Raw genomic sequence first — 72,089 nt, 5'->3', positions numbered from 1 at the left:
CATTTCGTTAAGTGTATTTCGCTAAGTGCATTTCGCTAAGTGCTTAGCGTTTCGCTAAGTGCTTATTTATTTTAATTAATAAATAAGTAATGTAATGCTTATTTATTTTGCTAATGATGTTTGAAGGATGAATATTGTGCTAATTTAAAATATATTTTAAATAATTTGGTGCAAAAAATACTTTAAAGTGTAATTTAATTTATACTTTAATTTTTGACAAAAATAATTTTTTTTAAAAAATTTACCCTTTTATCATAATCAAGATGAAAATAATAATGCATAAGAAAGAGTCCAATAAAGATTCATGTAAAGAAAGTAGACTATTATTGGTTAGATATATCATATATATCCTGATCATAATGCACTCCTTTCATTACAAAGTTGTATACATGCATTTAAAACAGGAAAACACTGATAAAATCAAACATAAAACCAAAAAAGCTAATAAAAACAGGAAAGAAATTCACATAAGTTCTCCATTGAAGAACCAAAAGATGAATTTTAGATGATTAAAGCCATGAAACAAGTGAGAATTACACACATACATACATATTATTACATACATAGAAAAGAGCAAAATCTATTAAGGTTCAAGCTTCAACGACACAACTCTAGCTTGCCGACTACTCTTCGCAGACTTGATGAAAACAACCGCCAAACAAGGAGGTGCCCACCATGGCCTTCGTACTCTTTGTTCTCCTTTCAAACAAGCCACTGAAAAAAAGTTCATTTTTTTATTATCAACAAACTAAAGCTAATAAGATTATAGTTTTGGAAGAGAGTAAAGGAAGGACAAGAAATCGACCAACCTTTAATTCGCCTCAGTTCCTTGCAAAGGGTTATAAAGTCACCCCATTTCATGTGACATCGTCTTATAAACCTAAGTATATGTTCTATCGTGAACATTGACATGCATTCTAAGTATTCCCCATTTACACCAATTTCTTTGAATATTTGACGATAACTTCCTAGATTTATCTCTTCTAAATTTTTGCACCAAATTATTTAAAATATATTTTAAATTAGCACAATATTCATCCTTCAAACATCATTAGCAAAATAAATAAGCATTACATTACTTATTTATTAATCAAAATAAATAAGCACTTAGCGAAATACACTTAGCGAAATGCACTTAGCGAAATGCACTTAGCGAAATACACTTAGCGAAATGCACTTAGCGAAATGCACTTAGCGAAATGCACTTAGCGAAATGCACTTAGCGAAATGCACTTAGCGAAACGAACTTCGCGAAACGCACTTAGTGAAACGCTAAGCACTTAGCGAAATGCTCAAATATGAAACGGTAAGTCCGTAGCGAAACGCTAAGCACTTAGCGAAACGTTTAGCAGATCTGAAACGGAAACACATACGATCTAATCAGAGATTTTCTGCAAATATCAACCAATAACAAATAATAACCCAACGAAATGCTCAAACATGAACCAATATGAACCAAATAACAAATAAGAATCCACAAATATGACCAAATATGAACCAGAACGAAATATGAAAAGATTTTTGAAATAAAGAAAATGTAAACATGAACATAACTCGAATTAGATTTTGAAATGAACATCTTCCTCGACCTTGAAATCCTTAGAATCGGAGACCTGCATACACTAAACCCTAGAATCGGAGACCTGCATGCAAAATAGATTTAGGGTTAGTTCTATATAGATCTTGTAAATATGTATAGATAAAAACATAAATGGATTAGGTTAGATCTTGTAAATCTGTATAGATCTGTATGAACTGAATTGCCGCCTGCAACCTCCATCGCCGTCGTCGTCGCCGGCCGCCGTGAAAGAGAGAATATGAGAAGAGAGAGAAAGAAAACTAAGGAAATGAAAATATTAGAGTATTTATACTAACCCTAATCCACTTAGTGAAACGCTAAGGGACTTAGCGTTTCGCTATAAGGGCAATATCGTCCAAAAAAAATAAAAAGACCACGAGCGCAAAAAAATTAGCAAGTCACCACCAGATCAAATAACCTCATCTTTGAGGTTATTTAATCAAATTTCCCCCTCTATAGCATGCTATTTTTTTAACGTTTCTAAACGTCTACCTAAACAATTTTATATAAATGTTGGTGATACTTTATCACTTGCTTTTTTAAAAAACATTGTGGTTGACACTTAGTTTTTTTTAAAAAAAACTCTTAATTTTATGATTTTATAGGTCATAATATATGTTGGGTTCTATTTGAATGTTTCATCCTAATGTATTTTGACTAACATATCGACCATAGTTTTGAAACTTGACCCGGTCATCAATCCGGTGAAGGGACTCGGTCATTGGGTTACTAGTTTAACCAGTGGGTCAACTAGTTCAACTAATGAGCTTCATATAATAATAAAATAATTCAAAAATAGCAAAAATCTATCAAAATGTTTATACAATAATAGTCAAAGTAGAGATCTAAATTCAAAATATTATTTTACAATTATAATATATTCATTGCCTTTATTAGGGATAATATAATTAAAATAAACATAAACTCTTAAGTCACGAATTAACACAATTAAAATAAATATCAACTAATAATTAAACTACAACCTCCGATTTTAGATAACTACGTTTTTATCTAGAGAAAAAAATAGGTTTAAGTTATGACTTACAATGTCATCTCTTAGATTAAATAGTTTATCAAATCTTGATCAAATAATCGTTCGGTCAGAAAATGTTTCGGGACCAAACTTCAAATGGAACAGAAACCATCCTCCTGAGTTAATCATAGGTGACCCCTCTACGCCTCTTAAGACCAGACATCAATCGTTAGATGAATATGCAAATTCGGCTTTCATCTCACAGATTGAACCTAAGAAGGTTGACGAAGCACTTCTTGATCCAGATTGGATCCTCGCAATGCAAGAGGAATTAAACCAGTTCGAAAAAACAAAGTATGCCATCTGGTTCCAAGACCAGCTAATCAATCTATCATTGGAACTAGATGGGTCTTTCGCAACAAACTCAATGAAGATGGTTTGGTCATAAGGAACAAGGATAGACTAGTGGCCCAATGCTACAGATAAGAGGAAGGCATTGACTTTGAGGAGTCATTTACTCATGTTGCCAGACTTGAGGCCATTCGATTTTTTGGCATTTATTGCCTTTAAAAACTTCAAGGTTTTCAAATGGACGTTAAGAATACCTTTCTTAACTGAATAATTAATGAGGAGGTCTATGTTGAGCAACCTCCCAGTTTTAAAAATCCTGCCTTGAGAAGTCGTATTTTTAGAATGGATAAAGTACTATATGGCCTTAAACAAGCTCCTAGAGCCTGATATGACACTCTTACTAGGTTCCTATTTGATCATGATTTCACTATAGGATTTGTTGATAAGATATTGTTTAAATTTGAAAAAGACTCTCATATTCTACTTGTTCAAATATATGTGAATGACATTATTTTTGGGTCAACTAACCCCAAGTTGTGTGAAAAGGTTTCTAAGATGATGATAGAAAAATTCGAGATGAGCATGATGGGGGAGCTAAAAAATTTCTTAGGCCTTCAAGTACGGAAAATTAAAGCAGCCACCTTCATCAACCAAGACAAGTACACAATAGAGCTGCTAAAGAAGTTCGACATGAAGAGTTGCTCTGCTGCCTCAACACCTATGAGTTCCTCGATCAAACTTGATAAAGATGAAGATGGTCAAAGTGTTGACATCACTTCCTATCGTGTGATCATCGGTTCTCTGCTCTACCTAACAGAAAGCACGCCAGACATCCTCTTCGTTGTTAGTGTTTGTGGGATATTTAGGTTAATCCTAAGCAATCTCATTATGTAGCTGCTAAAAGAATCTTGAAATATCTTAAAGGCATTAAAAATGTGGGACTGTGGTATCCTAAGGATTCCAGTTTTAATTTGATCAGCTACTCTAATGCAGATTATGTAGGTTGTGAGGTGGACAGGAAGAGCACGAGTGGAACATGTCAATTCCTTGGTGACCATCTTGTCTTCTAGTAGAGCAACAAGTAGACCTTCATAGCAACCTCAACGGCTAAAGCAGAGTATCTTGTCGCTGAAAGTTTATGTGCTCAACTACAGTGGATCCAACAACAGCTAAAAGATTTTGGTATCTAGGCTAAGGAATCCCCAATCTTCTGTGACAACACCAGCGTCATTGCCATAACTTTCAATCCGGTGTTGCACCTAAGGACCATGCACATAGACATCAGACACCATTTCATTTGAGATCATGTGGCACAAAAGTATATTCGGCTGGAATATGTCTCAACCGATCATCAAGTGACTGATATATTCACAAAGCCACTCCAAGAGATTAAGTTTTCTTACTTTAGAAACATTCTGGGTCTTGCTGACATTAACCGAGTTTTCTAAAATATGGCATGCACTTAGGGAGAACTTTCCTATGTTTTTAAAATGCTCTTATTATATTTATCTTAATAAAAACCATGGCATGTATTGAGGGAGAAGCCTTTGCTGCTCAAAAATGGTTTTACTGGATGTGTTTTCAAAAAAATACCGTGCATAAATTTAGGAAGAAGCATTCGCTTCTCAAGAATATTTTCATTGCATGATTTTATAAAATATTTGTTTGCATAAACATAGAGGGAAAATAACTTGATAAATTTCTTAGACAAGTAAAATTGGACGGTTTTCTCCTTTTGACACCGACCAGATCATTCGACCGAAACACGTGTAAATCAAACTGAACAGCTTAAGCAACTTGAACCTTAAGTCGGTCGGTTATTTATAAAATTGAACAAATACCACTCGGTTATATTTTCACTTTTAAGCGGAAGCGGTTTTTTCTCGAGTTTAAATAACCGACCTCTTAAATACAAGATATGTAGACACCTACTTTAGCTATTTATATGAAAGTTTTGGTATTCTCATCTTCGAATCAAAATGGGACAATTGTCTTATTTTTGTCATTATCTGTCTGTATATATTCTCTCTCAGAAATTAAATAGTCACCTCAAATAACGTGAACACTTGTGTCTCTCAACGTTCAAAAGTATGACTAACATACTTGTAACGGTCATTTTTCTTTGCCCAATGGAATTTAGGATGAACTTTAAATGAATACTCCCCTATTTAATGATGTCTTTATTGAAAGTAACATATCCATCTGAAGCGTCTCAAAATTCCTTCAAATAGATCTAAGTTTTATCCTCTATCGATCTATAACTTCCCCTCTCAAACAAAAGTCTTATCTCCCCCTCGAAATCAAATAAATGGATGTGGCTTTTCCTCGTAATACCTTGATCATCGATTTTGAATCTGTCTTGTCCCTGAGAGATGAAAAAATAAACTCCATATTCAAATCTCTCGAGAACTCAGGCTTGAAAAAATTTCTCGAAGGTTCACATGTTATTCACAAAGACATCGTTTTTGAATTCTTTGAAAATGCAAGGGTAATTGATGATTCAATTATCATGTCAAAAGTAGGAGGAAAAGAATTCTTATTTTCCGAAGAAGATTTTGCCCATTCCTTCGACCTTTCTACGAAAGGGTTCTCTGATTTTCCTCCTTTCCCAAATGACATCATCTACGAGATGTCACGAATCTAATCAAACAACTCTGCTCGTTTTGAAACTCATGGGGTTAAATCCTCTCTAAAAACTGAATTTTCACTTCTTAATGATATCATCTCCAAGTCTATTCTGGTAAAAGAGTCTACAAATGTCTACTCCAAAAAGACATTTTAAATGATGGTGGCTATCACCAGAGGTATCCCAATCAACTAGTCAAAGGTCATCTTCGACAACTTAAAGAAAATGATATCTTCCAAAGAATGCTCACTGGATATGTCTCTCAACTTAGCACCTTCTTCTTCGATATCGATGCCTATATTGGACTGGAACTAGCTCCAAATCTTCTCATGTCTTGACCAAAGACAAAATCTATAGATACATCGATAAGATAGAAACAACAAAGGTTAAGAAAGAAACAACATGTGATTCATGCCAAGGTGAATGATGCGGAGTTCATTCTTATCGAATAGATGTTCACTAAGATTATGGGGCTCCCAACAAAAGGCCAGAATTTCTCTGAGGCGATTCCATCAAATATTCTGTCTACGATGCAATCTATTTTTTCCGACAGCAATGTTCCGGTCATCTACAGTGGAAAGAAAAAGGACTTGAAATGTGAATATCGCATTTTCTGTGATATCGCTGTTAAAGCGCTCTAGGGAAGAGGAGGGGTTACGATTCAATCACCTAGTCTAAGTTCAAAATGATGACTACTATAATCAGGGGTGATGATGTCAACTGGGGATATGTTATGTTCAATATTTTATGTGAAATGGTGTATCCCCACACCAAAAGGAGTCTTGGTTTCTCAGTACAGATAGGATGGATCCTAAAGCATCTATATGTGCCCATCGGTCTAGGTACACCTTTAAACCCTAACAAGATTATGTATGTTGTTACTATTGGCCGATATATTACTAGAGGTAAGAAAGACAAGGAGTCTGCCTCTGAGGCCTCCGGCCAACAGTCTAGTGGCGGTAAAACAATCAGTACAAAATCGGCAGGCGGAAGGTCGATGGGTGGCTCAAAATGCATAAACACATCCACCCGTGCCGCATCATCAAAAAGACTCAGATCAGGGGTTGAGTCTACTACTAGTACCAACAGTGGTTCTAAAACTGGACCTGGAGAAACCGGTGAAATCACTGCATCTCGAAAGAGAACTTGACCTGAGGTAAACATCCATATTCCTCCACTATTTAATACTTCTTTTGTGCAGGTAGACATTCCAGTTCAGGAGCAAAGTTCTGCACCTCCTGTCACTCCAATTGAGCCTGTGGTTTTAGAGGTTCAATCGCTAGTTACTGATGTTACAAATGAAGTAGTCGATGCTGCTACTACCGATCGATTGGAAGTTTCTCAAACCGACCTGTTAGATGATGGTCCATAAACCGATCGGTTAATTATCTCTAAAGCCGACCAGTCCGATGTTGCTCAAACCGATTGGTTTGATAGTTGCAACCGGTCAAACCAATAATGCTCTAGTTACTCAGCAAGAGGTTCCAACTCCAATTGTGGTCTCCTCAACTACTACTGATACGACGACTGTGATAGTCGCTAATAAAGACTCCATTCCTATTCCATAATTTCCACAAGGGATTTTGTATACCTTGCCTACTCCAAATGAAAATGTCATAACTAAGGTTCCGGTAGAAACGATTCCAAGGTGCTTCTCCTCTTTTGCTCAGATGAGAACCATAAAGGGGATTGAGCTTAGAGACCTAGTTCTAGAACCTAAACAAGCTGCAGTTGTTGGGACAGGAAAAGGTGCAGCTACTCTACCTCCTGATTCGCCTCTTGACGTTACCCCAAAGGCTCAAACATCCATCCAACTGATACTTGAACAAGCTGAAGCTGATGCTAAGCTGAAAATCGATCTATTCAACTCTTAGGTAAACATCAGATTGGAGACAAGCTATAGTGAGGCGCTTTCAAATGTAGTAGAAAATGAGAAGTGGTCGAAATTAAGGAGCTTGGAAGAGGTGATCTTCTCTATCACTAAAACAAAATATGTCTCTGAAACACTCAGACGAAGCGCATTTGTGGAAACATATGAAAGGGGTCGCGCTATATTTCCCTTCTACAAAGCGTGCAAGTTGAACTTTGATCCAATTGTTGACACTACAAGGACAGACGCGAAAGTGATTAATCACTTAAATGGGCTATTGGAGGAGTATATTTTCACTACTCTTAAGTATGTGGACGGTGGTGAATGTTCAAATTCAGAAAGTTCTTGAATTCCTTCTCCTTGAACAAATTTGAATCATGACGACGAGAACGAACCCTTGGACTTCATTGAAGAAATGCCTCCTTTTCAAGGCGGGACTCAAACTATCAAAACTGAGAAGGTTGTCGATGAAGAATCTAATATATCGAAGGAACATCTGAACGAAAAGGAGAGGACCTCTGCAGAGGAACGAGAAGTGTTCGAAGGTTATGAGGTGAGGGGACCTTGTGTTAAAGAGCAATTTTGTGTTCCAAGGCAAGACTGGGAGCATATTCATGCAGCGTTGGAAATCACTTCTGCTGTTAAGATAGAATAAAGTATCTTCTCCTCAGAGTCTGAAGGTAATGAGAAAGAGGATGAGCAAGATAAAGCTCGTTCGAACTCATCGTCCGAAGTCGATAAGCGATAAGGGTTCTAAACTTCCTCCTCTAGAACAGGTTGAAGTTCAGAGATCAAAGCAGTTGACTACTGCTCACTCCACGTAAGGTACATCCACTAAGACTAAATAAGCATCAGACCGTACTCATAGAACCAGGTATACAAATCTCAAAGAACCAGTCGGTCGAAATGATCAAACAGGGTCGGAGATGTCTCTTTAGGTTAGTTCCCATCATGTCGACCTCTACGATGTGCTCCGATTGGCTTTCATATCTCTACACATTCTCACTTTAAGGAAGAGTCTCTCCAAACTGAGACTACCTGACGCATAGTCATGGAGGCCATGGCATCGTGGCGCGAAACGTTTCAAACTATCAGTTCAAGGTTGGACCGGATAAAAAGCTCGTCAGCAGCATCAGACAGCAACCTGGACAGAAACAATCAAGAAATGTATCGGATGAGACAAGTGTTAAACAAGGTGGAACCCTTCTTCAGCAAAACTCTCAGTCTCTAGAACGAAACCAAGTCTTCAATTGAGGTTCTCACGTCTCAAATAATAGAAATGGCTAAGTCCCACAATACTGCCGATGCTAAAAGACTGAAAGAAGTCGAGGAGGTTGCTCAACGTTTTCAAGATGAATAAAATGCAGCCCCTGAGGCCCCTAAACAAACCGCTGAAGCTAATGAAGACAATATGACCATAGCCCAAATGGCGATTCAACAAGAAAACCAAAGCTCTCACTCCAAACGAAGACTTCGTCGAAGTGATGGTTCTGCTCTTGACGTTATCCCTACTTTTTTAAGAGGAAGGGGTCATGGATATAACATCGGCGGTCGAACCAATAGCAATTTTATGATTGGGCTAAGAGAAGATATCGAAAAGAGAACTTCAAGGGAGGGACGCTAAAACTCTCCTTTAATTTATGTCTTTCTCTATTTTTCAATTATGAATTCATTACAATGCTTTTATTGAACACCTGGTTTTTGACTAACTGCATTCCTTGTTTTGGTTATCAAACAGGGAAGTCAAATGATGCATGTTAAAAATGTTTTTGATCAAATGTTGGTTTTAATAGTTTCAATTTAAAAACAATCAAAAAGAGAGAAATTGTTATACTAAAATAGCTAATTAACTTAGGATAATTAGCTTATCATGTTTTGAATATTTAATTTAAATAATAAAAAAGGGAGAAATTTTTAGATTAAATAGTTAATCAATTCTTAGTATAAATAAGAACTGAATTATGTTAAAATTAATCTTGTGCAGATTGTAGAAAATCGGAAAGAAAAGTTGTCCAGCAGATATTCAAAATTGGTTTGTGATCAAGTCCGGTATTATGGAAAGAGGCGCTTCCGGTTTTATCTCCAAATCGGTATTTTAACACTTCGGTTCCTATTTAAAGAAAAGCTTTCGGTATTTTACAAGATCGGTATTTTGTGAACACGTATCCGGCATTATATGCTTCCGGTAATCTGCAAGTTTGTTTTATAAAGAAGACGTATCCGGTATTTTAGAACTTCGGTATTAAATTGAATGCCTCTAGTAGTTTGTGAAATCAGTATTTTACAAACACATATTTGGTAGTTTACAATTTCGATATTTTACAAAACACGCCTCCGGTAGTTTGTGAAGTCGATTTTGTATAAACATGTATCCGGTAGTTTACAACATCGGTTTGATATTAAGGTGTATCCGGTATTATATGAAATTGGTATTTTGTGAATTAGGTTTTATAAAGAGACGTGTCCGATTTTCTATACTCTAGTATTTTAAAGAGCGCGTCCGATATTTTGCGAGCTTTCGGTAGTTTATCCAAATCAGTTTTTCGATAAATGTAACTGGTATTTTATCAATTCGGTATTATGTTAAATATATCCGGTATTTTATCAATTCGGCTCTACATAAGGCGTATCCGGTATTTCTTAAGTTCGGCATTCTAGATAAGTGCTTTCCTGAACTTGATCAATCTTAATTTCAGTTTAAGCATTCATTATGGGCAGTCTGATACGGTAGCATGATCAGACTTATAAAAGACTGTTATGAACCAAGATAAGTCAAACCCTCTAAGCTATATGTTCCTCGTTCATCGTAATCCCATTAATGAAATTTTGGTTTACTATCATACAAGTACATACAAGATCAAAGAAGATCCTCTTTGATGTACCATTCTGAAACTCAGCCAATCAAACAAGGATTGGTGTCCTATGAAGCAAATATGACTGTTACATGTCCGTTGCAGTTTGCATACTTAAGAAGACATAGGACAATTTTCTTCATAAGTGTTCATCAAGCTTTATCAACTTCATCATCAGTTTTACAAGCAAAAACACTAATTGTTATCACTACTCTCTCAAGCTTTAAAAGTTCTAAAAGCTTTCAAGATTGCTAGAGTATAAAGTTGTATTACATACTGCCTATTTTGTGTGAGTTGGTCATCATTGTAAGTTGATAGAATTTATTTCTGTTCAACGTAGTGAGTGTGCTAGGAGTTCAAAAATAGGCAGTATCTAAATTATGGTTGTTCGACTGGGTTAGTACAAGTGTTGTATTTAAACCAAATCTTCTAGTGAATATCCTTTTCAAGGTTGAGAAGAAGGGGTGATGTAGGAGCTTTGCACTCCAAACATTCATAAAATCTCTTATCTTGTGTGTTCATTTCTTTCAATCTCATTCACATATTACATTAAGTCTAAACAAACTATTTCGCACTTGAACTCGGTTCAAGAGTTTGTGACGACTTGCGAAGAATAGAAACGGATATTAACTTTTAATAGAGTTAATATCAACCGAAGTGTGTGTAAGCGTTCAACATAGTCAGACCTCGTCTTTATTGTTGTACCCGGTCCTAACACCATCTTAAATCGTTTTTTAGTCTTGTAAAAGTGGAATTAACTAGTTGGTTCCGGTAGAAGGTGGAGCTTAAGGTGAATGAAAGAGTTTTTCATTCTCATTGTCTAGAACTAGAAATCGGTAATCTCTTCACATGGATCTAGAAATAGGTAAACCCAATGGGAACCAAAAAATGGGAAAAGGGGAACTAAGAAAGTGATAAGTGATAAAGAAAATAAGTGTTTTATTTAAAAAAAAAAAAAGGATAAACCCTCTAGATTAACCCAGGCTGCCGGATTTCTGGTTCGGCTAATAGGTTGGTCGGGTTTAACTGATTTTGTTGCATTTACGATATTTTTATCAACCCAGCCTAGTTTGACGACTGGTTCACTAGATTTGTCGGTCCGACCGGCGAGCTGGGTCGGGTTTCAAAATTATGATATCGACATAATTGTTAGAATTTGGGTGTTGAAATATAACATGTTTGTAACAATCTGTAAAAATGGAAGATAAAAGAAAAACACAAGAAGACACAAATGTCTTGTGGTTCACTCAAAAGAGTTACGTCCACTTTAGTCACCGCCTGATTTCACTATGAAGAAGAAGAAATACAATGTTTAGACTCACTCTATTTATCTCTTAAGAATTCTATCTTATACTATAACTCTTAACAACAACATATTTATAGGGTAAACATTAAAGTAATAAAACAAAATAGCTCTTGTTCATGCACAAACCCAAACACAAACCCACTAAAATTTAATTAACTTAGGTAGAGTTTATTATAAGCGTAGGTTCCACAACTCAAAAATCTTACTTGGATTATATCCGTTAAAACTTTGTAGTATGACATAGTATATGACCCGTTGTACCCTTCAACAATCATTCCGCTATTTTGAGTGATCAAACCTTCGTCGTGTTTTTCTATACATAATTTGTATTCGTTTATTTTACACCAAACATACATACATGAGTACATAGTTGGACATTCGCCTAAGATCTTAAGGTCTCTTGATATGTCGTTATCTTCTACTAATTGAGTGACCTATATATACATTCTCAAAATTCATTCGTTAATTGTAAAATCAAAATAAAGTTATAAGATATGGTTCTGAATCTACTCACTCTATGCTTAAAATAGGTGGCATACGTTTCTCCACGGGACTCATTGTTATTGCAATACTACATATACTCACTGTAAATAGATCGAATATTAAATAGCATATTCTTTAATGTTAATTAATAAGACGTACTATAACAAAAAAAAATATTGAATCTTATATGTATGAATGAGTTGTCACTCGATCGTTATAATCCAAGTTGTATATTTTTCCGTTGGATAGGTCTTCCAATGATAAAAATATTGAAATGCCCGAGATTGAAGTTTGTGCATGTTCTTGGTCTTCCTCCTCCATATATCTAGCACATAAGCCAATACTCTCATTTATAAGATAACTCTCGCTTATTGAGGCTTCGGGGTAGTTTTATTCAGCAAATATATTTTCATTGTACACATGTAATATTCTATTGGATACATCCATCGATACTAGACAGGCCCCCAAGCAAAGCCTCAAATGACAAGTGAACCAGGAGAGTCAAAACCGAGGATTTCTCAAAAACTTTCACAATTACCCCCATCAAATTATTTTTCTATTTTTTGGGGAGAGTCAAAATCGAGGGTTTTCTGAAAAAATTTCACAATTACCCCATCAAATTATTTTCTATTTTTTGGGGAGAGTCAAAACTGAGAATTTTCTGAAAAACTTTCGCAAATACCCAATCGATTTATTTTCTATTTTTTGGGGAGAGTCAAAACTGAGAGTTTTGCCTTTAAAGGTTTTTTTACTAGTGATAATTGAGTCAAGGACATCCAAATTCAGGTCGCTTTTTCCAGAATTTAAATCCCCTTAGAGATGTTTTGTTTTAGTTATTTGGGGGAAGAGATCTTCTGTTGCCAATGTTACTTGTTCCCATGTTCTCCTCTCACAAGGAGAAGGGTAATATGGTAAATAAATAAAATGTTATTTTATTTATTTATCATATTACCCTTCTCCTTGTGAGAGGAGAAATTTTATTTATTTACCATATTACCTTTCTCCTTGTGAGAGGAGAACATGGGAACAGGTAACATTGACAACAGAAGATCTCAAGTTAGTTATTTGATGTACAATAGATTTTTTGTTTGACTTATTTTTCGTGACACTATTTGAGAGGTTCATAGTTGTCCAACTTGAAATAAAATTGTAACAATTTAGATTGTTTGGCTATTATTTCTTCAGGTTTTATACTATTTTTATGCAAATCTTGGACCAATGAAAAGTTTGTTATTTCTATACTTTGATTTTAAAATTTTGCATTGAAATTTAGATGATCTACATTTTTATTATTATAATCTGATCCTAATGTGTAAGCGACAAAATATGCAATCTTTTAAAATATTATAATAAATGTAGGGCCAAACAATAATTCATTATCCTAATAATTTGTACTAATTTTTTATTCCTTCAATTATTTAAATGTTTTATTATATTTGATTTAAGCAAAACTAAATCAATAACAAATTAAAAAACCGTTGCAAAATGCATGTCCATTTTTTATCCAAATATTATAACTTTATTTATCTTGTTTACGTTTAGGTTCTATTTGGATAACTTACATTAATTGTGATGAATTTTGCAATGGATTTAACAATTGAAAGTATCCGTGAGCAAATGTTTAAATCCATTCTACCATTATTATTTGAATTGGATGGGGGTATGATTTGGATAATTAAATTTAATATTTATTTTTTATCTTATTACTTTAATATATATATATATATATATATATATATATATATATATATACTTTTTATTTTTTTAATTAATATTTAATATTTTGATTTTATTTTTTATTTATAAATTATTTAATTCAAAATATAAAAAATTATTGTTAAATTAATTTCTTTTTTGATAATACATTCTTTTAAAATTATTGTTAAATTAAAAAAAAAAAAAGTTGATGGTTACTGACTTGTTTTTTAACTGATGGTTAATGAGAAAAAAAAATTAGCAAAAAAATATTAAGTGAAATAAATGATGGTTCAAAATATTATCAATGAGAATATTTTTGAAACTGATTCAAATAAGTGAAATAATTATTTTTAATATATATAGTATGGTGTTCTTTGATAATTATTTAAAGAGAAAAAATTAAACTGATGGTTATTGGAAGAAAAAAAAAGAAGCAGTTGAAATACATTATAGTAAAAAAATTATATATTTTGTTTGAATAATATTAATTCAATTCGTATTTAATCAAATTAGAAATTAATCTAATCAAATACGAAATCAATCCAAATTCAAGTTAGTATTTCGGATTTGAATCGATTTAAATTTTGAATTAATCCATTAAATGTACAACACTAGATGAAATTATCTTAAAATTGTCGAGGATTTAATCAATTATATATAATTTAGCAGCTTGAGAATTTAGTTACAATTATATATATGTTGTAATATTCTTTTAAAAAAATAGTATTAGTTGTTATGGTTGAAGTAATTTTGTTTGTATTAATATATATATATATATATAAATGTATATATAATTTTTTAGACCGAAGAAGCTAAGCCACTACAAATAGTGTTTTGACCAAATTAAAATTTGAATTTCCATCTTACAATGTATGTTTGACCATCTTACCAAATGGTTATAAATATTAATGATAATACAAGAGATATAAGACTCGAATACAGAATCTTTTGAATCCAAATATATAATATAAATATATATATGTGACATCCTATTTGAATTGGACCATGTCTTGGATTACATATTTAATATTTTAATTGTAACTTAATTATAATCACTCGTGTCATGATTTTGATGTAGATGTTTTGATTTGATTTTTTTATCATAATTTTCAATCTTTACAAAATTATAATTTAATTGAAAGTTTGTTTAATTGTTTCAAAATATAAGTAGATGATATAGATGGGGATTAGTCAAGATTAAGATATTGATGATATGACCTCCCTAGTATTGATTTTTTTTTCTTGATTGTGTTTTTGTTTGTATTATCTTGTTTTTAGATATTTAAAATTTAGTTGTATTTATTTATTTTGTAGAAGTCAATTATGTGTTTGCCAGATAAAAAAAAAAAACAAGATGATATTCCAAATTAATAATAATAGATGGGAGATTAAAATAATTATGTTGATCCGTCATCTATAAGTAAGAAATTTACCAAAGAAAAGTCCAAATTTTTCAAGAATACAAACATAGGAGGTGAAGGGATACAAAAATATCCAACTATTGAAATTTGTTGGGTTATTTGAGTGTTTTATTTAGTATTTTTGAAAAACTAATCTTGTTTAATAAAAATTAATTAGATTGTTAAAAAAATTAATTTGTTTTATATTTAAAATTGTATAAAAATAAAAAATATATTTTAGTTTATGAACTGAGTGATTAAATAATTAAAAAAAAATATAATATGATTGATGAATTTGTTATAATGAACCTAAATATTTAAACATAAATTAACTCCAATCTTGGTTTTGTTGCTCAAGATGTTATTGATACTAAACCAACTTTAAAATTGTGCCCAAACTATAAGAGTTTGAATACAAAAATTATAAATTTATTTTTAAAAGAATTTGGTCAAATATTTAATTTGAATATTAATTTATACTATATATTGTTTTACAGATTATCTTAATTATATATATATAATATATTAAAAACTTAATAATATTTTTTATTTAAATTCAACTTCAATTTAAGTGTTTTCAGTATATTATTGTTTTAAATGTTCTCTTTAAAATATAAGAATCCTAAAATAAATAATATTGTTAAATGATGAGAAAGAATGGAAAAACAGTTGAATCAAACAATAACACTAAAATATATATACTAATTACAATTAAAAAAAACTAATTAATGATTAGCAAATTAATTAACTATTATTACAACTAATTAATTAACTGTTTATTAAATTGAATTGCCTGATAATATTGAAGAAAAATTGAATTTTGATTTGATAATATATTGAAGAAAAATTGATGTTGATTCAAGATCAATTGTTTTAATTGTTTAAACTATGATGAATGATAATTAGAAAATTTAAATATTACTTAATTTAATATATTGATAACTTATTTAAGAGAAATGATTAGGTGAGGGAATTTGGTGAGGGAATTTGGTGAGGGAATGATGTGCTATAATCTTATTCGCTGAAAAAATTAAATAATTTCTCTCTTTTCTCTCTTTCCTCCCACTTTTACATTTTTCAACCAATGAAGAATGAAGGTGATGCCACGTCATTCCCTCACCAAATTCCCTCACTAAATTCCCTCACTCTATCACTCCTCCTTATTTAATATATATTTTGATACTTATATTTATAATAACTTATTTTTTAAATTTAGAGTAAAAATATATTAAAAATAATAAGTTAAAATATATGTTTATTTTAAAAATTAAAAAAAAGAAAAGAAAAATTAAACACATTCCCACTAAATAAAATCTCATGAGTCGATTTTACTTTTATTTATATATATAAGAAATGATTTAGAGATAAAATAAATAAAATCTCGTAAGGCGATTTTACTTTTATTTATATATATATAAGAAATAATTTAAATATAAAATTTGGAATAGAGAATGAAGTGGCGGCGCAATCTTTTTAACTTAAAAAATAATCTCTTCTTATACTTTTTATATTTTTCTAGTAGTGATGTTGATACAACATTCTCATTCCCTCTCCATCACTCATATATATATATATATATAACTTATTTACTTGTACAACTAGCTCATTTAGACTTTAATTTATTTAGATATATACTAATAAAATGTCATTTAAACATATTTACTATTAAAAATTGGCTCATTTAACTTATTTTAGTAAATTATAGTTAATTTTTATTTTTAAATTTATATATTTATTAATTATATATTAATATATTTTCTCTATCCTTCTTTTTCATTAATAAATGATTTCTCTATTTTTATCTTTTTTATAATTTTTTTATTAATTCTACATGAGTATTTATTATTGATTATTTTAATTTTATTTTATTTATATGAGCCTTCGTCATTAATTATTTTAACTATATATTTTTTCTTCTTTATTATGTTTTTTTCATATATTAACATTGATTATTAATTATTTTTAAATTGTTTAATCTCAAAATATAACAATGACTTATCATTTCAATAATAAAAATTCTTCAACACAAAAATAAATTAATTAAGAATTAAGAATTGGATAATAATAGCAACTCATTCATCAAAAAGTCTTTTCAAGAGGACCTGTACAAGCTTCCGAATAAGTAAATAGGGCTCTTGAATGGTACATCGACTCGGTCATGTAAAAGAATCGGAAGATTGAGGGAAGCCAACAGGGGTATCACCTGGGATAAGAATAAGCACAAAGCACAAAGGTTGATTTGCATAATACGGTCCAGTGGAGGGAAAAGCTCCCTGAAGTACAGAGAAAGCCACAGGTGGATGAACCATAAGGGACCAACAAAAGCGACAAGCTTCTTACAAAGACGAGCCTCAATAGAGATGAGCTAGAAAAGTTTGCCCAAGAGAAACTTTTATCCCTCCTGCAAGAAGTTTTCCCAAAAAAAGATAGTCTCAAGAAACTTGCAAGAACGAGACATAAAGTTGAAATTGACAAAGTCAGTAGAGTAAGAAAAAAGGTGTTCATAATCCAAAACGGTGTCATAGATGGAGGAAAACAAGGAAATGAACTCGTTATACTCTACGATGGGTAAATGCTTATGGTTTTGGGGCCAGTCCTAGGTAATTTCTTGGACATAAACTAAAGAATGAATGGTCTCCCCATGTGGAGGAAGTCCTAGGATAGCAGCAATATAAAGAAGGCTAGGGTTCATCATCACAAATTCCAAATTCTAAGTCTTTTTCGTAGTGTGAAAGAATAGTGACATCGCTTGAATCGGACTAGGGTATCCGATTAAGGAAAAGCAGTTAAGTTTGATGGTTTCAATTCTTGATTATTAATTAATTTATTTTTGTGTTGATGAATTTTTATTGTTGAAAATATAAGTTATTATTATATTTTGGAACTAAACAATTTTAAAATAATTAATATTAATAGATGAAGAAAAAAACATAAAAAAAAATAAGAAGAAATATATAGTTAAAATAATTAATAAGGAAGGTTTATATATATAAAATAAAATAAATACTAAAATAATTAATAATAAATACTAATATAGAAATAATAAAAAAATTATGAAAAAAATATAAATAGAGGATTTATTTATTAATAAAAAAGAAAGAGAAAAAATATATTAATATTTAATTAATAAGTATATAAATTAAAATATAAAAATTAATTATGATTTACTAAAAGAGGTTAAATGAGCCCATTTTTAATAGTTAGTATGTTATGTTTAAATGACGTATATACTAAGTGAGTTAGTTGTACAAATAAAGTAAATGAGTGAGTTGTGCACAAAAACGAGATTTTTTTTTATATATATATATATATATATACATAAAGATGTTCAATTTTTTGTTTTTTTCCATTACAAACATAATAAAAAAAATCTTATTATTCATAATACATCGAATTATAGTGCCTGAATAAAATAAAAATATAATTATAAAATTAAAAAAAAATATTTATTAGTCTTTCAATTATAATATATATATATATATATATATAAATTATTAAGTTAATAAATTATAATTTAATATATCACTTAAATATATATTACAATTTATTTTAATTATTTTTTATTTAATATATTAAATTATATACTTTAATATATTAAGTTTATTAATTAATATACAGATAAATGATAAATGATTAGGGATGGATTAACAGTTTTTTTCTATCTTTTCTCTCCTCACCCTTTATTATTTTACTAGTCAATGATATAGTGACACGTTATTTTTTCTCATTCTCTCTTCCAAGTTTTTTTATCTTATCACTCCTTTAATAATAGTCATGATATATGTTTTCCAATATTAGTTTTAGATATTATTAAACCAATTCAAATATTGAGCACTTAAAATTTAAATATTTTTGTTTGATAATTTAATTTTTATTTTAGATATTTAAGTTATTAAATACTTAAAACTAAATATTCATATATTAATTTTCAATTTTACCAACACAACTTGTCATATAAAAATATTATATATATATATATATATATATATATATATATATATATACTAAACATATTTATTATTAAAAATTAGAAGATATGTTAATTTTATGTACAAATTTGATGGATTTGTTAATTAAGTTGTGAGATTCTATCGGTTTATACAAGTGAGATTCTATCGGTTTATATAAGTTTGACAAAAATTGTCAAATTTCTTAACTTTACAAAAATAGTAAAGACGTTCAAATTTTAAATTATATATATATATATATATATATATATATATATATTATTTATTTATTTTTGAGTAATAATAAATTAAAATTAATATGGTGTAATGGGAATGATGTGCTAGCATTTAAGTGAACTTGAAAACTAATAGGAAGAAAAACTCATTTTTTAAGTTCACTAAAATGATGATAATATCAATTTCGTGCTTACTATTATTATTTTATATATATATTTATTATAGCCAAATTTTACTAGTATATTTTAGCGATTTTTTTTGGTATATCAAAAAGATCAATATTTTCAATATTTTATGCTACAATATCATTTGATACAACGAAAATATTGATAATTTTATCACACTCAATATTTACACTCAGTGTTTACATTCAATGTTTACGTCTATATAATCATATTTCAAATCTTTAAATGAATTTACAGTAGAATAACATATTTATTAGATTTCATTTTATTCTGTTCTCATTTTTTTTTTTTTTTTTTTTTTGTCATATCAACTCTTTTTTTAAAAAAAATAGTTAAGTGCCTTTAGACAATTATTTTGTTAGATATCAATTGAATCAAAAAAAAGTAAATCAAATCAATTGTTTGACCTAATACTTATTATTTTCAAGAAACAATATTCATTAGTCATTATAAGATATCAGATCCATTGTTTGACCTCAAAATTATTTTTTTGGAAAGAAACAATTGACTCAATCAAATGTCTATCGTCCACTAATGAGACCCGGAACCCAAACCCTATAACTTTAAATATGAAGTGTTTGGAATTTAATTAATGATTGTTTTAAATAAAAATACAATTTACTCTCGTATATTAAAAAATAATATAATATCAAATTATAAAACTAGTATGCTTAAAAATTATATTCTAAAAATATTTAAAAAATAACTAACCATAGTATTAAAAATTGAAAAGTTCTTTGTGAAGTATTAAAAAGAAAAATAACAAGTGGGGTATTATAAAAGTTCTTAAAACTATGATTAAGCAATGAAACCTACTATAATCAACTTAATTCCTACTACATTTATATCTAGTATTATTAAAGATTTTCGTTTCATTAGCGGAATTATAAAACACACAATCAATAACCTACATTTCTAATATATCTATTTTATATTATCTATTAATTCACATACTTTTATAAGGCTATAAAAGATATAAATCATATAATAAGAGATGCTATAAAATTGATATTACAAAATCTTTTGATTTGGTTCATTGTAGAGTCTCTTATTATTTTTATTAATTGGATCATACATTCAGTGTATACTCCTCATTTTATTATTACTATTATTGGATAGAGTATAATTATTATTTAAAAAAAACAAAAATGCTTAAGACAAAAATATCTTCTTTCATTTAAGTTACAAAAATATTTATTACATAATGGTTAATGTGATTATTAAACACGTTTTTTCGTTACTATTTCAAATTCATATGGAATGAAATTAATAGTGTTTTGTTATTTATGAATATATAGATCATATAATCCTTCTAGACATGATAATTAATAAAGTGTTATTTAAGAAATTAAAAACCATGGGCATGTGTACTAACCTCTCAAGATGTTTCTGTCCATTAGAAAAAATATTTTATTTAACAGAAAAAACAATTGGATTCCTTTTTTTAACTTGTTGAAACTAAAATATTATTATTTCATTTTCTAACTTAAAAGTCCAACATGTATCAAATTTACCTGGTTTGACCCGAATATATGTTCTATGTACGCCATATTTGGAAATATATATATATATATATATATATAAATAATTAAATTATATTTTATTGAGATATTTGACCATAAAATATTTCCAATAAAAATTATTATAATACTTTTGTTTTCAAATTTAACTCTAGTTCTACATCTAAGTTTTGGGTGAATGACATGCTTAAGTAAAATTTATTAAAATTAAATTTCAGAATTAAAAGATATTATATATATGTGTATGTTAAGATAAATAAAAGATATTTATTTGTTTGATATTTTGATTGATAAATGAATTAATAAATGAAGTCGATAAAATCATGTGAAAATTATTTGAAACTAACTTTAACAAAAACTCTTAAATATTTTTTTTTTTTTGTTAATTAGCATTACCATGTTTAAATGAATCAGTCTAAATCGAATTAATGTTTGAAGATTATATAATCGTTATCATTTTTTAAACAAATATACATAGTTGATATTTGTTTAATTAAACAAATTTTAAGTATTATTATATTTTAGCATTATCGAACCAATATTTTAATTGACTAATATATTGAAACCAAAAATGGTATATTTTGATGTATAAATTGACCTAAACAACACTTATATCCTATAGAGAAGTCTCTATCTATTTATAAGATATCAAACTATATTCAAACACAAGAAGTAGCGTTCTTTATTGGGTATCTTATATTTTATTTTTAAAATTTATTTTTTTATAAGAGTGAAGGAGTTCTTTAATATTTTAAAATTAATAAATATAATTTAATTTAGGTTGGGTTTGATAACTCACTTAATTGAATATTAAGTACTTGATAACACATATTTATAATCATTTATTACATGATAATTTTACTTATTACTTATTTAATTTATTACTGTTATATATAAAATTGTATTATTTTTCCATTTTTTTCTCATTATAAATAAAATAAACTTTCTTTTTTATTTTTTATCATTTATTTGATTATCTAAAAAATTGTTTTTAAACATAATAAAATAAAAATATTATTATATATAAAATAAATATATATATATATACACGTTGATTTATTTATTTATATATATATATATAATTAATATTACATTTAAAAATATATTAATATTTATTTTAATAATTTTTTTATTTAATACAATAAATTTATACTTCAATATATTGAGTTTATATATAATTTGTATATATTTTTTTAGATATTAATTTTAGATACCAACTAAAATATTAAATACTTAAAATTAAGATATTTCCGTTTATTAATTCATTTTTTCATCTTCACATATTTAACTTATTAAGTACTTAAAATTTAGTATTCAATATTCCGTTCTTAATTTTTAATTTTTTCAGATACAACCATGAATTGTTTTAATAATGGGTTATTTTGAGATTTACTTTTATATGTTTAAAAAAAATTATATATTTTTTAATAAGATAGACATCTCACAATCATGAATTAAATTTTCATTAGGTAAAAATTGAATCCGTGCATTTTGTCTACTATAAACTATTATTATCACTTGAACTACCTTAGGTAAACATTTAGTTCTATTACTAGAGTGGTATAGTGAAAAAAGTCTAATCTAATAAAAGAATATGACATTAATGTTAGATGGTCCGTCAACACAATGAAAGAGTTGGCAAAATGTACTAAGACAAAAATTTATACTCTGAAGAAGAACCTAAATTGTCAAGTTGATCAAGTATGAAAGAAGAATCCAAACACAAAGCATGGTCAAAATTTAACAAAAGAAAGTGAAAACAAAATCCCATAAAATGGACAGATTTTCCTGGATGCGTTCAAAGAAAATGTGAAAAAACTCGAAAATCCCTTTGATTTCAAGCTACCATCAGAAGTGGAAGAAAAATGCGTTCAATCATGGGAACATGTGATAGTGGGTAATTATATTGGGAAAGAACCTGCCACTTTTGATACCACCAAGGAAGAACTCATGAAACAATACGGAAAAGAAGGTCTAATGAAGATCACATCTAACAGTCACAACATGTATTTCCTGAAATTCAATCAAGAGGCTAATTTAAAGAAAATTTTAGAGTTGGGACATACACACATGGGGAAAGAATGCATGAAGCTCGAAAAATGGAAGGAGGATACGATCTGTGATAGTATTCCAAAAAAACAGTGCAAATCTGGTTCAAGTTGCGAAATATTCCTCCCTGCATGTACAACGCGGAAGCTTTAAGCCATTTCGCTAGCCTTCTAAGAAACCCGCTATACATGGACAAAATCATTGAGAAAAGCGAAAATCTCACGTATGCTAGGATAAGCGTTGAAGTTCAACCCAGAAGCGTTCTTCCCGACGAAATTACAGTGGTGGATCGAAAGGGAAATGCTACCAAGATGGGCATACACTATGAATGGTAATCGTATAGATGCGTGAACTGCAATACCTTAAAACATTCTATAATGAGATGCCATAAATTAATGACCAATCAAAAAGCAAATTAGGAACAACAAATGCAGAATGGAGAAGCCAAGCAACACAAGGTTCCTAGTACAAATGAAACAGTTGTGGAAAAATAAGCAGCAAAAGAAAGCAATGCTAAAGAGAAAGATATTCAGAATTCGGGTGAAGGAACAAAAAGAAATCAAACTCAAAGGGAAGTAAGAAAGGAAAGAGAATTGATGAAACAGGGGATTCTAAAGAAGATAAACCTAAATGTAAGGAAGAGGAAGATGCAGAAGATGAAAACAAAGATATAACAGAGGAGAAGGAAACTAAGGTTGTTGATTCTCAAACACGGAAAACTGAAGTAGAGAAAAGTAGTGACAAAAACCTTGAAATCCTGAAAAAGAATACATTTTATTATGTTAGTACGAGTCATATAGAAGTAGATTAAACAATTAGAGCGGACATACATCATCATCTGCTTTAATTCAATCTCCTTTCATGAAGAACGCGAGAAGATTGAGATGTAGAATAAGGCAATATGGTCAAAAGACGAATATGGAGACAACATAGGTTGGGATAGTTAGATTGTAGTCTTTGTTCATTTTAATCTGTGTTTTATAATGTGATTTGACTGTCACCATTCAGAAACTTTCGAGTCTTTTGTTTGTCATCTTACAATCAAAACTATGGTTTGTCTAGTTTTGATTATTGATCCCTCCCACTTTTGGGCTTTTTAATGAAATATTGTTAAACCGTTTTCCTAAAAAAAAAAGTTTGATCTAAGAGATCAAAATGCCACGTCCCAGTGAGTGGAGGTTCATTATTGTGAGAAAAAAATTACTATAATATTTTTTTTTTATTTTTTTTACCAATTACTACGAAAATTTTCTAAAAGAGCAAGTTCGCAATCATATTGGATCTCGCATCACATAATAATTACGTTATTACCTCATCCTTGTCTATACTCTATAATTAACCATTCATTAACTTCATTTATCAATAAAAAAAATCCTTTACTTTTATTAAATTTTAATTTTAAACACAATAAAGTATCTTATCATAAAAATCTCATATAACCCATAATTTTATCAAACAAAAAGACTCAAAATAATTTAAAAAAACTCAAGATGAAACTAGCTTTGAGTTATTTAGACCTTAATCCAAACATTAATTTTTACTGCTTGATGAAAACCATTTCTTACCATTGAAGTAAAGAAAAAGGATAAGAAGAGAAAAGAAAAGAAGAAACAGATAAAATGTATTTCCAGCGGGATATATAACAATGGACAAGGACAGCGAGCCGCCATTCAACTTTTAGCTGGACTTTGCTATGCTGGGGCTTTGGAGGACCCCTCCATCTCCATAAACAAACTATATACTTAATACTATCATCATCATCATCATCAGCAGAACAACAACAACAACAACAAGAAGAAAACCCATTCTTCTTCTTGATCCACTTTTGGTTTCATCAACAAACAAGGTGTGAACTTTTCATTCCCCCCCTTCCCCTTTTCATCAATTTTCCCTTTTTAGTAGTTGTTCACTAGTTAAACTCACTGCAACTGCCTCAATTTGAGCAATGTTACTACTGCATGATGCTTCTACAGCGTTGACGGACCCGATTCGACCTTTCTTTCCTTCCTTTACCTCACAAATGCCGTGATTTTCATTTCTTCTCACATATTTGTTCATTTTTCCCCGTTTTATTAGGTGGGTTACTCATGGATTATCTCTTTCTCAAATCCACTAACGAAGTGGTGCAAGAAATTATGAGAATTCACAGATCTCTACCTCCGAGACCCGGGATTGAAGAGGTGGAGGCGGCTAAAACTTTGATCCGTAATGTTGACAACGAAGATCAAGCGAGGCTTGAATCTATCTCGAAGCAGAAGAAGGGTGTTGAGATTGCAGAAGAGCTTTTCATGATTTTACTGGAGTTGCAAAAGAATTGGGTGTATTTTCAGAGTAGAGAGCAAAAAAGAGATGCAATAAAAGTACTCGACTTTGAGAATGCACACCAACTGTTCGACGAAATGATTCAGAGAGCATCTAATTGTATTTCTCCTGAATCTGCTTCGGATTCTTCTACATCATTGGTTTCTTCTAATCGTTTGTCCTTGACAAATTCTGCTTCCTTCTCTGCCGGTAGCATCAATTCACCGGCTGCAATAACTATCTCCAATTCAGCCTTGTTCTATGAAAACGCACCTCCCAGAAAGGTTGAATTAGTAAGCAGAGACGATACCTATTTGAAGCCAAGCAAACCCTCATTTTATGGTAGTAAAATCCAGCCTGCCGACGTTCCCCCACCTCAGATTGTCGACTCTTCTCTAAGAGCAACGAGCTTCTCAGGTTAGTGAACTGTTAATGATTTTTTATTTTTTTGCTTTTCTGAGAAAACCAGGAATCTATTATTTGAATAGAAGTATTCAACTTCTTCATTATTCAATTCATTTTTGAATGATCAAACCCTCATCTATTCTTGCTCTGAAATATTCTTCAAAATTTCATAAACTAAGCTGAAAATGTACATTTCTATAGATTTGAAAAGAAGCTCTTGCCCTTAGTTCTCGTAATATCCATTATATGTATTGTTCTATTCTATGGGAGCATCATTAATAAGATTTGATTTTGTTCTTCGTGTGATCTTGACCTGGAATTCTTATAGGCCAAGATGGTGAAAAGTTGAGCTTAATCAAGTTAGCTAGTTTGATTGAGGTGTCCTCCAAGAAGGGTATTCGAGAACTCAACCTTCAGAACAAACTGATGGACCAAATCGAGTGGCTGCCTGATTCGGTTGGAAAACTATCGAGTTTAATCACATTTAATCTGTCTGAGAATCGGCTCCTGGTTTTACCTGCCACAATAGGTGGCCTCTTATCGCTCAAGAAATTGGATCTACATTCAAACAGGATCAGCGAGCTTCCAGGATCATTTTTTGATCTCATTAACCTTATATCTCTTGACCTGAGAGGAAACCAGTTATCGTCACTTCCTCAGACAATTGGAAGATTGGTTAACCTTGAGGAGCTAGATTTAAGCTCCAATAGAATCTCTTCCCTTCCCGAAACAATCGGAGCTCTAACAAATTTGAAGATACTAAATATCGAGACAAATAACATTGAAGAAATCCCACATGCCATTGGCCAGTGTTTGTCGTTAAAGGAGCTTCTCGCGGACTATAACCGTCTTAAAGCACTTCCGGAAGCAGTTGGGCGAATCGGGTCTCTCGAGATTCTTTCGGTTCGTTATAACAACGTAAGACAACTACCAACCACAATGTCGTCATTATCGAGCCTGAAAGAGCTTAACGTGAGCTTCAACGAGCTCGAGTCTGTACCAGAGAGCTTGTGTTTTGCCACGACACTAGTGAAGATAAACGTAAGCAATAACTTTGCTGATTTACGATCACTGCCACGATCAATCGGGAATCTCGAGATGCTGGAAGATTTGGATGTGAGTAATAACCAGATAAGGTTTCTTCCTGAATCGTTTAGAATGTTGTCTCAATTACGGAGGCTGAATGTGGAAGGCAATCCTTTGGAACTTCCACCTATGGAGATTGCGGGAAAAGGTGCGCAGGTAATCATTCTTACACGTGCAATCGAGAATTTATTGATCTTTCAATTGGTCATTAAGTAATGGGATGCTAACCAGTTTTATTTAATGGATGAACTTTGTATAAAGGCTGTTGTTCAGTATATGGCTGAGCTTGTGGCCAAAAGAGACGAGAAGCCACAGTTGGTTAAGAAGAAGGTGTCGTGGTTTCAGAGATGTTTCTTCTCTTCGAAGTCCTCTGACAAGAGAAAATATAATGGAGGGGACATTGTTAAAGCATGACAAGCGGCTCGGTAAGTTTCCTTCCTTACTTCTCCATAAAATTAACTCTAGATTTCATTATTGGTGCCTTGTATGCAATTTGATGTTTACTTGCTAGAAGTAAAGGATCTATTCAACATGATGTATTTGTTTAAGAATATGTCCATATTAGGGTTTGTATTTAGGGGTGAGCAATTCTAGGGTAAACCCGAATTCCAACCCGGACTGAACAACCTTATGTTTGGTTTGGCCGGAATTGGAACTGGGGTTCAATTCCAAATTTTGTGTTAGTTTGATGACTTAAAAATAGGAAATTATAATTCTACTGAAACTGAAACCACTAAAGGTAGTTCAGGTGAAGATAGTCTAATTGAATTTCCACTCAGACCCCCACTAGTTGAAGTGGGGGTCATGATTTTGGAGGGTCGTGCTTGCATCTTCCAAATAATAAACCCTGTTTCAAAAAATAATGAAATTGAATGGATACAATTTTTTGGTTTCATTTTATCTTACCCAATTTCAGAATTGAAATTCTAATTCCAATTCCAAACAGTCTTTTTGGTAGACAAAAAGAACACTTTTACCCTAACTACTTGAACTAAGTTTAAGGTTGGACTAGTGGTTAGTCTTATACACTCGTAGTCTTGGGGTCTTTATTGTTTGATTTATCTGTAGTCTTTATATAGACACGAATTCGAGTGTGATTAGGCCAGGTTTATTGCTGCAACTATTCGATAATTATAAGATATAAGATCTAATTTACAGAAGAAACATGTGCAGTTCGAACATGGCATTTTTTTTCAGCTGAATTATGTGCTTCCAGAGTTCTAACATGGGTTTTTTTATTCAGCTGAAATATGTTCTTGGATAGTTGGAGAAGAAGGTGATGTACGACTCTTCAGGTTTGATCTTGCATAACACGATCATTGTAGATTTTATTTTCCATATCCTTTTTTGTATTTAATTTTTTTTTTTTGTGAATCAATGTTGTTGGATGCTATGTGCAATTTGTTTCAGTTGTCCCTTAGAAGTGTAGAAAGATGTATGATTTACTGATGATATACCTCTATATGATAATATGATCATGATGTATTCTTTTTAGGTCAAAAGTTTAAATTGGTTACTAGACCATAAACTTTTCTAGAATGATAGTTTTTCTTTTTTCTTCTTGAAATAAGATGTAACTTCATCTCCACCATTTGAAGAATTGCCTGTTTTGGGTTAAGTTGTGGGATCAAATTGTAATTAACCTGATTTATCAGGGACTTGAATATATAGTTTGAGATTGTGAAGAAAAAAAAATCTACTTAATAATTTATTAGTATAGGAAACTAATGTAGTAGGTATTTCTTATTTATATAGTAGTATTTTTGTTGCTTAAATTACAACTAATAATACAATAATGTCTATATATATAATAAATTAAGATTACACCAGGGTTGGACAACTAATTTCAATCTGGCCATGTGGACATTAATGTTATTTAACTTCAAAAATAATATTTACGAGAATTTGTGTAACTTTTATATTTTTAAGCTTTTTAAGTAGAGAAAATTAATATTGATTTAAATCAAAATAATATGTATGACTTTCAAAGAATAATTAATGGGACATATGACATTGAAAAGTTTAGATTTAATTAAAGTGAATACCTGAGCATTTTTTTTTTCTTTTAAACGACTTACCAAGTCATTATATAAATAAATTCCAAAAACAAATGGTAAATAGACACAAATATTTACTTCTACTTTTATGATTATGATACTATATAGACAAAATAAATGATATATTCAGCACTTTTATACTTCACCTACTTGATTTGATAAGATATCATTTCTCATAGGCAAATTAAAACGTGTTTGATTTTATTTATATTGGTAGCTAATTCGTTAAAAGTGTTAATCTTAGACCAAATATACAAATTATTTTATAATAACGACTTATTGGTGTTTTATAAACCAAATTAAATTATTCATTGGCGTAAAATTAAACTTCCATTTTTAACGACTAGTATTAAGAAAAATTTAGGTAAATAGAATGTATGAAGTGAAAACGAATTTAAGCATTACTCTACAATAAAATTAGACAAGATGGTAGCTAATTACATATAATGTACACATTTTGTGAATCTCATTAATGATGTTATTAAATTCAAATAGATTTAATTAAGTATCATAATGTTTGATTTATAGATATCATGCAACATATGCTTAATTTTACAGATGATTAACTAATCAACGCTTATTTGAGAGGTGTTCTAGAGGAAATCGAATTGCAAAGGTGTTCTAGAAGAAATCGCTAACCTAATGAGACCGAAATATATTTGAGAATATGAGTATGGCTGGCTGAGCCTACTTATACCGTTCTTAATCATAAAGCAAAATTTGGTTAACTAAGAATTGTCTTTTGTTACCAACTCGATTCTCGTTCTTTCATAAATTTTCATTATATTGTAAATTTTCAGTCTCTCCAACTGTTTCGCAATCGTTGCTCTCTTCTTCCAGTCATTGTACATATAATAAAAATCTTTTCAGGATCAATAATTTGCTCTTTTGCAACTTCTCTATCATTTGTGGAACAATTATCCACACTATTTAGTGAATAATTTTGTGTCAATGTTCCTGGGCATCAAGCAATTTAATAAAATTTGAGCAAGATTTTAATGAACCTACAAATAAAACAAAAATTTATTCAAATTTACAATATTAAGTATTGTCAATCAAATGTGTTGTAACAATATGTATCTGTTTTTGGTTGTTATTTATCCACATATCATATGGTATGACAACTATGTTGTGATTGTTGTCAATCATAATAGTTTTCCACTTTTCATATTCACATATTTTGAATGTCACTCAAAATATTTTTTGATGTAACATTGAATAATGGTTGTAAAAACTTAATATTTTCTACAAGTCAATATGATCTACCATGGAAAATGAATATTCATTCATAACAATAATGTTTGTTAATTCTCTTTTTAACATTTTAATCAAATATGTATTTCTAATAGTTTGTTTATCATATTTTCTTTGTCAATACTTGTTGCCTTAAATTGCTGGGAGTCCTCTTGAACGACAATATGAAAATGACATTTAAGTGATTGATTATATTTTTTTATTCACATCCGAGCAACTTCAAGTAATAGTTGCATCTTGCATTTTTAGATTGACTCTTTAATCTCAAAATTGTTTCAAACTTTTGTCTTTTTCGAACCTCCAAAAATAAATGATTCACGTGGTGTTATATTTGAATTATTTATCTAGAATTCAATTGATTAAATTAAAGTAATTTCTTGCTTGAATTGAAAGTATTACTACCATTTCATGAAATTTCAACAAACACATTAATCAAACTACTCTATTTTGAATTGATTTTTGATATGGTTTGCATGGATGGAAATGTAGTGAACTTTACATTAAATGTGATTTTTGTTAGAGCTCTTATATTGACAAAATCAAGTTTGATTGAATGATTTGATCTTAAATCACTTGAGAAGCCGAAAAAGTCGGATTGATTATATAAACTTTTAAGTAAATAGCCGCCAATAACCAATAATGCTCAATTTTTTATTTACTAAGTACCTCATTAAAAATAGTTACTATATAATATTATCTAAACTTCAATAACATACTATTTCATGACCTGCACAGGGACGGACCTAGAATTTCGAACTAGGTGGGTTTGAAAAAAATTTAAGATGAGCTTAATATAATAACGATTTTTTTTAAAAAAAAATAAGTATATAAAAGTAAAGTTTTACCATTTTTTTAATAATTAGATAAAAAAACAATGTGTTATATTAAAAAAAATTAAAGAAATTAAAGGTAATGTTTTATTTCTATCGTAAAAAAAAATAAATCAAAGTGGACTTCGGCCCACCCGAACCCCTACATAAATTCGTCCTTTAACCTGCCTAACATATTATATACGCTTTAATAATATAATTTTGGGTTTAAATAACTTACTATAACTTTCAGAGTTTAAGACAATGTAAGACTTGACTTTCCAGTTTGGAGACCGGACTATAAAGGTGGGAGTCCGTTTAGTGGAGTAGTGTAAACGGTAACGATGGAAGATGGAAGAGAGAAACGTGAAAAAAGTAGAATTTATATTTTCAAAATTATGTGTTCAAATTTTCACAAACAATTGCACAAATATGGTTTATATAAAAACTTTTCGAAGAGAACAATAAGGAGTACAAACTAGGCTTAGAAGATTAAAAAAAAGTATGGTTTTGAATTGATAAAATTTTAATTAAAAAGATATTAATTACCCAAAAATAGCAAAATTATGATTATTATATGTACATCATGATTTTATCTTTTAAAATAGTTTTTTTTAATTGTATATTTAAAAATATATATTATATCTGTTTGAATTAGTATAAAGGTATGTTTAGATGAGTGAAATAGAAATTGACATTAAATTACCACTAATATAAAAAGGGGTATTAGTAAGCGCTAATATCGTTACTGAAAGCCCAAAATGTCTTTACTGATAATTTTATGTAACGACTTATAGTGCCATTACTATTCGATATCGAAACAAACGTTATTGATGTTAAAAGCGTCAGTAACAACATTATAGAGTCGTTACTGAGACGCATATTAGTAATGAATATGCGTATTAAGGGTTTTTCCAATGGTAATATCGTTACTGATATAGATATAATAACGACTCTCCCAAAGGCAATATCGTTACTAATATCGTTATTTCAGTAACAACTCTCTTTTTGTAATGATGTTACTGATATGTAATTATATATTCCGTTTTTTTTTCGTATTATTAATATTTGACAATGTAAATAATATTAAATAGTTGTTTTGTCAAAAACATTTATATAAGTAAAAACACTAATTCAAACAATATTCAATCATCTCAATACACATAAAGTAAAAAAACGGAGTAACATGGATAATATCATGGTCATTTGCTCCCTCATCTCAATAATCTAATTTCGCATTTGGTCACGCTCTACTCGTGACTATTGTCTCTCAGCCTCACGCTCTATTTGTGATTGATGTCTCTCAGCCTCACGCTTTATCTGTGATTGTGACTGTTGTATATAATTCAATTCTTTGTTTGAAAAATTATAGAATTGTAATTCAATTTATTCCTATGTTTGAAATAAAAATACAATAAAAATAAATGGCCGAAATAACAAAGTGGGGCTTCTTATTGGGGACTAATTACAATTTGAGACATCTTCTTTTGAACCTCACAATTTGGGGTTTCTTATGGGAGGTCAATTACAATTTGGAACCTCTTTTTACGAACCTCATAATTTGGGCCTTTTTATTGGGGCCAATTATAAATTGGGACATCTACTTTCGAGCCTCACAATTTGGGGCTCCGCATTATCAAAAAATGTGTTACATGACTTTTATAATTAAAAAATTAATAGTGACGCATAATTCTAAATGCCCTAAGTCTGACTCAAATTTATTTCATCGTTAGGTGAAGAGGAAGAGAGTTATGGTAAGGTTAGGTAGTCGAGCAATGCAAGGTGAATGATAGGGGAGTCAAACTAGGGTGAAAGGGATGAAGTGAATGATGAAGTTTAATTTGAGATGGGATGAATTTAGGGTTTTTCTTTTTCATTTTTTTTAATGAACTAAAATTTATTTTAAAAAATAGGTGATATTTAAAAGTACATGTCACTATTAATTTTTTAATTATAAAGACCACGAAATATTTTTTTTTGAAAGACGTCCATGTTCGTTATAACAAACTCCAATTTTGTACAAACTTAACAATACGAAGCCTAAATTGTGAGGTTTGTATAAAAATGTCCTAAATTGCAATGACCCTAATATGAAGCCTCAAATTGTGAAATTCGAAAGAAGATAACTTCAATTACAATTAACCCCAATAAGGAGTCTCAAATTGTAAAGTTTAAAAGAAAATATCCCGAATTGCAATTGGTCCTAATAAGAAGCTCTACTTTGTTATTTCAGCTAAAGTAATTTAAATATATTTTATCTATATTATTAATTTATTTGTTTTTACAACATATTAGGATAACTAAGTATTAATTTTTTTTTATAAATTGATTCTCATGAAGAAAAATATAATAATATATTTTTGTTTAAAAAAACATAAAAAATTAAAATTACAGCTAAGGGAATTATAAAAATATATTATCTTAAATTCTATTAAAATTCTCATTCTAATTTCAAACCTTAAAATCCAATTCTTATAACACATTATTTTTTAAATATGATTATTGATTTGTCAGTTAACTCTACTATATAATTTATAATTATAATATTTATTTATATATAATAGTTATTTAAATTTGAATACATCCAATATAACAGTTAACTCTACTATATAATTTATAATTATAATATTTATTTATATATAATAGTTATGTTATTGTTTAATAAAAAAAGTAAATACATAGTATTTAATTTTATTTATTTTACTAAAATGATTAGGATTTGTTAAATAAATAATAAACTGAATATTAATTTAAAAATGAGTGGTGATTGGTAGTTTAAGATATTTGTTAATAGAAGAAGTTCAAGTAGGGTTCCCTCCCCTTCCTTAGCCGCTAGGGTTTAAAACTTTGCTCTCTCTCAAACACTTCTCCTTGCTCGAGCCGACGCATATATCTTTGTAAGATAACTTCACATACAGAAAATTACCAGCTTCAGGATCAATTTCTAGGTATACCTTCTCTCTTTCTTCAATATCTAGTGTTCTTATCAGATCAACAACTGTTAAACCATAGCAGTTGATCTTGGATTACGAATCAATTGATAACTTTTCCTTACTTTTATTTATGGGTTCGTCTCTTCCCTTCACAGGTTCATTTACCCAGTTATTATCAGAACTACCCATCTTCTCTCGTTATGGCGACTAGTAAGTTCTTATTTCTTGTTCATACTGGGTATCTTTTGTTTAAGTTCAAAGTTTCCAGTTCGTTATACCCAGAAAATTTCTGGAAACTTTATGGATGGGTTTTGTGCAGGACTTCAATTTGAGAATTCATGTGAAATTGGTGTTTTTTCAAAGCTGACAAATGCGTATTGCCTTGTTGCAATTGGTGGTTCAGAAAATTTCTACAGGTTTGTTTCCAAAATTTCCATACCATCAGTATGGAGAGGATAAAGTTATAATTTACCTGTTGTTTTTGTGTGCAGTGTGTTTGAGACCGATTTGGCAGATGTTATTCCTGTGGTTAAGACTTCTATTGGTGGTACTAGGATTATTGGACGGTTATGTGCTGGTATGTATATTAAAGTCTACAATGGAGTTATTAGTAGTTGTATGACTAAGTTTAATTTGTTTAATTTCAGGAAACAAAAATGGGCTTCTTTTGCCTCATACCACCACAGACCAAGGTATGCTGTAATATCATGTTTCAATCTTCTGATTAATGAAAGGAAAAGAAATATCGTGATAGGAATATTGATGCAATCCTAGGGTTAGCTTGATGCATTTGGTATTTTGGGAGTTGAATTATCTGTTCACATATCTGGGTACCATAAGTTGACATGTGATTTGTGAATGAATCCGGCTTGCATAACTGCATCTTTGATATGTTGCTGACAAGATAGAAAATATATACCTCCCCTTGCTTTCTCTCCTGAGCTTCCAGCTTGTTCTTCTAGCTGTATGGAAATTCTATTGGCTATATTTGGATGGATGTACTTTTTGAATTATAGTTTTATAAGAATTGAAATTGAATTACACTTGAATTCTATGCTTGAAAACTTATAATTCCTAAGAAATTTCATTTAGTCTTCTTTTATTCTTCATTAAATTAATAAATACAAATCCAAAATATTTTATTGGGATTTCAAAGTATTCTTGGCGTGTTGGACTGAGGTTTTAACAAGCGGAACACACATCGAAAAAGTGTTAGCCTGGCACATGGCCTGGTGAACCGAAACCCTATCGAAACATAATGATATTAAAACTATGTCTGTCCAACTCAAGTCCCTAGTATACCAAACCCTAAATAGGACATACCAACATAAAGATTACAATGAATTGGAATTGCATTTTTTTAGTGAAAATGGTGGAATTCCAGTTATAATTTCTTAGTTAAATCATTAAACAAACAACAAAATTAGAATTGTCCTCCTAATTCTAAACATAGCCTTTGTATCTTTTGGGATGGTAATTATTTAGTTTTGTTCTTGGTTCTTTGGCTTTCTACAATGAATTTTCTGGAGAATAGCATGTTCAACATGTTTGTGTCTATGTCATTTACAAACCGAATCTGCTGATTTTTCTGGGATTTATATGTGTGTTTTTACTGTCTTTTGAAGAACTTCAACACCTGAAGAACAGTTTACCTGATCAAGTTGTGGTGCAACGGATAGACGAGAGGCTTTCTGCTCTCGGAAATTGCATAGCATGCAATGATTATGTTGCTCTTACACACCCTGATCTTGACAAGGTGGCCTGCCTTTACTTTTTGGGTTTATTACTTCTCGTGATATTCAATCTTATTTAATGTTATTTGAGGAATAGCTTCATAGAGAATGGAAAAACTATTTTGTCACAATCTCTAGCACAATGGAGGAAAATTAATGTATCTGTGATAACTAGATGGTGCCGCTGAGTTTGGGACAATGTGAAACCTCTTCTTTTATTTAACTTCATGATCATGATCTAGATTATTCTGTACTTATTGATTTATTGGGTATAAAATTTATTTTTGAATCATTCTCCAGATTATTTTCTAGATCATTGTTACTTTTAGCGATAAAAAAGAGGTAGATTTTTCTGATAATGATCCATAACAAATAGTCCCAATCGTATTTTTAGCATCATTGTTAAGGCATATCTAGTTTCTTTGATGATGGATGATGATATGTAAGTAAATAATCAAGTGGTGACGTCAAATCCTTAACTGTGATGCAAACCTCTTCAACATTTATTCATTGTGACCAACTTGTTCCAGGAAACGGAGGAGATGATTGCTGATGTTCTTGGGGTTGAAGTTTTTAGGCAGACTATTGCTGGCAATATTCTTGTTGGAAGTTACTGTACCTTCACAAACAAGGGCGGCTTGGTATGTTTCTATAATTCTGATCTTTTTCTGGAAATAACAGGGTTATTCTCTGTATGAGAATTTGCACCAATTTTGTTTTTGTAAAGAAGATTAAATAATACCCCCCTTGAACAGAGCTGATGATCAAATAAATCACTGAACTTTTCTAAGGTTTTTTTAACTAGATCGAATCAAACAAGTCATTATGTAGCTGTTATGTAAGTTTTGAGAAGCTGGACCCTTATAATTCATTCACGTTTGTGCTCTCATAATGGTCATTTGATGGATTTTAGACACGTCTACATTGGAAACATTTGTGTAGCTGGATGAGATGCTAACATTTAGAAATTGAAAATTTAATTTGGTTAGTACTTCTTCTGAAATCTAAGGCTTATATATTGTACTTGGGCCTTGTTTGATCTTGGGTTATTTGCAAATAATCTTGATTTGGGTTATTGAAAATCAAGTTATTTGGGTAAAGAGACATTAGGAGTATAATATATATATATATATATTTTAAATATTGGGTATTTTGGTATTTTAATCAATGATATGAATGATGTGATAGTGGATTATTTGAATTTAATCTCAAATAAACTACATCAAACAAGGCCCTAGTTATTGATTAGTAGTCATGCAAGAGTTGCAGCCCTTGCTGCATTGTTATGTCGTATCTGGACCTGGGCTTGGCAAAAACAGCTACACTCCTAGTTACCAAACGAAATCTAACCACAAACTTTTCTTGAGTATTGATTCGGGTTTCAAACTGTTTCCAAATTGTCTTCGTGCCATAAATCACATATTCTCAAATGATAATAACAATTTTATGGCATCCATCCATCAGGTTCATCCACATACATCTATTGAAGATTTGGATGAGTTGTCAACCCTCCTCCAAGTTCCTTTGGTGGCTGGGACTGTGAACCGGGGAAGTGAAGTTGTAGCAGCTGGATTGACTGCTAATGACTGGATGGCCTTCTGTGGGTCAGACACAACTGCTACTGAACTTTCTGTTATAGAGAGTGTCTTCAAGTTGAGAGAAGCCCAGCCAAGCACCATTGTTGACGAGATGAGGAAATCACTCATCGATACTTACGTCTGAGCAAAAAAAGTGAAGTATTTCATCGATTGAGTTGGGAAAACTTTTGTTGCGGGTTTGAAAAATGATATTTGGTTTGTTTTAAGGTTTTTGTTTTTCGCTTTCTTTTTTAACTTGTGTGACTCCTACAATATTATTATACATAGTTATCTCCTTGTTTAAGTGGTTAACATAAATTAATCTCTGTTGTGTTCAATATCATTATTTACTGCATTTTCATATTAATTTAAACAAAATTATGCTTAGTTGGAAAGGCAAATTGATGGAAAATGGTTTAAAAAAGTAATTTACTTCAACATTTAAAAATTAGAAGATAATTTGGGCTTCTAATCTTAACAAAAGAATTGTTTTCACACTTAGAATTAAAGGTGTAAATTTGAAATTATTTTGAATTTTAAACATTTGAAATTACAATTCTTACATTTTAAAAAAATTATATAATTGCAATTTTAAAGTTTGATAGATCTTGATTGATTTGAAAAAATAATTTTTTTTTTCTCTTCTTACATTTTTTCTTTTTATTTTTCTAACCAATAAACGATACCACATCATTTCTTTCCCTATCCTTGGTTAGTTTATACTATCAGTTTATCCACTAAGGGATGACCACCTTTACAAAGAGATAAAAATCAACAAATGAAGAACATTATGTTTCATTTTATGTATAGGTGTCAATAAGTGAAATACATGTGAACCAGCCAAATCAGCATCACAGAAAGCGCCATGACAATCTCACTCGAATTACGGGGGCCTACACGCGCTTTCCTTCTTCGAACCTTTTGGTATGTATTGCCCCTAACTGTTGAAGGCCATAAATTGCTCGGTGGAGTTTGCAGACATAAGAAGGACGAAAACGAGGATCCTCTGTTGCCAAAAATGCCTTTAAGGGGAGTCTTCTAGCCTGATCAAACGGCCTCGCCGTTTGCCAAACTCCTCGAAAATTTCCCATCTTGGGTATATACCCGCATGGGGACTGGAAATTACACTGAGCGCAGCTAGCTACATCCGGTAGCTGGCGGTTGAGGTATCATCGAATTAACTCATATCCCTCGTTATTAAATTTGTTTGAATTTTTTTTCTAAATTAGAGGAACTTAAGTTAATATATACCGTTTATTTTATGAAAGACACTAATACAAAAATATAAAACTATTATTTTTAAATTTGTTAACATATTTCAACTAAATTCAATTCAAAATAATTTCAGGATCAATCGGGACAAGAAAAAAAACATTAGTTTAAAAACACACTCATGTGATAAGTTGGAATAGTTCAGAATTCATATGATCGATTTAATAATTGAGCACTTTCTTCAAGTTGACTACTCATATTAGATATTTTCAATGTATAATGTCATTTATTTATTTAATCTTTAAAAGAAAAAAAACACATGTGCCAATTTTTTGTGCAAAATATTAAACATTTGTTTTTGCTAAATTTTTATATTGATATAATAAATTATGAGTTTAATTTAGATTTTCTAGGCATAGTTTATTGTTATTTTTTTAAAGGATGCACCAATTTTCGTGGCATGATTTAATTTAGATTTAAAAATAAAACATTATTTAATATTGATATTTTGAGTTCACATATTTTCAAAATCAGTTTCATTCCACCTTAATATTATTTATTAAGGATCATGTAATAATTATAATGTTGTTATCCGGAAAGAGGACAAAAAAACAGCTGACAATGACAATAGACCATTGTTGCCTTGCATTAAGATTCTTTTGGTCATATGGAATCTTATTTATTTATAATCAAAATTAATTTGTATTATAGATTTGATTCTAAATTACAACACATCAACAAACAAGGGATTTAATTGAGAGACATTTCAATGCACACAAACAAAATAATCAAATGAAAGTTAAAATCCAACATTCAAGCACTCCCAATTAATTCCAAGTTTAATCCAAAACAACAAAAGCTTTTTCTAACTTGGAAACATAAAAGTGAGCCGGTCAAGTAACTTCCGACTAGGGCTGCCAACGAGTCAAGGGGAGCTCAAACCAGCTTGAGCTCGACTCGAATAAGTATTTATTAGTTCAACTATAAATATGAGATCGAACTCGACTTAATATTTACCTAAAATCTCGACTCGACTCGAAAAATTTAAACTAAAATTAAAATTTTAAATATTTACAATTTATTTGAAATTTTAGATTTTATTAAATAAAAAAATATATTATTTATTATAAGACTCGACATTGAACAATAATTATATGAGCTTGACTCGAATATTAAACGAGTCAGTTCGAGCTCGGCTCGAACTTGATCATAAATTAAACTCAAGTCGAGCTTTAATCGCAGCTCACAACTCATTTTCCGCCTTTGGAAACTTAACCAAATGCATAAATGAATGAATTAATAACATAAATAACAAGTACATGCTTAGTGGGAGGAGCCCCATCTAAATATGGCCTTAGAAAATGAATTCAACCTCATCTAAATATGCCTAAGGGACCATCCATGTAATTGGGTGGATTACACCTGGCTTCGGTTGCATTGAGGATTTAGAACATCTTCAACTTTTACAAGCAAAGAGAGACTGAACCCATTTTTTATTTTTCGATTTCTTACTATTAGTTTTGATAACAAGCTGGTATCAAGGGAATTCAAGAAGATCCAAGAAGGTCCTTATGAAGGTGAATATTAAATTCTTCAAGATCAAGAGGAGTTTAGTTTTGTTCTTAGAAGATCTTTTTGTTTATTTTCAATATTAACTATGGATCATGTATTTTTACCTATAATTAGGTGTTCAAATCTATCCCTAACAAATATTAATAATTGTAGGGTGATAACAGTTATTCTCTATTACATAAAAATACTATTTGAGTTATTTAAATATTAACTATTTTTTTTCTAATTAACTCGTTAAATCAAATTAATAAAATTATCAACAAAAGTATTAAAATATCTATAATATTTTAAAAATATTGTTCTATCATATATTAATATCATTTAAAAAGTTTAATTACACTTAAACTTAACTTTTCATTGAGAAAAGTTATTTAAATAACTGAATTTGGAACAAGACCATTATTTACATTTTTATACAACTACATCTACATCTAGAGCTTGTTTGATCTTGCTGTTTTTTTAGATTTTTTATGATTTCTATGGAAAAAATCTTATTTGATACAAAAAAGTATATTATTTGAAATTTTTATAGAATAAATTACTAAAATGTCTTTTTTATATCTAAAAGTACTCTTTAGATTGTGGTTAAAGATTTGTTTGTTTATTTTTATTTTGTTGGTATTGTACAGCAGTATGAGCATGTGATCTGATTTCCAATAAAAAAAACTAAACAATAATACTAAGTATTAAACTAAGTAGTTTGATATTTTATTGTATCTTGGGAAATATTTTTATTTGATATAAATGTGAATAATTTAGATAAAATCACAAAATGATTAATATAAATCTATTATTTAATGTTATAAAAAATAAAATGAACAGTGAATGATTATTTAAAAATAATCTTAAAATAGTCCAACAAGCTCTAACGCCTTGGTTGTTTTTTTGCTACTCGTTGTCAGGGACGGCCTATTGGCTGTGCAAGATGTGCACTTGTACATGGCCACAAAAATGTAGGGTAACCAAAAAGATTATATATATATATATATAATTAAATACATATATGATATATATTAAAAAATGAGGCTCAACTCTAGGGCCGGCTAGGTAAACTAATCCACTCCAACACCACACATGACACACCCAAGCGGCAAGCACACAATTTGTGAATTGTGACCAGCCGAAGGTTATCTCCAAAGTCCAACCCTGTCCTTTCTCCAAACTCCGACGTTCAACCATCGTCTCATCTCCACAATTGTTGGTAATCTCTACTTTTTGGATTTTAGCTTTAATCATTGCAATTTTAAAAATCAATTCATTATTCTTCTATCACAATTTATTTTATTGTCATTGTTATTTGTCAACTATATTTATTAATGTGATGAAATTTGAAATGTTAGAATGACTCCTATAACTATAAAAAAACATGAATAGGGTAGTTCCAAACGCAAAAGAATAAAGGAACGAGATAAATTTATTCAAAGTCAATCAGGGGCTATGGATAAATTTGTTTACAATAAAAGGAACGAAACACAATGTTCATGGGATATAGAGGTAGATGTAGACATTAATGTTGGTGTAAAAGAAAATGTGGAGCAATCAATGGAGACTCAAAACACCTTCTGTGGAAGATGTTGATATTGGCCTAGAAGAAAATATAGAGAATCAAATGGAGGAACCTTTTGAAGTAGATATTGATGTTAATGTAGAAGAAACTGTGGAGCCTGGTTTGGAAGGGAATGATGATATTCCCAACATCTTTGATCCTAAAAATTGGGATAATCTTTCTCCTAAATTGAGGGATTTATTGGTGAAAAAAGGTCCTCTAAGAGATGTGTTGATAGGAAAAGGTCCGAAAAATGGATCAAATAACAGACGTTTCGCATCTGAATTCTATACTATGCACTTATCAAATGGGCCGAAGCATTATCGAGATTGACTTGTGCATTGTAAGAATATCGACAGAGTATTCTGCTTCTGCTGTAAAGTCTTCAAGACCAAACGAAAACTTTCTCAGTTAGCACATGATGGAATAAGGGATTGGGGGCACCTTTCTCACAGTTTGATGCAACATGAACGAAGTTCAGACCATATAACTTTATACTTGATTTGGGTTGAGTTACGTGAACGACTAGAAACTAATCAAGTAATAGATAAAGTGTTGCAGGATCAAATCAAATTAGAGATTGAACATTGGCGAAAGGTACTACAAAGATTGTTTGCACTCGTAAAATATTTAGCTAAACAAAGCTTGACGTTTCGTGGAATTAATGAGTATTGCATCGGCTGATTCAAATTGGTAAAATTCTAGTAGAATTATATTGCATGTCGTGTCTTTGTAATAGATTTCAGACTTTTGGTCATTCCTTTTGAAGACAATGTAACAAAAGCATTTGTTATTGAAGTAAATTCAATAAGCTTTACCATAAAATTTGCCTTGATTTTTTTATATTTTTGTTGTTGTGATCTTAATTGTTGGTATGCGTAGATATTTATTTATGATATTATGTTTGTAGTTTTGGTGTTTTTCTTTTTTGGAGTACTTAGGGCCGCATTTGATATCTTGCACAAGGCCTTCAAACATATTAGGCCGGCACTGATCGTTGTCGTTGATGCGTTATTTAAAATTATTTTCAAGCAACTTATTAATGCTATTGTTATTCAAAAATATATTGAACCCTTTAAAAAGTTTGACAAATTTTAATATATTTTATTTAAACTAATTTAATCATACTTTCTATATTAAATATTACTCTACAAAATCTACACTATCTACCTAATAATGAAATTATCAACTAATTAAAATTCTAAAATGCATTCTATTTTTTTTATACTCATATATGTTTATCAAAATAACTCTAAAAATAAAGTAAAAGCTTGTTCGGGTTGAGTTTGTCGAAATAAACTTGTTTATTAAGAAAAGATTGATGGGTGTGATTTTGAGATGTTGAATATGTTTTGGTCAAAATAGTTAAAGAGTATTAATATATAATTATAATAATAAATTACTTTGGGTGACTCTCCGATTACTCCAATCGCTTAACTTTAGCTCTTGAATTATTATTTTTAAATAAATCGCCCCTCAAATGTTCAGAAAGGATCACCAATGACTCTCAAACATTCAAAAAGGTCACCAATGGCCTTTCGGTAATTTTTTTCCGTAACACATAACATCTCTAAACAAAACCCTCATTTTTTCAAAGATTTTTTACATATAAATTCTTTCCGACCGACCGCATAACATCATCTTTCTTCGTCCATAGATTTGCACCACTCTTTGTAAAGAGTAAATAGAAGCCCTAAGTTGCGATCGCTACTTATCAATTTAACTACGCGTCTTTAATCTTTTTTCTAGCTCGAGTCTTTTAGCTATCACTGAATTTATGCATGCGAAATATGTTTGAGTTCTTGAGATCGGTGCGAGAGAATGGTCTACTGGAGGGGTAAAGAGAGACGAGAGATTAAGTTCATAGTTTCAAAACAATGACTTGGGTTATTAAACCTAGAAATTATAATTTTTATTCAAATCAAGTGTACGGTAAGTACTTGATTTTTATAATACTTTGAATAACCATTCATCTCATTACACATTTATCCACTAATCCAATCGACCATTTATCTCGTTACCTTACTTTCCCTTTGGTCAAGACCATCCATCTCATTCACATATTTCAACCACCAATATAATTTCTTTCCCAATGAACCTCTCATATTACTAAATCTCGTAACCTCACTTCGAATATTTTTTTGCACCCAACCATCTCAATCTTTACTTCGGTCTACCAACAATCTCATCCACATATTTAACCATCAATATCTTTTGTTCCCAAATGAACCTCTTATTACTATTCGTGACTTTATTTCAGCCAACCAACAATTTCATCACATTTTGCCGCCAATCTAATCGACTTCCTCTTATCCCTCACTTTCACTTCGGTCAAACCCACACCAGTAAAAAACATGTTTTAACGTACATTTATATTGTCCGCATGTATTACAAAGAAACTAGATGCAAAATGTGGGTTAAATAACGTCCGAATAAAATACGGACGCTAGAAAATGTTATTATTAAAGTGAGGATATCGACCAATATTTTTTAATCATCTCATTCACATATTTTAACCACCAATATTTTTATTCCCAATTGAACACCTCATAATTATTAATCACGTGACCTCACTTCTAATATTTTGCACCAACTATCTCAACATTACTAACCCTTTTTATCTTTATTTTGACAAACTAACCATCTCATCACATTTTTTCATCAATCCAATTCACATCCCATCTTGTGACCTTACTTTCACTACGGCTAAACAATAATCTCATTAACATTTTTAACCACCAATATATTTTATTCTCAATGAATCTCTCATATTACTAATTTCATGACCTTAATTCGAGCATTTTTACCATCTAAACATCACCAACCTCTTTTACTCTTATTTTGCAAACCAACCATATCATAATCACTGACTTCTTTACCTTCACTTCTGTCAAGCAATAATATTATTCACATATTTAACTATCAATATTCTTTATTCTCCCATGGACCTCTCATTAATAGTCTCACGACTCACTTTGATCATTTTGCACTCAACCATCTTAACATTATCGATCTTTTACCTTCCACTTTGAATAACCAACTATCTCATATGGTTTCTTCATAAGAATTTTTTGTAATAATTTAAAAGTTGCGTCTGACAGGATAAAATCGAACATGGGTCTTTATTATGTATCATGAATATTTTAACTACTTAAGATTGTTGATTTATATTTATAATTTTGTGTATGAATATATGAATTATATGATTACCAGCTCAAAAAAACTCACTCAACTCACATTAAATAACTCCATTCTCTAACATTATAAAAACAAAATGTTTTTTTAGGATTTCTTCGAGAGTTCAATGGGTAGAAGGCAAGGGACCCTCTTTCCACTTTCTTATTTGTTATTGTTATGAAAGGCATGTCTAGAATGGTGTTGTATTATGAAAATACATGTGTATTTCGTGGGGTGGAGTGCGGTGCGAGACGATCTCCGTTCTCTACGTCTCACTTATTGTTTGTAGAGGACATTCTTTACATGATTCAGGTTACTAAAAGAAATTTCAAACACTTTTGTGATATTCTTTGGTTATGTGGAGTGTGTTCAAGACTGCGTGTTAATTGGAGTAAATCCGATATCTTCTTCTCTAATTCAGTTTCGTATAGGAGAAGGTTTAGACTAACATATATTTTGGGATTTAAAATTGAGGTTTTTTCGACTATGTATATCGAGCTCCCTCTAGGGGATAAAGTTTGCTCCAAAGTCTCCTGGGATCCGATCATCAGTAAGATGGAGAGGAAGCTTCTCATTTGGAAAAGTAAGATGATTTCTATGGGAGGTCGTTTAGTCCTTATCAAGAGAGATATTTCTTCAATGCTAACTTATATGATATCGTTGTTTGTTCTCCTAAAGTGTGTGGATGTGAATATGGAGAGAATTATGTGTAAATTCTTATGGGGATCGTCTAATTCCTTAATTTCTCATTTAGTGAGCTGGAAGAAGGTTAAATTAATAAAAGAGCAAGAGGGACTGAGAATTCACGATCTTGTTTCTCTTAATAAAACCTTATTATCCAAATGGTGTAGTAGATTTGAATATGAGCAAGAGAGTACTTGGACTAAATTGATTAAATATAAATATAGTTAGGATAAGTTTGGTTGGTTCAACAAGAATTTTTATAGACCTGTGGGATGCAACATTTGGGGTGATATTTATGCCATATTGAAGGTTTATCGGTAGAATTTGATTTTTATTGTGGGTGATGAAAGTTCGATTAGTTTTTGGGACAACACTTGGTGTGGTGATAAATGTTTGGTAAAGGTTTTCCCCGACCTTGCTTCTATTTCTATTTGTAGAGATGCATCGGTCAAAGATATATTTGAAATTTGATCTAGTGGTTTTGCTAACCGTATTAGATATAAAAGAAGATTGAACTAAGAGGAAATCATGTCCAATGATAGACTTTTGTTCATGGTTAGAAACAAGGGGTTAAACTCGTCTTCATAGGATTATGCGGTGGCGTGATCTGAATAACTTTAATATGACACATTGTTACACTTTGTTCAATAAAGTTAGTCCAATTGATCTTTGTTGAGAAAACTTATGGGAGTCTAAAATGTCTACCAAGATCTTTTTTTGTTAGAGTGTTATTCACGACAGAATTCTCATTGACGATAGATGTATGAGAAAATGAATGATTATTGTGAGTCGTATTGTTACAAAGAGGTTGAGACGGTTTCTCATCTACTTTATATTATCACATTGTTGTAAGTATATGTAATCTTTTGTGAAATTTGACTAGAATATAATAGGTTATGCCAGAAACCGTTAGAGGCTATTGGGAGACATAGATTGAGGTTGGGGTGTTCAATCAGCCGGTTAACCGGTTAACCGGTTATACGGTTCCGGTTAATACCAGTTTTGACTTTTATTTTACAAACCGGTTAACCGGCCGTTAATGATATTAGTTTTACCAGTTCTAGTTCTACCGGTTTTGGTCGGTTCTGGCCGGTTAACCGGGTTTAACTAGGAACCGATAATTCAATTTTTTTAAATTAAGTAATAAACTTATAAAATATTTTTTTTTTTAAATTATTGTTTGCACTTTCCTATTATACTATTTCCATCTTTTCTTGTCTCTATTATAATATATTATATTATTATAATATAATATAATGTATTATATTATAATAATATATTTTATTTATATATTTAGGAATATGTTATAATATATAATTTTATTGTAACAATATAATATATTTTATAGCTATTCTGTTAGGTTTTTATATGATTTTTGAGAAAATTCAAATTCATTATATCGATTAGTTTTTGATCAACCAAGTATAAGCGAATATGATTGAATCCCCTTCTCAACCGATAGAACGGGAAGTGGAATCGGTAAATTATAATTTATAACTTTGTTTTTAGGTGTTTCCGTGTTAGACGTGTTGGAGAGAAAGTTAAAACATGAAGTGAAGGTTAAACTTTGAAGACATCAAGTTTTAATTTGCTCAACTATTTTGATTTTATTAATTTATAATTCCACGTTATCATATGGTTATAAAAACAATTTTACATATTTTAATGAAATTATTTCAATTTGTTTTTGTAAAATTTTATATAGATTATAATGTTTTTTTAAAAATCATTCTATAAAAATTATTTATAAAATAACTAATACAAATTATAAAATATAAAAATATATAATTAAATTATTACCGATTTACCGGTTAAACCGTTAGAAAAATAGGGAAACCGAAAACCGAACCGTTTAACCGGAACCGCTAGAACCGATTAACATATAAACCGTTAAAATGAAACTGGTTAACTATCGATTCGGTTGGGTTACCGGTTTTCCGGTTTTTTTGCACAGCCCTAGATTGGGGCGACTAAAAATGCGAGATTTTAAAGATGAATCTCTATCTTTATAATTTTCTGGTGGACTATTTGGCTGGAAAGAAATCGAATAGCATTTAACAACCAAAGTAGACCGTTAAAGATTATTTAAAATGTCATTATCATGATGATGTCGGAGATTAGATCTGGAAAACTTGTGAATTTATGTGAAAATTTTATTGCTTTTCTTGAAGATATTTGAGTCAATTAATTATTCCACTATATCAAATTTTACTTAACTTTTCTTGTTATGTTTTTATAATTATGTTAAACGATTTTTTTATTAAATGAATCATTTTTAAATAAAAAAAATATCGCAAGTTTATGAGCGTATTTATAACATTTATAAAAGTGATGTAACTTAGATGGTTAGTCTTACATTTATAAGATATATATTACAAATTTAACCATTTTATATGTTTTTTTAATGAATCAGTCCAAGTTTCGAGAACGGGTCAACCTAAAATCAACCACTCGAACACCATTTACACTCATGGGTTTGTGATACGAGGACCCGATAATTTACCCACAAATGTTATTATATATATATTAAATTAAAATAACCCTTCTAAACAACCAAATTTAAAAATAAAGTTAATCAAACTATGTCTTAAAGTTAATGTTATCAACTGTCCAATGACAGTAGTGTTTATATTGGAATTTGCAATATATCACGTGTAATATGATCTGTCCCATTTTACAAATTGTACCAGATGTTTGAGCTGTTTTTTCAATTCCTCTCTCTTTCTCAGAGTATATTACGATTTTGGCAGGCAAAGAGAGATCCAATTTGTTCTCCCTCTCTCTGTTGCCACAGAATCGCATTAAAGAACAAACGTCCACTTCTCTAATCCGCCATAATTATTGGATCAATATATCAAAATTACAGACGAACCCATAACTCCCAATTTCCGAGAACACCTCATAGCCATGTCGGTAGAAGAATCCCACTAATACGGATCACCATAATTTGAGAAAAAAAAAAAGTTGATCGATCGTCGTGTTTGAGCTCAGTAAGCAAAGCACCAGGTAATTAATTAAACCACCTTTACGTGAACAATTATGGATCTTTTTCCTTTTCTTCATGGGGGTGCATAATTAACATTTTCGTCTGTGTTTTAATGATTTGATTACAATATGCATTGCCCTCCAAGTGTTTTTTGAATTGCCTGATCAGATTTTAATTATAGGATGAGAGGGGCTGTTCTTGTGGCCGTTGCCGCTGCCATTGGCAACATGTTGCAAGGATGGGATAATGCCACCATTGCAGGTTACACTCTACCCAATTAATCTCATTGTTCTTCCATTTTTAGATCTGTCTTATAAAGAAAATGTTTCAGATTTGATTTCTACTAATAACACCTTAAGTTGTAAGTTGAAGTGGGTCCAATCCTAAATCAGAATTGGAATTGAAATTGAGGGTCCAATCCTAAATCTATTGTTTGTTTTCATTATATGATTGAATTTAAGTGGTGATTGAATTCTTGATGCCAAATGAATAGATGGGGTTCTATTATTTTGTAGGGTCTTTGCTCTATATCAAGAAGGAATTCAATTTGCAAAGTGAACCAACAATAGAAGGGCTAATAGTAGCCATGTCCCTGATCGGGGCCACGATCATCACAACATTCTCAGGGCCGGTTTCAGATTCATATGGGCGTCGTCCAATGCTTATCATGTCATCAATTCTTTATTTCATTTCTGGTCTTGTAATGCTATGGGCTCCCAATGTCTATACACTTCTTCTGGCAAGATTACTTGATGGATTTGGGATTGGTCTATCGGTTACTCTTGTCCCTGTTTATATATCCGAGACTGCTCCTCCTGAAATAAGAGGACTGTTGAATACACTCCCACAGTTCACAGGTTGTTCTGGTATGTTCTTGTCATACTGTATGGTGTTCATGATGTCTCTCACGGATGCACCCAACTGGAGGTTGATGCTTGGTGTTCTTTTTATTCCTTCACTTCTTTATTTTGTTTTGACAATTTTCTTCCTGCCCGAGTCTCCACGATGGTTAGTTAGTAAAGGTCGGATGGAAGATGCTAAGAAGGTTTTACAGAGACTAAGGGGCATGGAGGACGTTTCAGGTTTTGATTTTTTTCTTTCTATAAACCAGATTCAGATTTCTTTTCCTATTATTAACAGTTTTGAGCTTTATTTTCGGCATACCTGATGGAAATTGCACTTGTAGCTTTAAGTTCTTGTTTGATATATTGTTGTTTACATAATCAAAGTGGTTGATGACTTTGAATGATGAGAAGATTGTTGATGTGATCGTGGGTTATTTGAAAATGAACCCAAATAACTCACATCAAACAAGGCCAAAGATTATGCACTTTATGTCTTAGGACTCAATCAAAGGTGTAGAGTGTATAGAAAGTAAAGTGTACAATCTCCAATGAAGTCCCAGTCATGAATAACTTCTGTGCTATATAATGCAATTTTTTGTAATAAACAAAATGACTTGGCAGCAAGGGCATTGCCATGTCATCGACAGAAAGCAGCTAGCGCAATTCTCTAAATTCTTCATTTTAGTTGTTAGGTTGCCTTCGGTCAATGACACGGTGTTGAGCTGGCACGTCGAGGCAACCTGCAAGAAAGAAGATAAAGAAGTGGCTAGCACAAATTCTCTAATTTCTTCGTTTCATTGTTGTTTGGTTCTGTTTGTTACCATCTGTTTTATGTTGAAGAAAAATGATGTGGCAGCCAGCTCACCGCCACATCCTCATAAGAAAGTCAACAAGAAAGGAAGAACATAAAAGAAGTAGCCAGAGCAAATTCCCTAAATTCTTCCTTTCAATTGTTTGGTTGCCTTTTCTGTAGATGATGTGGCACTCAAGTATTGTTTTCCAAAAAGAAAACGACGTGGCAGCCAGCTCAGTGCACCGTCATCAGACGAAGGCAGCCAGAAAAGAAGATAAAGAGTGCAATTAAATTCTCTTCTACCTTCCCCTAAGTTGTTTGGTTTCTTTTTGTTGATGACGTGGCTCGGAACTGCTACAACATCATTGTTTTCCATCTGTTTAATGTTAAACAAAATGACATGGCAGCCAACTCAGCACCACGTCATCAAACATTAGGCAACCATGATAAAGAAGTTGTATAATTTCATCATTTAAGTTGTTTTCTTGCCTCTCTGTTGATGATCAAACATGGCACTGATCTGTCTTGTATGTCATATTGTCATATTTGAAAAATGTACAACTTTCTGAATACAGAAATATGATATTGGTATTTGATCTTCAGGTGAAATGGCTTTGCTGGTGGAAGGGCTCGGTGTTGGAGGCGAAACCTCGATAGAAGAATACATTATTTCTCCAACAGATGAACTTAACGACAATCAAGACAATGTTACAGAAAAAGATCAAATTAAACTATACGGTTCTGAAGATGGCCATTCATGGGTAGCCAGACCGGCACCTGGCCAAAGCAGCCTAGCCATAGCATCACGTCAAGGAAGTATTCTTCAGAGAGGCAGTTCACTTATCGATCCAGTTGTGACTCTTTTCGGAAGTGTTCACGAGAAGTTACCAGGAACCGGAAGTATGATATTCCCCACTTTCGGCAGCATGTTTAACGTCGCTATTCCTGATCGAAACGATCAGTTAGACGAGGAGAATCCAATAGAAAACCAGAATTCTGACGACGTGGATTCAGAATCGGACGATAACAATCTGCGTTACCCTTTGCTTTCCAATCACGAGACAACAAATGCCGATAAGGAAACGATCCAAACTAGACACGGGAGTAGCCTTTTGCTGATGGGTAACTCCGGAGAGACTGCTAGTGGAATGGATATCGGAGGAGGGTGGCAAATGGCTTATATAAAATCAGAAGAGAGGAAGAAAGACGGAGTCAAGAGGATTTACTTGCACCAAGAGAATGGCCCTGTTTCTCGTCGTGGGTCTCTGTTTTCACTGGCGGGTGGGGAAATATCCACTGAAGGTGAAACTATTCATCATACTTCTGCTTTAGTGAGTCAATCGGTTCTTCGTCTTGATAATAATGTAACCCAAGGAGTTGAGATGGTTCGACCGCCTGAAGCGGTTATCAAAACATCAACTTGGGTTGCTCTTTGTGAACCTGGTGTCAAGCATGCTTTAGTTGTTGGTGTTGGACTCCAAATCCTTCAACAGGTCTGTTTAATCTTACACCCATATTTAAAAATACTTTCTTGATCTGGGTCCAGGTCTATATCAGATGAATTAGATTCAAAATGTGTTTTCAAATGATCCCATATTGTGTATCTGATTTCTGATAACATTATGAATTGTTACATTTTGGTACTTTGTGGGCAGTTTTCTGGAATAAATGGGGTTATGTATTACACTCCTCAAATTCTTGAGCAAGCTGGAGTTGGTGTACTTCTATCCAATTTGGGATTAAGTTCAGAATCGTCGTCTTTACTTATAAGCGCCCTCACAACTTTGTTGATGCTTCCAAGTATAGGCATTGCGATGAGACTCGTAGATGTAGCTGGAAGAAGGTAAAATTCTATACAACAAATTGGATTAAACTTGTTAATTTCAACTAACAAAACCATTGTTCTATCTGCTGTAATATTTTTTTCAGGTGGCTATTGTTGTCTACTATACCAGTATTATTAATTTCACTTATGGTACTAGTTTTCGGGAGTTTAGTTGATCTGGGATCTGTTTTACACGCGATTTTCTCAACCGTAAGCGTGGTTGTCTACTTCTGTTTCTTTGTAATGGGGTTCGGTCCCATTCCAAACATCCTCTGTTCAGAGATATTTCCAACTCGAGTTCGTGGAATTTGCATAGCTATATGCGCCCTTACCTTTTGGATATGTGATATAATTGTAACTTATAGCTTACCGGTTCTACTCAACAGCATTGGTCTTGGAGGTGTGTTTGGAATGTATGCAATCGTTTGTACCATCGCTTGGTTTTTCATTTTCCTAAAGGTTCCAGAAACAAAGGGAATGCCTTTAGAAGTCATCACTGAATTCTTTGCCCTTGGTGCTAAGCAAAATAGCGATGATATCGATTGAAGAATTCTTATAAATAATATATATATTTTTTCTTTCTTTATTTTTCTCTATTATAGGAGGGTTTAAGGATATTATGCTCTTCCTATGGGTGGGAACTTATGGAATATGAACATGTTTCTTTACATTCTTTTCTTATTTGTTGAGCTATATGTGCTCTAATTAATTTTTATTTAGTTTTATTGTTATTCATTTTGGAAAAGAATTAATTGTCTTCTTTTTCTATATTGGAAGGTTGGTTGTATTTTTATCATTTTGTAGTGGATTTTCTTATAAAAGAAAATGAAAAATAGTAAAAAAAATTGAAAATATCAGCTTATTTCAAATTCGTTTTTAATCATATGTCAACTCACTAAATGAGAAAATGAGTAATCAGACAATTTCCATAAAAAATTACACATAATTATCTTCATTTTCACGACCACACTTTGGGAAGACAAACATAGACATTATATAAGTTCGTATAGAAGAAAAATCGTTCTTAATAAAGGCTAAACGACCATTCTTAGAAATGATCTTACTTTTCTAAATGGAAAGTGTTCTTTATCTTACACATCACCATTGAGCTCCAACGAAAGAGTAACTATTAAATGGCTGGTGATGATCGAATCCCAATATGTTTTGGAGTTAGCTTTAGCACCTATAGGGGAGTCCAAAATAATTTCATTACTAACATAATTTGTTCTTATTTATTTTCGCCTATCAATTTAAACATTTTTACATACCCTCTTATTTGATTTCATTACCAACAAAATTGGCTAATGATATGTAACTCTCTATGGACAAATATTGTGATATAGAGTTTGGTTAACCTTATCTTGAGAGTTAGAACGATATTTGATCGTTTAATAGAGTGGAATGTGAAATGAGGAATAGCAAAATATGAGACGAGTAAGAATAAGAAATCTAAACGGTAAATTATGACCTATATTTCAGAAGGAGAATAATTAGAATAAAAGGACCAAAGTAGCAAGAGATAGGAAAATGAGAAAAGAAAATAACCATGAGAGAATAATCAACTTGACAAATATTTTTTTCTACCATTGTAAGCCATAGTTATTGTTATATGTCTGGCTTTTCATTTAATTAATAGTTTGCTGAATTACTCTATGTTATTAATTTGTCAAATCAGCATATAGTCTGTTAGACTATTCTATGGTTAGATAACTTAACCCTAATTATCCCTCATATATTAGCCACCCCTTCAACATACTCCCAAAGATGAAGAAAATGAGTTTTCTAAAGTTAACACAAATTTCAAAAAATATTCTCCGTGAACATCTTCATCTTCCCAACTAGCATCCTCATCATTTGAATGAGATCAACTAATCAAATATTTCCATGTACTAACATTGTATTTCCACACTATCCTTTCTTTAAACACCATGATCCTAGTGTAGAATGGGGACATGTATAGCTCGTTTGATCTTTGAGTATTTGAGTTTTATTTGAGGTTTTGCCCCCAAAACTCATGTTTTATCAAATAAAAAACTCATTTTTAAATCATTATGACCAAATTACCCCAATTAAATATGTCTATCCCCAACCCCTAGTTCTCCATCTCTTTCATTTCCTTCTTCTCGTTTCCATCTCTAGTTCTCCATCTCTTTCAATCTTGTAGTCCTCCCTCTCTTCCATTTTCTACTTCTCTTTAGATAATCATGTAAGGATCCAGGACTACCACGATTTGTGTAAGGCTTCATGATAGTCGTGAATCTTGTAAGAATCTAGGACTATCGCGACTGTCGCGAATCTTGATCGATCTGTCTCCAACATTGAAAAGTATAGATTTTTTCTCACCCTTTATTTCATTTCTCCAAGCTAGTACTTAGAGCCTCCATCGTCGTAGTTAAACGACTGCCATCGCTACGTCCAAACTTGTTGGGTTTTGCCACAGTAAAACTACGGATTTTCTTAAAAATCAAACCCTACTCTCAAATGAAAGAAGTGATTACACTAAGAATGATTGGAATAATCCACAATCAAAAGCTCCCCAACCCCTCTCTCTAGATCAACCAAAGAATAAAAGGAACTATAAAAAACTCTAGATCTGTTCACTCTCTCTTAACCTTACTATGTTAATAGAAAAATACCAAAAAAATGTATTTATACCCTAACCCATTTTCATAACAAAAAACTCTGACCCGTTTACTTACTCAGAAGATAAAACTCACCCGCAATGGTAGGGAACATCTCAACAATTCTCACCATTCCCAGCCATGGGAGAATGTTTCTATAAACATTCATCATCGTGATGATCCTGTCTGAACCATTCCGGCTTTGACACATCATATCTCATGCTTGCCTCTTGGCAAGCCCTTTGTCATCATATCTGACTTATTCTCATCCGTATGCACTTTCTCCAAGTATAACTCCATCTTTTCGAGCACTTCACACATCCAATGGTACCTTCTTTTGATGTGTTTTGAACGTGAATGGAAACTTAGATTCTTGCTCACATGTATAACACTTTGCAAATCACTAAACACCACAAACATGTCTTGTGCTATACCCGTTTCCTTCAATAATTCATTCATCCATCTCATTTCCTTACTACATTTAGTAATAACAATATATTCAGCTTACATAGTAGACAAAGCAACACATTTCTATAGACGAGACTGCCATGATACATCTCATGCTTCAAAGGTAAACAGATACCCTGAAGTTGATCTCAATGTGTCGATATCACCACTCATATCTGAATCAAAAAATCCTTCAACATGTGGCTTTCCAGTACCATAACAAAAAGCATACTTAGAGGTCCCTCGAATATATCTCATTAGCCACTTAATCACTTTTTCTGTGTATCTTACTAGGATTTGAAAGGAAATGACTAACTACTCCAGCTACATGAGCTATATCTGGTTTTGTGTAGATCATTGCATGCATCCGTCTGCCTATTACTGAAGCATATGGAACCTTATACATTTCTTGTCTTTTCTTTTCATCCTTGGGAGACATTGTCTTGTTTATTTTCAAGTGTATAGCTAATGGACAAGAAACTGGCTTTGCCTTGTCCATACATAATCTTTTTATAATCTTCTCATAATATCTCTCTTTAGACAACCATAACCCTTTCTTCACCCGATCACAAATGACCTGCATTCCAAGAAATTGTCTTGCTTGACCCAAGTCTTTCATCTCTAAAGACTTGGCCAAATCCTTTTTCAATTTGGTAATCTTGAGTTTGTCTCTCCAATCATCATGTCATCAACATATAGAAGAAGTATAATAAAATTATTAGAACCAAACTTTTGCACAAAGATACAATGATATGTAAACGTCTTCATGTACCCATGGATGGTCATGAATGACTCAAACTTAAGAAACCACTACATTGGTACTTGCTTTAAACCGTACAGACTTTTGATAAACTTGAAGAACTTGCTTTCAACCTTTCTTATTGTAACCTTCAGGGTGCTCCATATAAACATCTTCATCCAAATCACCGTGGAGAAATGCAGTCTTGACATCAAGCTGTTCAACCTCAAGATCCATACAAACAGCTAGACCTAACATCATCTAGATGGAAATCATCTTCACTACCGGTGAGAAAATCTCATCATAATCAATTCCATGTCTATGGACAAAACCTTTGACAACTAGCTTAGCCTTGTATATTGGCTTGCTATCATCACCTTTTTGCTTGATCTTGTACACCCATTTATTTTGTAATACTTTTTTGTTCTTTAGTCTTTCCACAAGTTCATATGTGCCATTTTCCAGCAATGATTCCATCTCTTCATCCATGACAACTAACCATTCTTCCTTGTGAACATCCTTAAGAGCCTCCTTATAGAATACAAGCTCTCCACAATCAGTTAAAAAGACATACTCTATAGTCGGGTACTTAGAACTTGATCTTTTCTCCTTAGTAGATCTTACAAATACCTCTGTTTGTTGATTCTATAGATGTCCATCTTCTTATTGAACTTCAAAGTCAGCATCGATATTATAACTAAGATCAACTTTTGTATATTTTTTATGGCATACAGCTTGACCCTAAGGAACATCATCATCACTATATGAGTCTGAAGCTACATGTGACCTTGTCTTCTCAACATCACAAGACATATCAAGACTAGGAAGGTCGCATATGCATGCATCAAACTTGTCGGCATCTTCAAAATTCTCAATAGTCTAATCTTCAAGGAATACCACATCTCGGCTTCTCAAACCCTTATTTTCCACTAGGTCATAACAATTGTATTCCCACTTTTCATCATCATAACCAAAAAATATGCATTGTTTGATTTTTGCATCTAGTTTAGACCTCTCATCTTTTGGAACATGCACAAAAGTTTTGCAACAAAAAATACGTAAATAGTCATAATTAACATCTTTACCTGACCAGTCGCTTTCTGCACATTTATTATTCAATGGCTTGGAGGAATAACAATTGATCACATATACTACAGTGCTCATGACTTCATCCCAGATATGCTTAGCTAACATGGAATGGAGAGCATACTCCTCATCTGTTATAACATTGTTCTATTCATCCTCTCTACCACTCCATTTTTTTGTGGAGTCTTGGGTTCAGTCTATTCATGTCGAATACCATGCTCTTTGAAATAATTATCAAATGAGTCTATCTACTTCCCCCCATTATCTGACCGCACCCTCATCAATTTATGTCTATCTCTATTTCAACTAGCTTGTGAAAGGCCTCGAACCTTGCTGCAACCTCATCCTTGGACTTTATAGCATATGCTTAAACCTTCCTAGATGCATCGTCTATGAAGTTTACAAAATAAGAAGCACCACATATGGATTTAATCTTCATAGGACCACATACATCTGTATGGACTAACTCAAGGACATTCTTTTCTAGTTCCACCTTCGACTTGTTGAAGGAGACTTTGTTCTGCTTACCCTTCAAGCAATGCACACAACTTTCAAGATGAGCATCTTTGAGATTCGGCAACTCATTCCTCTTGATCAAAACATTCAGCCATTTTTCATTAATGTGACCTAATCTCTTGTGCCATAACTCACATGATGACTCCATCTCGACAGAATATGCTGCATCATAGACAATTTTCAAATTTGTCTTATATAAGGAACAACATTTCTTAACTCGTGCAACAACAAAGGAACCCTTGCTTAGCTTCAATGCTCCACCACTAAAAACATTATGGTAGCCTCCATCATCGAGCTTACATGTGAAATCAAATTCATTCTCAAATTAGTAACATGTCTTACATCTCTCAATGAAAAGAAACAACTCATGTTTGTGTCGATTTTAACATCACCAAGACCAACTATCTTAGACACACCACTGTTACCCATGCGAACCTCACCATAATCACCAACTTTGTAGGACTGGAAGTAACCTTTGTATGGAGTAATATGGAATGAGGAACCCGTGTCAACAATTCATGTTGTTTCATTTGAAGACGTGCTAAGACATGAGTCTTGACATTTATAAGCATATGTTAGTTCACCATCTGAAGCATAAGCATAAGCAAATGTATCTACACTATGTTCTTTCTTTTCTCTAAGCTTCACCGTACCCTTTGTTTTATCATTTTTAAATTTCCAGCACTCATTTTTTCAATGACCCATTTTTCCACACTAAGACAAGCACCATCCTTCTTTAGAGCTCTAGACTTGCTTCTAGACTTACTCTTACTCGAACCACTTTTATTATCCTTTGATCTTTCTCTATCGATCACAAACATATCAAACTTAGAAGGTTTATCCCCCTTTCAATTCTCCTCATCAAGTAAGGAACTTGTGACAAATGTCATGTTGACTTTACCATTTGGTATTGAGTTACTGAGAGTGATAATAAGTGTCTCCCAACTTATAGGCAAAGAGCCAGGGACTAAAAGTTCTTGCACCTCATCATTAAAGTTTATCTTCATACTACTCAACTAATTAGGCCCATTAGAGTTTCTACTAACACCAGAGTGATCCTTGTTGCCTTTTTGAATTTCATGTGCTACCTTAATGATTCTCGAGGAGGGATTACCATCTATTGGTGTTAGAAAGAAATGATCTAGTAGGATTGATATTGTTATCATAGATTATCCTAGCATCAGAGGGATCTCTCCATTTCTTATTTCCATCTTGGTCCAAGTTTGGAAATCGATGTACGTTCTTATGATGATAGTATCGGATGTAACATTGGAGTATACATACTCTTTTTGTAAGAGCTTTCTGATGGGCATTGAGTCTATAAATTCTCTTAAATGTAAAACATTTTTGTTGTCCGTCATAAGAATAGCCCAGAATTCTTCTATTGTTGGGCATATAGACCTTTCACCGAGGAAGTAAGCTCGTTTAACAAGGTTCTATCTTCGCTGCATTTCTATTATGAAGGTGGAGTTTACTTTGAAGTTTATGAACCTCATAATGAGGATGAGGCCATAAGATCGATAATTCCATTCATTAGCGTGAAATTTATTGATCTAGGGGACTAGAGTGACATTGATCAGCATGGACATCGCTGGTGACTGTGATTATAGAAGAGGGAAGTATTGCAATTGTAAAAACAAGAGAAAATGCATATGAAAATAACATGACTTATAGTATAAACATCTTATAAGAATTTTATATACTTGCTTTATGGAACTCCAATTTTATATAGTTCAAAATTTTGGGGTTCATAGTTTGGTAGTTGATTATACTACTATTTTCTAACTTTTCTCGTTATATAACAGTGGTAAAACTAAAGCTGCTCTTCAGGGGGAGCGAGTCCTGCTGTAGTAGGTAGAGGTGACAGAACATCCACTCTCTTCTTCTCCATGTTGACGTCGGTACTTATCCATGATCTGGTCTAGATAATCCTTTTTGTCCTTTGGGATACCCATTTTATTGCATCATTCCACAACTTTAGATAGTATGCATAGTCATTGTGGTCAATAGGCATGTCTCTGGAAACCACACAATCACGATAGGGAGGCATGCAGTCTCGTCCAAATTTCTTAAAAAACTCACTAGTGTAGTAAGAAATGATCCACTCGAGACCCATAAGCATAATTACGGGTTAATCATCCATTAGATAGACCATCTTCTTAATACCATACCATGGTAGAAGTTAGTGTATGGAATCATTATTATGGATTGGTATTTCTGGCTTGGCACACATGATGTGTCGGCATTGAACTACGGCACACATCAATTTTTTATGTTTTAAAAAACTAAAGAGAATTTTTAAACTAAACAGAATTCTATCTTACAGAACAGATATTCTTATTCAAATTTTTGAGCAATATTTTCATTTTGAAAATCTTTTTATTTATATAATGAATACTAATTATTTTAATAAATTGGATTGGTTAATACGAGTTGATTTTTTGTTACGATAAATTGATGAAACAATAGCAAGTCCAATGGCTGCTTCAGCGGCTGCAATAGCTATAATAAAAATGGAAACACTGGGAACCGAGGGAGGTATACACTCCATCTTTTCCAAGAGTCATATGTAGAGAATAATGGGAGCCCTTCTTTTGTTGAGATATTAGGTGAAGTAGGATTCATTTAAACCTAGAAATGTTTTAACTATGATAATTCTAATGGGATCCTTATTTCCTCCCTTGAGGTGGTAAGCCACTTCCAATACCTAGAAATGTTTCACCTGGTTTGGTTTGGAATTTCTCCTCAATGTCGCTAAGATCGCATCCTGACGGATATATCAAACCCAAAGGGGGATCGATTATGGGTTCCTAGTTTTTCCTCACGCAACATCTCTCGGTCACATACCAGTATAATCGGTCTTCACATAATTCATAGAAGTACATAGTTCTGATCTGGTACTTCTTCACTTAGTCCTGGGTGATATACTCGTTTGATTCTTAGCAATTATTAGGATAGAGCCTAGGTACTTTTTGGGTGATGGACCCGGTAAGGTAGATTATTATGAAGGTTCTTAATGTTATAAATAAATATTTATATAGCCAATGATTCATTTATTTATAAAATAAATTCCCTAGCAGAGTCGTCAAAAAGTTGTAACCCCTGGAAAGATCCCCTTTCGAGGTATCCCCATAGCTTAGCATGTGTCGGACGACATGTGGCAATACTTGAGAATTCTAAGATGGGTCGAGGTTCAATGCGTTTCAACCTTGGTTTACATGCCAAACATCTTTTTAAAACGAAATATTATTTTAAAAGATTTTGAAAGTACTTGGGAGCTTTTGAAATTAATTATGTAAAAATAATTAATTTTATTCAAATTTTAATAATCTAGGAATTTGCAATAATCAAATAATTATTTGATTGAAATCCAGTTTTAAATTAATTAAATATGATTAATTTAAGAAAATATTATTTATTTGAAGACAGAGTCGTCAATAATTTTAGAAAATTTAGTAAAATGTACATGTATAAACGTACTTTATACTAGAGTTTCCATAAGGGGTTCGTTATTTGGTTATGCTCGGGAAAAGGCTTTCGCGTTATATCCTCCGCGCCCGTTGAAAATTGTTTTATTTTTAAAGTAAAAGTTTGGCTATCAAAAGTTTTATTTATAACATTTATTTCCTTAAATTAGTAGCCCGGGGTCTTAAACAAGGATAAGTTTAGACTACATAAATAATTGTACAAAATTATTTAGAATGGCGTATCTGCGATTGCGTTTATATAAGATTGAGTATAACACTTGAAAAATATCATAAAAGTATTAGAATTTAAAAATAAATACCAAACGGGGCCTTAGCCAAAATATTTATTGGAAAATATCCTAAACATATTTTGAAATCATTTTCTGACATTTCAGAATTATTTAAAAATGGATTGGGTTATAAAATTACAAAAATAATTTTGGATTTTGAAAAGTGGAACCAAATAGCCTTAGGACTAGAGTCCTAGGGCTTGGATCCATTATTACCGGTCTAGGATCAGATGGGCTCGGTCTGGATCAAGGGTGGTCTGGAACGGGGCTTGGGACACTCGGTTAGAGGACTAGAGGGTTCGCCCCAGGGTTTGGGAGGCTCGGTCCCGAACTCGGATTATTTAGTCATAGATTTAGGAGTCTTGGTCCCGAATCTAATTTTCTCTATCGTGGATCTTGGGAGTCTCGGTCCCAGGTCAGACCTCTTAGTCTTAGGTGAAAATCCTCAATCAGATTTCTCGGTTCTTGCTCAAGAACACTGGTCATTGGGCTCAGTCCTACTCAAGAACATCAGACTTAGGTCTCGGTCTTAGGTCAATTTTCTCGGTTCTTGGTCTTAATTAGGATCAAGGATTATCGGTCCCGCTTCTCTATCCTCGGTCCTATAGGACTCAGTACTAACTCAAGAACATTAGTCGTGGGTCTTAGTCATAGGTCAACTTTCTCGGTTCTTGGTCTCAGTCAGGACCGAGGATTCTCGGTCCTACTTCTTGGTCCTCGGTCCTACAGGATTCGGTCCAAGGGGATCAAGTGTTCTTCATTTGGTATGAAGATTGTATACTTGTAACTTTTGATACAGATCATAAAAATATGATTTGTAAGGTGCAAACAAGTCATATGGATGTAGGGATCATAATCATAATCCTAGAATCGATCAATCAAGCTCTAAGATGATCAATTTCTCAACCCGATTTCTAAGGCATGATTTGGGAACTTTTGATTTAGGCCATCTCATTGTCTAATTCTTGTTTCAACACCTTTCAAATGATATTTATTATCGAACACAACCAAAATAAGAACATTAATCAAACTTTGTAACAACTTTTAAAACTGAAATTCAAACTAATTTAAAAAAAAAATCAGTTGTATCAAACATGATCGAAATGTTTGGAAAACATCCTAAAATGTTTACAAACATGTTAGAAAGCTAATTGAATTAAAATTCAAACTTAAAAGCTAAAAAACATGAAATTCAAAATTTCTAGATTTTTAAATCAAATTTAGGTTTATTTGATTAAGGTTGAATTGATGAAATTTCTTTCATCAGAAAACTTAGAAAACATCTAAGGATTGATTTCGACTATAGAAAAAAACGACATTGAGTCCTAAGTAAGATTAACCCAATTGAACATGGACAAATACAATTTTGAATCCTAATTTGAATTATAGATAATCTAGAAGCTTACTAGTGATTGGAGAACACTTCAATGATTTGTAAGAAGCTTTCCCAATCCCTAGATCGAAGCTTAGATCGTCGGAACAATTTCTTTAAAAAGAAAGTCGTCGGAGTTCTTTGAAATTCTTCAAGCAGGCTGTAATATTAGGATTTTGTTCGATGGATTGGAAGAATAACACCTAAGGACTATTTATACCCAAACTAGGTCGGTTTCATAGTCGAATTCAACTTCGATTTTGATTCTGAAGTTCTTCTCCGTTTCTATTTTATCTTTGGCAGCCTAGATCTAGGGTAGCTTTTGAATTCAAACCTTAGGGGTAATGATGGCGAGGTAGAAACGTGCATGTTGGTGAAAGAATTGAGGGATAAGATTGACAAACGAAAGAGTCAGGATTTCTAGAAGGATCGTCGGCGTCGATCGCGAGCCTCCAATGTTTGTCTTGTCGATCAGGAAAGACGAACGAAACGACGTTGTTTCATTTAATTTGAAACGCGTCGTCGCGTTCCGTCAACGATCGGGTGTTTGGGCTAACGAGGTTAGTGTCCCGTTAGTTGATTTATTGTGGATCCGGGCGCACATTTCCTTGGTTACAACCGAATGCGTGGAACGTTTCTAGGTGCTGGATGAAAATCCGACACTCATCCGATGGATGAAATCTCTGTTACAACCAATTCTCTTATTTTCGGCCACACTAGATTATCAATTTTTATTTTTAATAAAATGGTTATTTGAAATCGATTTTAACCATTTTATTGTGTTTTTATTCACCAAATTAATACACAAAAATATTTTTGACAACATAATAAAAAATATGTTCATTTATTTTATTTTTGGGTATTTTTGAGTATTATGCGGTATTTATTTAATTATTTTGAAGTCATAAATTATACATAATTTACGTTTAAAATCATAATTAAATTATTTCAACCCCTTTTTAGATTTAATTTGGGTAAAATAAATACAATGTTTTAATCTCAAATTATAATTTTTTTAATTAGAGTTTAATTATCACAATAATTAGTCTTAATTTATTCTTTTCGGTTATTTATAATTTAAAATTTTAAAATATTATTTTAATATAATTATAAATTAAGGTAGGTGAAATTTGTATGCTTTTATTTATATATATATATATATAATAATAATAATAATAATAATAAAATAATTAATAGTATTATATTTTGATATATTTTAAATAGTTAATAAATATTTATTATTTTATTTTATCTTATTAATGTAATTATATTTTATCTTATTTTTAAATAAAAATAATAATTAATTTTATTTACAAAAAATGTAATTATATCATTTAAAAAATATATTATTAAATAAAAAGTTCAATAAAATAATTTTAAAAGATTGAAAAACAAAATAATAAAAATATTTATATTTAATATATATATATATATATATATATATATTAAGGAGAAATTTTAAAATTATGTGCAAAGTACAAGAGAACAAATAGCAACCAAATACCTCTTGGTCATATATGTAGACAATATTAATCTCTTTAGTATTTGTCTATTCATTTTCATTAATCATTGATATCCTAATTTTTCTTTCATAATGGATGTGACTATAAGCTTTTCACATTTCCTTTCCGATTTCAATTTGTTTGTTCTCATTTCAATATTGTGCTAAAAAACATATTTATATTATATTGTGGCTGAGCTCAAAATAATATCTCCATAGAGGATCCAACAAGGATTCCTTCTTCGAAAACTTTAACATCTTGGATCATGACCAACCGACTTTATATAAGTAAAAGATTCTTCATAATTTAAGATTTTGAGTAAGTTTAATTCTCAACTAAAACGCTTTGTTTGAAGTAGAGTTAATAATAACAAGTTGTTGAGCTAACATTCTAAGGTTCAATTTAGGTACATAAATCGTTCAAAAAACTTTGATTAAGAAACTAATAATAATGAAAATCATTATTTAAGAGAAAGTAAAAGAAAAAAAGATCGAAGGAGAAGAAAAAAGGGAGGTTCCACACTTCCACTAGTAGTGCTGCGAGAACAATTTTGCCAACTTTTGTCATTGCCAACGATTCACTTACCAATCTGCTTTCCTCCCTAAAAAGATAAAAACTTCAAATCATTCAATTCTATATATATATGAAGAAAGGGAAGAGGATAAAAGTTGTCCAATCACATCAACCATTAGGCTTAGTTTGTTTCCAACTTCAACCTATTAGAACCCTTCTTAACTTTTAACCTAATAGTGCTTAAACATTTCTTAATACTTCGTTTTAGTGGATCAAACAAGGCCTTAAAGCAATCACACTTTTCATAATTATCTTAATTTGTCACTAATTAGTGATTTAGTGATTGACAACACTTAGGTATAGTTTGTATAAATTACTTAACACCGCAATTATGACCTCTCACTTTAATTTAAGGCGATAAATCTCTTTTCATTTGAGCTAACTAGTGGGTAAGAAAATAATTTATGTAAAAAAATTAAATTAGACTTACCACCTATGTTTTTATTTAATATTTATAATAACTATTTTTAAACAAAATTAAAGTATATTAATGCAAGTATTTTGTTTGTTTTGCTTCAAATAACTCTTTTAAGTTGTTTCCAATAAGATGATTATGGTGTGTGATGTAGGAAGTTTGGTAATGGACAATATTGGAGTGGTCAAACCCCTATATCTTTTCCACTTTTGAAAGTGATTTATTTTGTTGGTTGAGATTCCAATTCCTTTCATAACTTTTTCTCTTTATTAATTATGTTAGAAAGACCACCAAATTAAATAATGAATATGGAATAATTAGGGGATTCATAATCTAATCTTTTCTAGGATTTTTAAGTTAAACTAAGATATTTATTTATTTATTTTTAAATAAAATTGATGTTTATACTAAATGTTTAACTATCGGTCTCCAAGTTTGAGGTCTCTTAAACGGATTTTTTCATTTTACTTTGTATATATTTTAAGTTAAATTAAAGAAATATAATAACTTTATATCATAAAATAATAAAAACTATTTAAATATCATGTTAATATATATTATAACATCAATTTAACATGAACAATAACATAAATATTGTTCATATATAGTCATCTAGTTATTATAAACAAGTTTACTCCGTTAAATAATTGAAGTGTCAAGAGCGCTTCCTAAGAGATAAGTGGTTTTAAGAGACCAAAGATGATTTATTTTATTCTTACTTAAAACGTTTTAAATGAATGTGGAATTCATGATTATGGGGTGTTATGTTAGACACATATAAACAAAAATTAAAACATTTTTTTTTATTATAAACAAGCTTATTTAAAGTTCACTATAAATTTAGAAGAAGTGATATTTGTATGTTGCTTATGCATATGATTTTAATATATAAAGCAAAAGAAGATTTGACCATGAAGAAAAAGGGGGTGATGAGAATAAAAGGTAAAGCATTTCATATATTGCGGCATAATTTCTTTAAATGTTGCCCCCATGCACCTATTTTCCGGGATCACTTTTCAGCCTTTCTTTTATTATCTAATTTTAGTTTGTATTGAACAAAAAATAAAAAATAAAAAATAAAAATATTGTTTTCAGAAATAAATATAAAATGATTTAGAATCGCAAGTTAATTTTTCAAGTTTTATTCTCACTAAGAAACAAGAAGTCTTGCAGTCATACTAAATAATAGAATATTATCAAACAAAATATAAATAAAAGAGATAGAAAATTAAGTTAACTATTTAATATGGAGAATACTTCATTTGTGAAATGATATTTTGATCCAATTCAACTATATTTTTTTATCAAATAAAAATACATATTCTGAAATAAATGAGATAGATCAAATTATATATATCTGATTTAAAATAAAATTATTTACAAAAATAAAAAATAAGAAAATCATTTATTAACCAATTTTATAAAATGTATTGTTAACTAATACAAAATAATGTGGAGGGACATAACAAATTAAACATTATTATATTATCTCAAATGAAAAAAAAATGTCAAAAATAATAATATAGTACAGTTACAAAATTACAAAAATAATCCTAATAAAAATATTCTAGCAAACAAAAGTAGGAAACAGTTAACATGATATGAATTTATAGTACACTAATTAAACATTATTTAATCGAATTTAAAATTGTTCAAGTGTTTTTGCACTATTTGTTCTATTTATTGTTGTAAACATTATTTTAATAATTAAAAAAATAAAAATAAATAAGATGAACTACTCAGATCTGATTTAAAATAAATAATTTTAAAGAATTCTTGAACCTAGAGTGTATATATTTGATACTAAATTGAGATATTGGAAGTTAAGTCGTCGTCGTGGATAGTTGAATCATCTTAAAAAAAATAAATCGGATCGTAGTGGTCACAACTATTAGAATGAAATTTTCACTAATAAATCTCCATCACGGATGGATATTAAGCATTTGAGCTTTCCTTCTTAGTTTATGAACAAATGTTCCCTAGACACAAATAAATTGCTAGATATATTGATTTAGATTTCAGAAATGTGTATACATTTTTTAACCCCTATATGTTTGAATTTATATTAACTTGAGACATAATACATTACAAGATATGAAAATGTGTAGTTTTAAATTAATTTTTAACATTCCAATATTTAATGCAACACCCTTATTTTTAATACAAATTCCTTATCAATGAGTCATGCCACAACTAAGATTTTATTTAGAACACTATTTTCAAATAATAATCTCACTAATCTGATTATTTTCCTCTCAAATATAAGTTAGATATTTATTAGCTAGTACCATTAACTATAACTCAATTAATAATAATAAAAGAAAGATATGCGTTTCATTTCATGTATTGCATCAAAAGCCACATTTTTTGTTTTGTTTTATGTACTTGTAATAATGAGTCAAATTACTTATTTATCTTTTAAAATTATCTATACATAATATATAAAATTCCTTAATCTAAATTTTCATTAATTTTTTTTAAGTCTTCAATACATACATTGTTTCATTACCATAAACAAAGCTTTGTTACAAGAAAATAAAATATATATTTTTTCTAATAAATGTTACATTACATAAAATACCACAAATAATAAGTATTATTCTTAAATCTTAAATGTATGAAGGGATAAAAATGATTCGCAGTTTCGATATGAATTCTTTTGTTAGGAACGGTTTTTCCCCGAAACTGAACAAGGGATGAGACATAGATTTTGTCTTCGTTCTGATGTTACCCCAAATATTAAATAGTATAATTAAATATATATCATTACTATTATATTTATTTATTTTTTATATAATTTTTTGAATTTTTTATTTTGTAAAGAACAATGGTATAGCGGTGTCCCGCTTCGATTTGTCGATTTCTAGAAACCGAACAAAGCTTTGGTAGTAAAATGTGAGAGGTGATATACATTCCTATTTGTTGCCCCCATTACCTACATGAATTAACTCAATTTCTCATCATTGGAATAGAAAGAAAAAACATATAAGACTAATTGGGTATTTTTATTGAAATGAATATTTATGGTATAATAATGTTAACAAAATTGATTTACACTTTGATTTGATCTATCTATATTTTTGCATAGATAAATTTGTTAATTGAATGTAGTAAAGTAATGTACCAATCAAAAACTACTCACTATAGTTCTTTCAAAACGGCATTATATGCGTCGTCTTCGTCTCATAACTCGATAAACACGACCCCTTCGATTTAACCCTAAATATTTTTAACAAATCGCTCGCCATTTGTCTCACCGCGGGCGAACAATTACTCTGCATCAATAACAACATCTTCGTACCTCCATTACCACTCGTCACTATCTCCTGCGCCACCGCGTCTCTAAAAACGCAACACAAACTCCACAATATCGTCACCGCGTGCTCCGTCGCCGTCGTCGACACCTTCAAAATCTTTTTCAACAAACCGATCAGACATTCTCCATTAAACCCGCAAATCTCCGATCTCCCTTCCTTCGTAGTCGACGCCATTTCTAGTAACTTCAACACCTTTTCTGTGGCACTCATCCTTAGATTTGTCTCGTTCAACATTTTGCTTAACGTTTGGACTGCTCCGAGTTTGATTAGTTTCAATTTAGCTCGTTTCGGTATGGATATACAAATCAAACATGATAAACCGCTATCAATTGCTTCTGGATCGGACTCGCATGTTGCTAATCGAAAAAGCTCTGATAGTAAATCGTTGTTATTCGCAAAGTAAAGTTTTGATTCAGCGTCTAATGATAATAGTTCCATTACCTTCGCTGCTGCAATTCTCGAAGACAAGTTTCCTTTCTGCAATAGAAATAGAGTTGATAAACTGACTTTATCTCTTTTCTCCAGTAAATATTTATCTAACTTTTCTCTACTTCTTTCGCCAATATCTTCACTCAACACAAGCTGAAGAAGCATTACCGATTCTTCAAGCGAACATAAATTAGCCGCCACGTCGAGATTCGCATTATCAGCTCCGATTCCGATAAGAAACTGACAGAACCCATCAATTGACGCAAGTAACTTCCTATTTTGACCTGAAACTAGCGCGAACGACAGAAGTTTCGATATTTGACCGGAGCAATCCATAGAAGAAAGAAGAATTTGTCCAGCGATCTGAGAAGCTTGGCTGGTGGTGAGAACAGAAGACGAGGAAGAAGTTTGGAGTGTTGAATCTGACCAGATCTGGATGAGGCGTTGGAGAGTGTGATTTGGAACAAATTCTTTTGTAGCTAGAAGTTGCATGGTAGCTGGACATGTGTTGTTTCCGCCGTCCAGCCATCTTTGGATGCTAGTACGATCGTAGGTTACTCCGGTGGTGAGACTTACCGGCGATTTCATTACTTCTAGCGAGATCGGGCAACGGAAAAAGGTGGGGATTGTGATGAACAAGTCATCTCTCCTCATATCGGTTCTGTAGAGAGAGAATGTTAGAGAGTGGAGAGAGAGAGAGGGGTTGAAGAAGAAAGGGGGAGAATAGGGAAGATGCTTTTTGAAGATAAATGGGTCAAAGGTTTAGTGACATCAAGGTGGTTACTTTTGGAGGCACCACTTTCTCTCTCTCTTGTTTTTTGCTTTATGCTATTTGGGAAGAAGAACAAGTATTTAAAAACGGTAACAAATTTCAAATTAAATGCTTTAACTTTTATAAGATATTTAAATTCATCTTTTAAGTTTGTTCGTCTTCAATTTAAGACTCCAATTATCAATACTAAAAGTTCAAATTATATAATCCTATTTAGTAAAATATTTTAACTTATTCATAATGTTTAATAAGAAGTCTTTCTCTTCCAAATATCATATATATTTCTAACACAATAAGAACTAGTTCATATTTGAGTGATAAGACATAGAAACGATAATTTTTGGATCTGCTCTCCCAAAGATAATGGCTCACTTGTTGTCTCATAAGAGAGAAGAGAGGAAAAAGAAAATTAAATATTAAAATAAAATGTTATATACATAATTTTTTTGAGTTTAGAAATTAGGGTTTAAGGTTTAAGGTTTAGGGTTTAAAATTTAGAATTTAGGGTTTATTTCATATATATAATTTTTTATTTGTCTAATTTATCAAAATTACGTCGTTTTGATAGATGAGACAGTAAGGGACAGCTTCACTTGGGACAACGGATCCTTTCCCAACGAACAAGGCTTAAGTTAGCGTAAACGACAATAATCGAGTTAAAAATCAAATATCACAAACTTAGATTTTTTTTTAAAAAAAAACTCTTTTAAATCTAAGTTTGTGTTTAAGTTTTAGGCTCGAATGTGTGATTGAGTGTAGATAATAAAAAATAAAATAATTATAATGTAAAATTATTGGTCAAATTTTTTTTGTCAGACCCACTAACTACAAATCCAGCAATCAAACATCTTATATGATCAAATTTATTTACATATTTTTATTAGCAAGAGAAATCTTACATAACAAATATTTAAAATACAAACATTTTTATTTTATTTGTTTAGTATATATTTCACTAATTCAACACTTTAAATTCTATAATATTCAACATGCATTGCTTAATTCTAATTTTATCATTAATATTTCCATAATAAAGATCAAAATCTTATTTAATTTTTTTTATATATATTTATAAATTCTTAATATGGAGAGTTTAGTTGAAACTAATAGAGTTTATTTCTAAAAAAAATATTAGTTATATATTATTAAATATAAAATTAATAATAAACAAATAACTCTAGAAAAGTTATAATTATAAAATTAAATTTTATAATTTGTTACTTTTTCAGACAAAAAAAAAAAAATTAAAAAAATTTTTGTTTGAACAATTATTTTTTTTATATGTAAATATAAATTAATTTATCTGTAAAATTATATAAAATCAAAATAATTTGTATGTTCCTAAATTTTTAATATAAAATTTAATTAATTTACTTAAAACTAGAATAGTTAGTATATTTTAGAATTGTCAAATTGTAAGATTTTATAAATTTAAGAATTAAATCAAAATTTTAACTACGAAACCTTTTACATATATATTTTTTTCTCCTTTTATTGTGTTTATCTTGTATTTTCTAGATTTTTTGTGTGCAACTTTCACACGGGTTATATTATTACTTTAATGATTTAAATTAATATTATCATAAATAATAAACTTTAAAATGTTATATTTGATTATTAATGTGAGTTCTTACCATATAAATAAAAAATAATAATTTAGGAAAATGAAAAGTAGAGAAAATCTCAATAAAATCTTATATATACTAGATATATAGGCAGGTATTCGTCATATAACATCAATTTCAAATAAAGCTTTATTTCACATAAATGGGACATTCTTCATCCAATTTCTGGTATGTCTTTCACTTTATTCGATTATTTTTTGACATTCTTCTCTAGCTCGTTTTAGACTTTACATTTACATTAAGCATCCAATGTTCATTTTTATGTTCCATTTTATTACATTTGTTTTTTAAATAAAATTATTTTTAAGTTATTTGTCTGAAAAATGATATGTTTATTTATTAATATTTTCATAGTTTATACTGTCGACTTATTTGTTTCTAAGTTTGTTTCACCAATTAAAAATGTATTTTTTTATACCATGGATTATATATTTATTAAAATATGTTACTAAACTCAGTTTTACTTAATAAGTATTTTTTGGGTCCGAATTAGAAAAAAAAAATGTTATAACTTTGCAACACGTATTATAGAATCAATTCTCTAAAGAAAATTTTATAATTCTTCTTCAAGAATCTTTATTTTAATTTTAGTGATGACTTTTTTTTTTTGTTGTGGACTTTTACATTTGTATTTAGAGTCTTTGTCATTTTATCATACTCATTGTTTTTATAATTTATTTAGAGTTGAAAAATAATAAATATAATCAATTAATAGTTATCTTGAATTTATAGAGATTAGTGAATCACAATGTATAATCTTGTATATAGTTTACATTTTGGAATGAATAGAACTATGGATTGTATTCCTTTATTGTAATTTGTATCAAAGTTTATGATTTTTCTCTTTTCTCTCTTCTGTTGTGCCTTAACCTAACGGTCTATTTTCTATTATCTTCTCTTCAATCACTCTTTTACGCTGTATCCTAATAGTTCATCTTCTCTTCAATCATTTTTCTTTTCCGATGATGAGTAACAAACAAGGATTTCACCTCGACCATTGTCGTTTCAACATCAAGAATCACGTCTTTATTATTCTTGAGTTAGAAA

At 30.9% G+C, this 72,089-nt stretch overlaps 4 protein-coding genes across 5 annotated transcripts; 3 read left to right on the top strand and 1 right to left on the bottom strand.

Annotated features, from left to right (window-relative positions):
• The first annotated feature begins 24,716 nt into the window (after positions 1-24,716).
• Positions 24,717-28,362, top strand: LOC124938812 (plant intracellular Ras-group-related LRR protein 4-like). Of its 2 annotated transcripts, XM_047479327.1 has the most exons (5): positions 24,722-24,922; positions 25,153-25,794; positions 26,111-27,024; positions 27,130-27,293; positions 28,112-28,362. In XM_047479327.1, the coding sequence occupies exons 2-4, from the start codon at positions 25,164-25,166 to the stop codon at positions 27,280-27,282; spliced, it is 1,698 nt and encodes a 565-aa protein (XP_047335283.1). In that variant the 5' UTR covers positions 24,722-24,922; positions 25,153-25,163; the 3' UTR covers positions 27,283-27,293; positions 28,112-28,362. The 2 variants fall into 2 exon arrangements, with proteins under 2 accessions (XP_047335284.1, XP_047335283.1); XM_047479328.1 differs by lacking the exon at positions 28,112-28,362 and having other exon boundaries at positions 24,717-24,922; positions 26,111-27,016; positions 27,130-27,285.
• A 5,427-nt stretch (positions 28,363-33,789) lies between these two features.
• On the top strand, positions 33,790-37,567 carry LOC124940466 (eukaryotic translation initiation factor 6-2-like). Its single transcript, XM_047480988.1, has 8 exons — positions 33,790-33,936; positions 34,077-34,131; positions 34,241-34,337; positions 34,413-34,498; positions 34,569-34,613; positions 35,547-35,677; positions 36,185-36,295; positions 37,119-37,567. The coding sequence occupies exons 2-8, from the start codon at positions 34,122-34,124 to the stop codon at positions 37,374-37,376; spliced, it is 738 nt and encodes a 245-aa protein (XP_047336944.1). The 5' UTR covers positions 33,790-33,936; positions 34,077-34,121; the 3' UTR covers positions 37,377-37,567.
• A 10,578-nt stretch (positions 37,568-48,145) lies between these two features.
• LOC124938488 (monosaccharide-sensing protein 2-like) lies at positions 48,146-52,457 on the top strand. The gene is made up of 6 exons (XM_047478929.1): positions 48,146-48,428; positions 48,590-48,669; positions 48,924-49,490; positions 50,650-51,539; positions 51,702-51,889; positions 51,976-52,457. The coding sequence occupies exons 2-6, from the start codon at positions 48,591-48,593 to the stop codon at positions 52,415-52,417; spliced, it is 2,166 nt and encodes a 721-aa protein (XP_047334885.1). The 5' UTR covers positions 48,146-48,428; position 48,590; the 3' UTR covers positions 52,418-52,457.
• A 15,446-nt stretch (positions 52,458-67,903) lies between these two features.
• Positions 67,904-69,450, bottom strand: LOC124939856 (U-box domain-containing protein 27-like). The gene has a single exon (XM_047480308.1). The coding sequence runs from the start codon at positions 69,297-69,299 to the stop codon at positions 68,052-68,054; it is 1,248 nt and encodes a 415-aa protein (XP_047336264.1). The 5' UTR covers positions 69,300-69,450; the 3' UTR covers positions 67,904-68,051.
• Between the last annotated feature and the right edge of the window lie 2,639 nt (positions 69,451-72,089).

This window comes from Impatiens glandulifera, chromosome 5, assembly GCF_907164915.1.
Source record: "Impatiens glandulifera chromosome 5, dImpGla2.1, whole genome shotgun sequence".
Lineage (NCBI taxonomy): Eukaryota > Viridiplantae > Streptophyta > Magnoliopsida > Ericales > Balsaminaceae > Impatiens > Impatiens glandulifera.
Note: the sequence above shows the minus strand (reverse complement) of the source record. Positions and strands in the feature narration are given on the sequence as shown.

Coding starts and splice junctions, on each gene's coding strand:
- LOC124938812 (XM_047479327.1), top strand. CDS start 25,164: ATGGATTATCTCTTTCTCAAATCCACTAACGAAGTGGTGCAAGAAATT. Junction 25,795..26,110: donor AAGAGCAACGAGCTTCTCAG/GTTAGTGAACTG, acceptor GAATTCTTATAG/GCCAAGATGGTGAAAAGTTG. Junction 27,025..27,129: donor TTGCGGGAAAAGGTGCGCAG/GTAATCATTCTT, acceptor CTTTGTATAAAG/GCTGTTGTTCAGTATATGGC.
- LOC124940466 (XM_047480988.1), top strand. Junction 34,614..35,546: donor TCATACCACCACAGACCAAG/GTATGCTGTAAT, acceptor TGTCTTTTGAAG/AACTTCAACACCTGAAGAAC. Junction 36,296..37,118: donor TCACAAACAAGGGCGGCTTG/GTATGTTTCTAT, acceptor TCCATCCATCAG/GTTCATCCACATACATCTAT.
- LOC124938488 (XM_047478929.1), top strand. CDS start 48,591: ATGAGAGGGGCTGTTCTTGTGGCCGTTGCCGCTGCCATTGGCAACATG. Junction 48,670..48,923: donor GGATAATGCCACCATTGCAG/GTTACACTCTAC, acceptor ATTATTTTGTAG/GGTCTTTGCTCTATATCAAG. Junction 51,540..51,701: donor GACTCCAAATCCTTCAACAG/GTCTGTTTAATC, acceptor CTTTGTGGGCAG/TTTTCTGGAATAAATGGGGT.
- LOC124939856 (XM_047480308.1), bottom strand. CDS start 69,299: ATGAGGAGAGATGACTTGTTCATCACAATCCCCACCTTTTTCCGTTGC.